A 72,089-nucleotide genomic window follows, 5' to 3' on the forward strand; every position below is an offset into this window, starting at 1 on the left:
TTAATGATTGCTTGAGACCAAGAATGATCATCAATGATTGTGTGTTGTAATTTCACGATCTAGTTCCATAAGATATGGCATATCTAAGTTGGAATGATCGAAGTCAATTGGTACTTGATTCGATCAATGATGAATCATAAAGACTTTTCCTATAATTTCTAAAACAAAATGCTCAACTACCACCAAACTAAACCAAATTCGTCAAAGCTTTTGAAAAGTAATTTCAGAATATCTTTTCATAATATATCTAAAGAGTTCCTAAACTCAGTGGGAGCTTAGTGTTTGTTATTCAACAAACTAAGGCCCAAGTATAGATATATGTTTCATTGTGATTTATTCAAATGAGACACAAGGGTATTGTTTCTACCACGAATTTTTGAGAACGTAATGTTTGTTTGCTCGAAATAATGTCCTTTTGGAGATTCGTTTCCAAAATGACAAGTGGGAGAAAATAGACTTCGAAAGTCTTCGAGGCGAACAACAAACATAAACGGACATTCCGGAGGCTTTTCGAAGTGCTTCAGAAAATCCGAACTTATTCTTTAAGGACTTTAGAAGTGGCTTTAAAGAATAGACATCTCTTAGAAGACTTTACAAGTGCTTCAAGGAGAACAGAATATTCAAAGGACTTTCAAGTGGCTATTGATATTCTATTGTTTGATGTTCTATACCCAAGTAGGCATAGAGTTCAAGTCACTAAAACTATGAGATTCTTCTATTAGATAGTGAAGAAACCTACAACTTGTAGTCAAACTATTATCATATAGATTAATGAGTTTGTGACCTGTAAGAAAGCTATGACGAAACCCAAATTCCCTAAAATGGTTAGAGGCCATATATAGACTCAAATGTTTTAATGGTTAGAGGCCATAAAACATACTCAATGTTTTGATGACAAAATTAAAATTTTGTTGATTTGCAAGAATAGTTTCACACCTATTGGTTGCAAGTTTGTTTTAAGGATAAAAACCATCAAACATGAAATTATGTTCACACACAAAGCTAGATTAGTTGCTAAAGGTTACAAGCAAATTCACCGTGTGGATTGTGTTGAAACCTCATGCATAATCGTAATGCTTAAGTCTATAATTCAAGTAATGATTGCATATTGGTACATATGGCAATTTGATGACAAAACGTATTCCTCAATCAAATGTTGGAAGAAAACTATGTACATGGATCCAAATAATGCTTGAAATGAATGCTAGCTTAAGAAATCTAAGTATAGATTTAAGCAAGAAATTGGGAATTAGAAATGTATTTTAGTGAAGCTAATAAGTATTTTAGTTTCATAAAATGTACATGATTCTTATAGATATATATAAGAAGTTTAGTGGGAGTACATAAAACTTAATTGGTCCTATGTGTATCACACACATATCTCTCTATTGTGAAATAACATTCAAATGCTAATGACTTAGATTTGAAATTATTCATCAATGACGGACCAAGGCGAAACTTAGTACATACTGGGTATTAAGATCTATTTAGAAAGATCTTATATTAATAGATTAAGTAATGGCATTTACTAAATCAAACACGAAAGACTCCATTGGAGATATTCGACCCATGTGAATAAATCTAAGTAAAGAATGTTTGAACTATGTATAAGCATTTACTAAGTTAAACATCAAAGGATCTAAGTAAGATTCTTAACCTATATTATATGTCAAAGAATTTAGCTGGATTTAGTATCTACTGAAACTAGATGAGCTAAAGTTACATGAATAGAATTCAATTGGGAATTATTCTGCAAAAGAATTTATCATGTATGATATAATATGAGGATCGCCAAAAACGTATCGTATGACTTTAGGCATGACGAACATATATCAATCTCTATTGATCTAAGTGAAGATCAACTAGATTGAGATCAAGAATACTTATGGTACTTGAAAAGGTACATAGGAATAGTTCTTGATTCAAGGAAATAAAGATATGCTAAATATTGATGCTACATGCATAAACACTGGCAAAGGATCAAGCAAGACCCTTTGGAGTTAACCATTGATAAGGACGAGCTATAGAGCATCGTGTTTTGAAATGGCAACATGGATTGGAGACCATGAGTTGTTGCGTGGGAAATTAAATATTAATTTCTATGTTCTAAGATACAGCTGGAAAGTCTTCCACATATCCGTGAACTGCTTGGATAAGTAAATCCAAACCAAAGCATCACTAGCAACCTATACAGTTGAAGTAAAAGTAATTATTGCCTAAGAAGCAATGAAACAGGGTTGTTTAAGTTAAAGAGTTCTTCACTGAACTTGGGTAGATCACATGTCTGTTGACTTAATAGTTCTTCATTGCAAAATGCGTAGAACCACTATTGTAGCAAGAAAGACTAGATCACAAAATAAACATACTCAAAAGATCTTATCATCTATCTCGAAGAACATTCGATGAAAAGGATATTAAGATTGGCAAAGCATGATAACTAAACCTATGCAACAAGTGAGAAGCAACACTCACGTTGTAGCACTGGAAATCAAGCATAGCTTTGAATTCCATGAAATGTTTTAAAGATGGGTTAGAGGCCCATGGTTGTAAAACAATGGGGTTGAACATTTATCATATATGAAATGTATTTTCATATTCCATTTAATCTTGGTTTAATATTAAATGATGAGTCCCTTCAATTTGACGATATATTCAAGATAGACTGCCAGGACCAGTCCTGTGACTAAGAAATGTCTATCAAGTGAACTTGAATGTCAAAAGTTGAGAATGGTCCCTGGTCGGAGTTTTCTATAAAATTGGACGCATAGAAGACGTTAGACGACTAGAATGCAAGATGACTAGTAGTTCTGTTTCTTGAACTATGTGGACATGGCAATGTCATAATCATTTGCATAGATACTTACTTTGGGAAGACTAGTATCGGACAAGACCTATGAAACTTTACTGTAAGAGATGAAAATCTGTCATAAGTAAATTTCATTAAAATTATTAGACACTAAATCCTCAATACCTGAGTGATTTAAGATTACTTGTTTGAGAACTGGTTGCTTTGACGTTGACCAACCGTCGCACCGTAAAAGGAGGCTATAAAGGCAACGCTCAGGTAATCACCTATCAAACGAAGTCTAATCTCAAGATCGCAAGATTGGGATTGTCCTCCCATAAATCGGGATGAGATGCTTAAAAGTTGTACAAGGCCACTCGGAGAGCTAGAAACTGTGAAATGCATGGCCGTGCTCGGATGAATCATAGGCTATGATTATCTGTTTATTTGATCAGTTGAACTCTGAAACCGAGGAACACTCTGGACATAATAAGGATGACAACTCTTACCTTATGTTCAAGAGCAAGCATCGAGCGACAAAGGAATTAGGAAATGCACACTTGTCCCTAAGGACAAGTGGGAGACTGAAGGAAATAATGCCCTTGGTCCAAGTATGCATTTTATGTTAAGTCTAATAAGTGCGGTTCAGTATTAATTAACAAGTTAATAATTCAGTGAGATCAAGTGAGCTGAATGCCTAGTTAGAGGCCGCTTCAGTTCAAGTGGAACTAATGATATTAATCCACAGCTTACTCTTGACTGAACCCGTAGGGTCACACAAATAGTACGTAAACGGATCAAGTATTTAATGGCATTAAATACTCCATCTATGGATATTCGGAATCGACGGATCTTGGTTTCAATGGGAGCTGAGATCGTCACAGGCAAGAAATGAATACTCCGGAAACGATGATATTGCCGGAAACGGAAATATGGATCGTATCGGAAATATAAATATTATCCAAGTCGTAGATGTTGCCAGAAACGGAAACATGGTACGTATCGGAAAATATTATCGGAAATGGAAATATTGCCGGAAACGGAAATATTGTCAGAATCGGAAATATTATCGGAATCGGAAAATAATTCCGGAAACGGAAAATAATTCCGGAAACGGAAATATTAAATATTTGTTCGAAACGGAAATTAATTCCGGAATATCGGAAATGAATTCCGGAATCGGAAAATTAATCGGAAGCGCGTCGTACGAATTAGCATCGGACGAGCTTGCTAGACGAAGGCCCAGCACGAAGCCAGGCCCACGTCCAGCAAGGGAAACGCGCGCCACAACACGCCAGCCCAAGGCTGCGCCAGGCCCACCGCAAGGCAGGCCCAGCGCGCGCCCAAGGCTGCGGCAGTCGTGGGCTGCGATGCTCGGGCTGTGCGCGCGCGCGCATGGCGCCCCTCGTGGGATGTTGTGCGTGCGTGGGTGTTTGTGTTCACATACGAAACCTAAAACGTATAGGATTCGTTTAATGATTAAATTCCTAATTCTATTTGATAAATTAATTAAATAAGAGTTTCATTAGGATTCTAATTTAATTAATTCGTATCCTAATAGGATTCCAATTCTCTTTCCATACCCCTATAAATATGTGGCCTGGGTTCACAATTTATAACAAGTTTTCAAGTATTCAAAGTGAGTTTTTGAGAGAAAAATTCAGTCACATTCCTTGCTCAAAAGTGCCGAAATTTTTAGTACCTTAAGGGCGATTCTAGTTGGTCAATCTTAAGGCGGATCCGGACGTGCTGTGGACTATCTACGGAGGGACGACACTTGGAGTCCTAAAGACTTGTTCTTGTTCGGTTCGGGCGCAGCTAGGGAAGGCACGCAACAAAGAGTATGCATCTAAACTATGCTATATGATTATGTGTAAATAATATGTATACCTGGCTAAATGGTTTTTCCGCATGATTTATGAATTGTCATATGTATCATAACCCAACAAGACCCACACCACTTAGTCAAGCGGTGTACTCCAATCGAAACCACTGTACTCAGATTGTTGTGACATATCTTGCGAGGTGTTGAGCCGAGAGCTTCGTCGTAAGAATAAATCATACCCATTAGGCGGATTATCCTGCGACGGGTTCACCCGAGACCTTTCCCTCGTTAATAAATCAAACCCATTAAATGGGTTCTCTTGAGACATGTCCACCTGAGAGCTACCTGCAACGTCAACCCTATATCCGGAACTACTAGGATTGTTCGCCATACTTTGCCGGTACCAAGCAGTCGAGCCGAACGTTGTACGAATTAGGGCCTGCACATTTTGTATTATAAATAAAGGTGTACAATAACAATATATTGATAATCTAATGTTATACTATTACATACCTCCTTTGTAGCTATTTCCTCGGCTACAGTCGCATCTGGCACCTTCCTACGCTTATCACATAAGACCGTTGTTCGTCTAGTCTTCCCCCTGCCTGTTCGTCGCTTATCCATAGGGGTTTTTATGCATCCTTCATCTTCTTCAGCAGGTTGTGCATTTCGTACAAGTTCTCGTTCATTGTTCTCCCTTGGCCGTAATCTACAACGCCCAAATACACTACGTGATGTGGGATCCCACCACGGTTTTGATTCATCCCCAAGCTCCCAGTCTTCCGTATTCCAACTAAATCCTCCAGAGTCAGCCGAATTTTATTCGTTGCCTCATTGTACAATGCAAGCGTAACGTCATTGTGCATAGCTAGCGTACTCAAATAGCTGTGTCTTTGAGCTAGTTCTTTTGCCTTCATCGCCACTGGGATTCTTCTAGATCATAGTAGGACACCTTTATGTTCTCATACGACCTCGCGTCTTTCTTCCAGCGCTGTAGGATGTACTTTTCTGGGATAAATTCAACGTCTTCAATGGACATGGCACGGATTATGTGTCTGCATAAATACCTCTAAACTCAAACAATTTGCACGAGCAAGAAAATTCACCCTTAACCTTATCACATGTCACGTCGGAGGTCTTGAATTTTTTCCGCCAAATTACAGTGGGGAACCTTTCAACAGCTACGTAGAATACTGCTGACCCCAGTGCATAGTCCTTCTTCGTAACATTTGTGTGAAGCAAACCTTCACACTCTTTCTTCACCTCCGCAAACATTGCATTAGTGTACGACTTCTGGAAAACGTACTTCGCTAGTATTGTCTTGTTAAACTTCAGAGGTTTTCCCTTGTTTTTAAATTATTATCTGCTTCCTCCGCGGCTTTAATCTTCAAAGCTTGCTCGTACCGTTTCACAAATGTAAGCAACCCACATTGTAAATTAACTTGAGTTTTAAAAAACCTATTCATACCTTCACTCCTCTACGTGGAAGACATCCCAGCCCAAAAAGTGCCTCTACAATACGCGGGCGCCCATTGACTCCTTGTTTCATATTTCTCCTTCATCCAACCTGCTTCCCTTAGACCATATTTGTCCATTATTATACACCAAGCTTCATCAAATTCTTCCTGATCCATCATATCATGGACAGTTGTACGTATTAAACTGTCAATATCTTTCCAATTGGCATTGGTTCCCAGGTTCTTCGACGCATTCTGGAGGAGATGCCATAAACAAAATCTGTGCGGGACACCGGGGAACACAACCTCCACTTCTCTACCAATCGCCCTACACTGATCTGTACAAATCCCTTTTGGTTTCGTACCCATGCACTTCAGAAATTGCTCAAACACCCATACAAAAGTTTATGTGTCTTCGTGCGTGATTAATGCAGCCCCAAATATTATAGATGATCCGTGATGGTTGATACTGATAAAGGGTGCAGAGGGCATACGAAACCTGCATGGGGAAACAACATATTAGCACCCGACATTTCATTCATTCACGTTACTTGGTTAGCAGAAGTGAATTTAGAATAACACCTATTCACAGAGAAGGTTGTGTCGAATGTTATTACATCTCCAAAGTATTTATAGGAATCTCTGCTCCGGGCATCATACCAGAAAGCATTCAACAACGTCCCATCTTCACCAACTTTAAGACAACTATAAAATTCATTATTCAGTTCATGTTGCTTCTTGAAGTAATCTTTTAGTGCCCTTGCATCTCCCATACACCTTGACATACGTCGATCTAAATTAATTGCATTCCTCAGATCTCGATTGTTGAAAGTCATATTATCAAACCCACCACGCTCAAGAACCTGTGCACTGAAGTTCCTATTTATGCTAATTCCCGCGTTATCATTGATGATCGCTCTCTCAAACGTTCCTTGATCAATACTTCTATAGTTAACCATTAAATTACTACACGAAGGATTGAGTTCATGGTTATGCGCCAGCTGACACCTCGTTATCTCATAATTTCCTCCCCTCAAAACCCCATAAACAAACATTTTGCAACTAGTGGCATTACAACCTTCCGTTTTTGCCAGATCCCCCCTCTTACATTGGAACTTGATACGTTTCGTCATATCTGCCTTCGGCTCTTTTTCTCCTACACCACTTCTACAAACCCCCTTAGCCTTAAACTCTTTCAGCAAGTCACTATTTTTTATAAAAAGCTCGAAACCTTCCCTGTAAGAATATTCATGACAAAATCTACTAAAGTCGACTCCTGATACAAAGCTCATCCCTACCCTAGGTTTATCTAATTCTTCTGTTTCACCACTTTCATTCAGGTCTATGGGTAACCTAGGATGCTCTTCTATGTTATCCATCACGCTGCCATTACACAAACATAATTTCAAAATCACGCTGCCATTACACAAACATAATTCAAAGGCATACTAAATTTTTCAATTTATACATTAATATTCAATTTATCATTGCATGCATGCAGGTACGTCATACTAAATGTTTTTTCGAGTAATTAATTGATCATACTAAATTTGAGCACCTTATCCCCTCTACTCTGCTATCAATGGCTTCGCCAACTCCGCCACCCAAATTTCACAGACAAATTAGATGCAACATTAACCTAATAATTAATACCCACCCTAGCTTGTTTATTATTACAAATATCACCAATTAACTCATACTTTCATTTGATAATGAATAAATATAACCTAAAAGTATCAGGTCAATTGCCGAATTTAACAAAATAATTATTGCAATATTGAATAGAACTTACCAGCTCTCAGTTGTGTTCGCCGAACTTTTGTTGACTACGGAAATTGATTATTAAACCCTCTCAGTTGTGGTCGCCGGTACTCTTGTTGTGATCGGAATTGGATTCTTAAACCCTCTCACTTGTGGCCGGAACTTATGGTAACGCCGGATTTTGATACTAACCACCTCTCGGCTGAGGTCGCCGGAAGTTTTGTTGTTGACGAAATTTGTATAACTATGGTGCCGCGGAAGTTCACTTCAAATTGATTCCCGTCAATGAAGCTTTCGATTTTAATTTCTAGGGTAATAATTAGTGCTAAGTTCTAATTAATTAATTAGTGCTAATTTCTAAGGGAACTAATTTTGGGGAGATAATTGTGTCTGAAAATATTAATTACCAATTTTTTTAGGACCAAAATTGGCGGGAAAGGGAAGGAGTGTGAAAATGGCGCAATTCCACAAAAATTTTCCCCCCTAATTGCCCCACCTTTGCCGCTCATCACCAAAATTTTGGACCAATTAGATGCAAGTGTATGGAACTATTCCATACCCCTTGTGTATATGTAGACCCTGTTTGGTTAGGAGCTGTTAGCTGTTAGCTGATAGCTGGTTTGACTAGCTATTAGCGGTTAGCTGTTTGCATTAGCTGATTTGACTAGTTGGTTGCATTAGCTGTTTGTGTAAAAGTGTTTGGTAAATTAGCTGATAGCTGTTAGCTGTTTAATATGGAAAATGACTATTAAGGACATTGACATACTTTGTTTCTTATTAATATTAGACAAATAGTTTATTGTGTTAATTTTTTCTCTTTATATTTTTCTAATAAACATTGACTAAATAAAATAATTTTATTTTTAAAAAAAATATTCTTAATTTAAATTTTGTAATTATATATATTTTAAATTAAAGAGATATTACTAGTAATATTTTAAGCATGATTGCAATATACTTCAATTGCTTAAAAGTACTAATATAAAATTTATTACAATAAAAAACGAATCTAGTAAATAGGGTGAAATGAAAAAGAAAGTGTGAGTAATGTTTTTAGGAGAAAAATATGTAGGGTACCAAGGTTAATAGTGGTTGTAATTATAGGCAATAGTAGGACAAAATAGTCATTTTCATCATTTTTCTCAAACCTCTAATTGCAAAAAGCTTCTATATTGAGCTTTTTCAAAATTAGCTGTTTCACCCCAAAACTCTCTTCCAATCCTCTTAACCAAACACTCCCCATTAACTTTTTCTAAAGGTCAAACCTCTAATTCACCCCCAAAAGCTCTTTTTCCCTCAAACCTCTCATAACCAAACACCCCGTAGCCTTTTCGGTTTAGAAAACCCCGTTTCCCGTTTCCACCTGCGTTTCCCGAAACACATCGCCTGTTTTTGAAAACGTTTCTGGAAAATCACTATAAAAACGAGGAGAGAGAAAGTTCACTTGTACTTGTACACCGTCGAATTTTGGGGTTGAGTTGGTGTCATCATTGTGTCAACATGACAATGTGGAGGTCTTCTTCCACTCTACGAGCTTACGTCACGCGAACACTTTCATCGCCGGCAATACGCCGCCGCAATTCGCCGGTGTATATTACTAGTGGCGGCGGTGTCTTTTTTGTAAACTCTCCTTTGATATCGCCGGCGGCTTTCGTCACTCCGACCGCTGTGCTTTCGTCGTCCGGTGGCATTTTCAGGCCCAATACTGGACTCTATTCCGACAAGGTTCACCTTCTCTCTATCTCTCTCCTTTGACTGTGTTTTCTATATGTTTGACTTTTATGAGAAATTGGGGTTTTGGATTTTGTTTGGAACTAATCAAAGTTGGTATTTTAGTGTTATAGGGTGTGATTCGGGTAGTTTAATTGGAATTCGATTGTGAATTACGGTTCTTCTGAATTTGTTTGTGCAACTATGCTTAGTTGTCATTGATTAGTTGTTGCTTTTGATTATTCATCTGCAAAATGAAGCAAATAGAATGCAATTGGGATCGATCGAGGTTTGTTGGTGATGATTCGATTCGTTGATTGAACTGCTGGTTTGCTGAATTATTAGGATTGTATAGTACAATGGTTTTAATCATGTGACAAAGATACATGCTTTTACATGTTAACTGGTTAGGAGTATAATATAACACGGAAAGTAAGCTAATGGCTACTGGTTTTTCGTGCATTAAGTTAAAGGTGAAATCATTTCGTTGATTGAACGGCTGGTTTATGATATGGGGTATCTACAAATGAATTAAACTGAGTGCATTTTGAATCGATGTTGGTTATGGGTCGATTCGTTGATTCGATTCGTTGATTGAACTGCTGGTTTGCTGAATTATCAGGATTGTATAGTATTAAATGGTTTTAAACATGTGATAAAGATACATGCTTTTACATGTTAACTGGTTAAGAGTATAACATACCACGGAAAGTAAGCTAATGGCTACTGGTTTTTCGTGCATTAAGTTAAAGGTGATTCGATTCGTTGATTGAACTGCTGGTTTTTGATTGGGGGTATCTACAAATGAAGCAAACTGAGTGCAATTCAAATCGATGTTGGTTATGAGTCGATTCGTTGATCGAACAGCTGGTTTGCTGAATTATCAGGATTGTATAGTATTAAATGGTTTTCACTTTTAAATTTTTAATCATGTGATAAAGATACATGCTTTTACATGTTATCTGGTTAAGAGTATAACATAACGCGGAAAGTAAGCTAATGGCTACTGTTTGTTTGTGCATTAAGTTAAAGACGTAAAGGTGATTATGGGAGATGGTGCTACTGCCGAATAACATTTTCCGCTAGTATTTTGGGCATAACAAAAGAAAAATCTCTTTTACAATTGGAAGGAGAAAAAAGGAAGTTGGAGAAATTAGATACAGTAAGGAACTAAGGGAGGGGGGAGGGGAATGTCAGAAAAAGAGCTCAGCAAAATCAGTAGATAATTAGAAATAATATGGTTGACAATGTGGGCCAAATAGTTTAATGTATTTGTGAAGTTGTGACGTGTTATGAACACTGTCTTAGAAGCAAAATTCGCCCCTACTATGGTGCAATCGCAATGGCGTTGCCCCCCAAGATTTCACACAGCTATCTCCCTTAATGTGCACTCAAATAAGGGAGATTAGGAACTCATAATTATGCTCAGAACTAAAGAGAAATATTAGTAAAAGAGAAGGGAAGAAGATAGTTTTCTATGTGTATTTCTGGACAGCAAGAGTCTTCTTTTTAAAGCCATAAGAAAATGTAACTGAAGATTTCTTTTATGACAGAAATCTATCAGATTAAAACCAATGGAATAAACCATAAAATCTTTCTGATATTAAGGAGGAAAATCAGCTTTGGGGGCGTGAAATAAGGGACTGTTACAGCACATTAAAAACAAAGTGGAATAGACTTGTAACTGATGAGTTTCATAGTTCTGAACTCTCAGTTACAACATGGCCCTTTTAGCCTATACCACTGTCCATTTGCATTATATCCAACAATCCCCCACAAATGCAAAGGGAAATGAATAAAACAAAAACAAAACACAGTTCTGAGCATCTAAGTAGGCTTGATACTTAAGTATTGGTATCTTACGATTGAACCAACACATAGTGAAAATTGGACAACTCCTTTATCAAGAGAGTGAACAAATCTGGAACTCTCTTAACTAAGAAATAACTCCCAATAACACGTATCTCACCTTTAAAGATTATGAGTTCCGCGATAACCAACCAACAACGGCCATTAAACTTGGGATGCTTATGAGTGCTCTAGAAAAACTTGCCAAAGTCTTTCATAGAAGGTGGCCAAACCTTCACACTCAAGTAGGTGATTTCATCAAGTCTATCACATAGACCACCCATACCCTGGGATATGAAATCATTAAGAGCATTTGCTCATCCTCTCAATATATAGGCGGTGAATTCATCAACTCCGTCTCAATAGGACCACCCAAACCCTGGGATATGAATTCATTAAAAGCAAAGAGCTTAACCTCACAAAATGTACAAGTCATAGGAATGAGAAGTGTACAATATATGAGTCTTTCCATGGCTTCGTTAGTCCACAAGAAACCTTGTGTGAACAAGGTCGGGTGTCCACCATGAATTTCTCAACCAACGGGCTTGAGCCCCATTCCCCTCGACGTATCTAGGACAAGTCTTCTGTTTAGTCCCTTAGTTAATGGATCTGCTATGTTCCTCTCAGACCTCACATACTCCATAGTGATTACACCACTCTCTATCAAAGGTCTCACAGATGCGTGTCTAACATGTATATGTCTCTTTTTGCCATTATAAGCATTGTTCTTGGCAACACAAATAGCAGCCTGTGAGTCACAATATAGAGATACCGGTGGAGCAGGTTGCCCCCACAATGGAATATCAGCCAATAAGTTTCTCAACCACTCCGCCTCTTGCCCGGCCAAGTCCAAAGCAATAAACTCGGACTCCATAGTGGATCGGGCAATACAAGTCTGTTTAGAAGACTTCCAAGAGATCGCTGCTCCACATAAAGTGAATACATATCCACTTGTGGAACTCACCTCATCATTGTCAGATACCCAATTTGCATCACAATAACCTTCTAACACTGCTGGAAATCCAACATAATGCAAACCCCAATCCATGGTACCTCTAAGGTATTTTAACAAACGCCTAAGAGCATTCCAGTGGTCTCTACTCGGGTTATGAGTATACCTACTAAGCCTACTAACTGCATAGGCTATATCAGGCCGAGTGTAGTTCATTAGAAACATTAGACTCCCAATTATCTTAGCATACTCAGATTGAGACACACTATTCCCTTTATTCTTTTTTAAGTGAATGCTAGGATCATACGGAGTTTTAACTGGCACCACATCAAAACTGTTAAATTTCTTTAACACTTTCTCTACATAATGAGCTTGAGACAAAGAGAAACCAGTACTAGTTTTGGTAACTTTGACACCCAAAATCACATCAGTTTCACCTAAATCTTTCATTTCAAACTGAGAGGATAGAAACGATTTTGTTTCATTAATAACATCAATATGTGTACCAAAAATCAACATATCATCTACATATAAACAGACAATAACACAATCAGATCCAAACATCATTGAATACACACAAGCATCACCACGGTTCACAATAATCCAAAACTCAGAATGGTTTTATGAAACTTTTCGTACCACTGTTTTGGAGCTTGTTTCAACCCATACAAAGATTTTTTTAACTTACACACTTTATGTTCCTGTCCGGGAACTACAAAACCAGGGGGTTGTACCATATAAATTTTCTCCTCTAAGTCGCCATTCAAGAAGGCAGTCTTTACATCCATCTGATGTACAATTAACTTATAACTTGAAGCTAAAGTAAGTAAAGCACGAATAGTGGCAATCTTAGTCACAGGTGAGTAAGTAAAAGAAATCAATGCCAAATTTTTGAGTGAAACCTTTGATTACAAGCCTTGCCTTGTACCTATCAACTGCACCATCAGTTTTCTTTTTCCTTTTAAAGATCCATTTACAGCCAATAGCTTTGCTACCTTTAGGTAACTCAACAAGTTCCCATGTATGATTAGACATAATAGACTCTATTTCACTATTAACGGCTTCCTTCCAAAAACTAGCATCAACAGAACTCATAGCCTCTTCAAAATTTTTAGGCTCATCATCAAACAAATGTAAGCATACAACAAGTTCGTCTAATTCTTCCATGTCATTAAGTTCAGTCAAAAAGGTAGTCAAAGAATCAGAACCCAAGCTAGTTTCAATCCTACGTCTTTTACGTCTTTCATAGACAATTAAAGGCATAGAAGAGGAAGTGCGAGCAGACATAGGCACATCATGAGGAATAACATTTTTCTTTAAAGGGAAAACATGCTCAAAAAAATCAGCATCTCTTGATTCACACATTGATCTATCATTTAAGCGCATGAACCTATACGCTGCACTGTTTTCAGCGTAACCAACAAATACAGCATCAAAAGTCTTAGGTCCAACATTTTCCCGTTTAAAGGAAGGTAAACCTACCTTAGCTAAACACCTCCATACCTTTAAGTATTTTAGGTTAGGTCCGTGGCCTTTTCATAACTCATAAGGGGGTACTTTGTTTAACACATAATTAGCAGAAAGTACGGCCTCCCCCCACATGTTATCCGGCAAACCAGAACTTATTAACATAGCATTCATCATCTCTTTAAGAGTTCTATTTTTCCTTTCAGCAATACCATTTTGTTGGGGAGTGTAGGGAGCAGACAACTCATGGATAATCCCATTTTTCTCACAAAGTTCCTTTAAAAAGGTGGTTCCGTATTCACCGCCTCTATCTGACCTAAGTCTCTTTATCTTACGGTCCAATTGGTTTTCTACTTCTGCCTTATAAATTAAGAACTTTTGTTCTGCCTCATCTTTGGTTTTCAAAAGGTACACTTTGGTATATCTAGAATGGTCATCAACAAATGTAATGTAATACCTTTTTCCGCCTCTGCTTACGGTATTCCTAAAGTCAGCTAGGTCCGAATGTACCAATTCAAGTAATTCTGTTTGTCTATTTGTGACATTCTTGAAAGGTTTTCTGGAATGTTTAGCCTCAACACATATTTCACATTTGTTTTGGCCATTTCCAACTAGATTAGGAATTAAAGACATGTTTTGCAAACGTTTCAAAGAACCATAGTTTACATGTCCTAATCTACCATGCCAAAGATCAACAGACTCAAGCAAGTAAGCAGAAGTAGAAGTTTTATTAATAGACTCAACAACACAAATAGTCTCTAAGACAAATAATCCTCCTGACATGTACCCTTTCCCCACATATTCCCCATTACGAGTCGATACAAGTTTGTCATCCTCAAATACTAACTTAATCCCAGCTTTGTTAAGAAGTCCACCAGAAATCAGATTTCTACGTAGGGAAGGCACATAAAGCACATTATGCAATGCTAAAGTTTTTCCAGAATTTAACTTGAGAGATATCTTTCCTTTACCGATTACTTCAGCACTGCTAGAGTTTCCCATGAAGACTTGCTCGCCATTTGCAGCTTCCTCGAAGTTCTCGAACAGCTCCTTGTTTGCACAAAAGTGTTTGGTAGCTCCTGTGTCAATGATCCAATCTGCTTTGTTACAAACTAAATTTAGTTCAGCTACTGCAGCAATAATATCGTTCTGATCCTCAGTTAGGTGAGCTTGAGACTTGTTCTGGTTTTGCTTCTGTCCAATCTTTGCAGCATCTTGACGGTTGTAGCATTGGTATGCTTTGTGACCATGTTTTCCACACACATAACAACCACTGCCAGTAGCTCCTTTGCCATTGTTGTTGTTCTTCTTAAAGTTTGCACTTTTGTTATTCTGGACTCGAAGTTTCTGGTTGTTTTCTTGAAGTTTCCTGTAGCTTTCTTGTACCTGTCATTCTTAGGAACAGTAGATTCCACAAGGTTAGCTTTAACAGAAAGTTCATAGGGAGTAGAGTCCTTATCCTTTAGTCTGTTGGCTTCTTCAATCTTCATGTGGCTGACTAGCTCCTCCAGAGACATGTCTTTCTTCTTATGTTTGAGATGGTTGCGGTAGTTGGACCACGAATCAGGTAGTTTCTCGATTAGGACATTGGCTTGCAGCACCTCACACATCTTCATGCCCTCGGCTAGGATGTCAGCGACCAGATTCTCATACTCGTGGACTTGATCCATGATTGGTTTATCATCAACAATCTTGAACTGCAACCACTTTCCAGTGGCATACTTCTTTTTGCCGGCATCATCAGTCCCATATTTCTTCTCCAAGGTCTCCCAAACTGACTTTGCTGACTTGTTATTAATAAAGAGATCAAATAGGGCAGTGGTCATATGAGTGAGAAGATGACCTTTGACAAATTTGTTATGTTTTTCATACTTTGCAATCTGACCATCTAGATCAGAAGGTGTAGGATCAGCAGTAGCAGTGGCATCGGGACGTTGAGGGCAGTCTGTTGTGAGGACATAATCAACCTCGAGTTGTTCGAAAAAAATCAGGAGTTTTTGAGCCCACCGCTTGTAATTTGTGCCATCTAATGCTTCTAGTTTAGAGAGATCAGGAAGAGTTTTGAACAAGGATGAATCCATAATCTGAAATTGCAGATATAATTTTGCTTCTAAACTGTCAAAAAAAGAGCTCTGCAAAATCAGTAGATAGTTAGAAATAATATGGTTGACAATGTGGGCCAAATAGTTTAATGTATTTGTGAAGCTGTGACGTGTTATGAACACTGTCTTAGAAGCAAAATTCGCCCCTACTATGGTGCAATCGCAATGGCGTTGCCCCCCAAGATTTCACACAACTATCTCCCTTAATGTGCACTCAAATAAGGGAGATTAGGAACTCATAATTATGCTCAGAACTAGAGAGAAATATTAGTAAAAGAGAAGGGAAGAAGATAGTTTTCTGTGTGTATTTCTGGACAGCAAGAGTCTTCTTTTTAAAGCCATAAGAAAATGTAACTGAAGATTTCTTTTATGACAGAAATCTATCAGATTAAAACCAATGGAATAAACCATAAAATCTTTCTGATATTAAGGAGGAAAATCAGCTTTGGGGGCGTGAAATAAGGGACTGTTACAGCACATTAAAAACAAAGTGGAATAGACTTGTAACTGATGAGTTTCATAGTTCTGAACTCTCAGTTACAACATGGCCCTTTTAGCCTATACCACTGTCCATTTGCGTTATATCCAACAGGGAATACTTGTAGTTATTTCACTTATTTGGATGCCTTCATAGGCAAAAGATGACTCTCTTTTTTGTCTGGTTTGAGTATTGTTGCCTAGACGAGGTATGTTCTATAACATGGAACATATACTAGCATATAATTCACCACCTAATTTTGTTGCCATTCACTAGTGCACCACCATATAGTTCATGGACTATGACTTTGCGTGCTTCAGACGCATGGTTTGCAGGTGGAGGGGGATTTAGCAAATTAGGTAAGGCTTTGCAGCTTTAGACTTCGTCACCCCTTGCTAATGGGGGATCAATACTGTTGTCATACAGATTACACTTGTAGATGCATTTTGCTCACAAACATGGTGAGGCTTTCAATGAAAGGGCATTTGAAGTGGCTCAAGTGAAAAATATGTCATTTCAAAGCTTATTGAATAGGTGCCTTGTACAAATATGTAACTAGGCAAACCAAACAAACCAAACACAAGACTAGAGTAGATGCCAAGTTTATTTGATCACAAGCCAAACGGATTTACAAGTAAATTTGTGCCATATCTTCTGACTGGACAATATTCATTTTTCTTATACCTTGGTAAGTTAGAAAACCTCCCATGTTTTGTGCTTTTTTCCGCACAGAGTTTTTGATTCTGTGGGTTCCGTGAAGACCAATTATATGATGAACCATGTCTCTGTAGTACCTGTCTGTCTTCTTACTCTTCTGGTCTAGCCACCTTTTGCTACGTCACAAGTATGCCCTCTAAGTTATGTAGATAAACATAACTATTACCTTTTTTTTAGGAAACAGTGAACTCCCTCATTAGTATCCGTAATATAATCACTATTTGTGAAATGGAGCCAGGGTTGACTTTTTCGATTGTTACTTATTTCTGTTCCCACAGTATTGCTTGCATGTCTTTATTCATTATCAAGTGGTTCAATTTAAGGAACTTGTTTGCTTTGCGTGGGGGTGGGGGGGCGGTGTCCTGGGATTACCTTTTTACTATGGTGGAGATGTGTCTGACACATTTATTGGCATTTGAGGAGAACCAAAAGAGTTGTGGACCTTGTGGTGCATTTCTTTGTTGGCAGTTTTTTGGTATGTTTGGTGGTAGGGGATCCCCGTATCTTTTTCAGGAGCCATTTATCACTAGCCTTCTTTTTGGGTACAGTAACTTATTTATAGCTTCCTTGTGCTGGGGAGTGGGGGCCCAAAAGTAGTTGTCGCCAGACTGAACTTCGAAGATAAAATGGACTGTACACCTAAAACTCTAAAAGGGGGGAATGCATAAGAAAAGGTAGGCCTCTTACTCAGGGTTTCATTGTACAAATTACTCCAGAATAAAGACAACTAGTCCGCTGTTTTGCACTTTCTTCTGGTATTCCTTACTCAGGGTGCCTTTCTGATGTTTTTTTTCTGCGTCTTTGCAGTTTTCTGTAAGATACTTGTCTCATTGCAGACTATAGGAAACATCGAGCATTTTGCTATGAATAATATCTGCTAATATTAGGAATTCCTCCTCCCCACCCCCTTTCTCAATTGATCCTCTTGGAAAACTTATGCTGAATTAGAGAAGAAGATAAATTTATGCATCAGTGTTTTTGATGATTTTTTCTCTCCTATACAGTTTTCAGTTTCTAATTCAGTGTTGCTTTGCAGAGGATAAACCTGAAGGGGTACGCATTGTTGTCAACTTCATCTGGTGACGTAAATGGAGCAAAGCAGGTCGTCAAGCAAAATATTAGCCGGGATGCTAAAGTTGATCAAATTCCAGATATGAAAATGTTAACTACCCTGGTTAAGTACTTATGGTCAAAGGATAATCTTGAATTTCGTTTCAGGGTCATAGCAGCCTTAGGATTCCTAGTTGGTGCTAAGGTATGCTCTTATTTATCTGTCTTTTACTCCGTCATCCCTTATTATTTTCTACATTAGGGTTTGACATATCAAAGCTAGAAGCCTAGAACATAGGTGGGGCAAGTGATGGTAGATATATTTATAAATGGAAATGGAAATGAGTAAGGAGTAAGGACAAGGGGGAGGGAGGACTTAGGATTAAATGAAAAAGACAGGTTTATGTATTTTGTGCTGCGTGCATTGTTTGTATGCTATAGGTTCATCGTTTTAGGATTGTAGACTCATTGCTCATTTTTGAGTTGTGAATACATTATTACTTAGGTACTTAAGACTTCGACCTTACGACTTCTAAAATGATTTAAATCAAGTTTACAAATAACATATTTGAAGTTTTAAAAATTTGGTGAACATAAAGCTCAAAATAAAGTACTCTTGCTTCTCATCATTCTCATTTTAAGAGGCTTCTCATTGGATCTCTTACCTAACAGAGGTTTTGGTGGTTTTGTTTCTCTCTCAGGTTTTGAACGTTCAGGTGCCTTTCTTGTTTAAACTTGCAGTTGATTGGCTTACAACTGCAACTGGAAATGCCAACACTCTTGCTTCGTTCTCAGCTGCCAATTCATACATGCTTGCTTTTTTTGTTAGTCCAGCTGCTGTTTTAATTGGTTATGGGATTGCACGAACTGGTGCTTCAGCTTTCAATGGTACTTTTTATGCATACACTTTTGAGGCCTGTCAATTTAAGCTGTTTTCCAATGTGATAGAGGTTTTAACGGGTTTTCTATTTCATACTACGTATACTATCTATTTTGGGATTTTATTGCTATATGTTCTGAATACCGTAATACTTTTTACTTGCACCCGTAGAACTACGAACTGCTGTATTTTCCAAGGTAGCTCTGCGGACAATTCGTTCCTTATCACGGAAGGTAGCTTCTTTTTCCCTTCATTTGTTAGCGTGGCAATATCTTTAACCTTTGTTACGCACTTACGCTACTCGAACTAGGTGTCGATACGAATCGATGCCGGGCCCGGATTATGGGTTGGTTATGTCTACTTATTGATAATCGTTACATTTGTTGTTTCTGCAGGTTTTCTCACATTTGCATGACCTTGACCTCCGATATCATTTAAGGTATTATTTTCATTTGTTAGAATATCCGAGCTTGTTTATATACTTTATTCATGGTTATGCTTATGCCTAGTTTGGTAAACTCAATTAGATTTGTCATCCTAATTTCTTCGTTAAATTGTTCTGAGGATTGAGGATGGTGTTCACAAACACTAATTTTTTTATGCATATCGTGTTCAACTTTCTCCTGGTCAAGCGTTCCTCTAACATTTCTTGATTGCTTTACTATAGTCGAGAAACTGGTGGTCTGAATCGAATAATTGATCGTGGTAGCCGTGCTATAAACTTCATTCTCTCATCTATGGTGTTCAATATTGTACCTACAATTTTAGAGGTATGTCTCTGTAGATTGTATTATCTATCCTTCAGATTCTTTACATTTGACAACTTACGTTCCCGTTATCCTCTTGAGGTTCATTTTAGTCATCTACCAAAGAGACTTTGATATATTTAACCTATACTTTTTTAGATATCTATGGTATCAGGTATATTGGCTTATAAATTTGGAGCTCCTTTCGCATGGATTACTTCCTTGTCAGTTGCTGCATATATTGCTTTCACGCTGACCGTGACGCAGGTAAAGTAACTATGCGACTGTTATCTTCTGATAGATTTTGAAGATTGTTTCTCCTTGGATTCAATTGCTTGAGTAATAGTATAAGGAATCTGTGACACTGACATTATAGTGGCATATCTTTGAATGAGTTACAGCTATGAAACAGCTCAAATGTGTTAAGAAACTTTCATAAATTATCTCTATTCCCATGTTAAAAATTCCTGATGTATGAATACATGATATACCGGTGGATGTTCATTGTTACTGTAAAACTAAAAAGATGGTCCTTTGTAGGTATGTATGTGATGCAATTAAGATAAGAATAAGATAGGTATGCATTTTGATCAATCCTGTGGGTGAAGAGTTGTTGCCCGGTACCAAAGTCTATTATGAAAGCACTTTGTATCGTGAATTTATAGTCGAAGACGGTGTGAACGGGATTCTGGCTTAGCAAAATGCTATAAGTTATTGATTGACTTTTTGGATTCCTTGACTTATCTTGGTGCCCTTAGGACTGTGGTTATGCACTTCTCTTTTAGTAACAGTTCTACTCAGCTAAGAATGAAAGCTTAAAACAGAACCAAACTAATCAAGGTATGGGCTGGACTGATTAAGGATTTATAGATTTGGAATACGCATACGTAAAACCAAGGAAATTCATCTGCATAATCACCAAGGTAGAAAGGCTGGCACTCGGGCTATTTTCCCCGCAAGATATAGCCTGCTGACTTAAAAGTTAAACCCTTAGATTTCCAAGCATCTGTGAACAATAAGGTAGGCTCTAGTGTGAACACTTGTTTTTGAATATTAGATGGCTGCTGCTGCTGATACCTTGAGCTCCGTGCCTGCTTTTCTGTATGCTGTTGCTTTGCCGGCTTGAAAATCATGTCTTCAGACCCAAATCGGCTTTCGTTCTGCAAATGACAAAAAATAGGAGTTACATAGTAGGTTGGGAGACCTTCTTCCTTGACTTCTGTTGATAGATTACTGTTAACAAGCTAGCAGCTCCCATTACTTGAGTTTCCTGCTTGATCGACAGAATAGATTCACACTTCTATGACCTTAATTGATCTTCTTTTCGCTTTGTCCATCCAGCATTATGTCAACTAGTCTTCTTACTTGTCTCCCTTAGTAAATCTCTCAATATCTATAAAAGGATGTATGATCATTATGCTTCTAGGGGATATCTTGAGTATTCCTACAACACTACCATTATCCTTTGTGGATCCTACCATTGTGAGATTTAGAAAGCACAAGATGTTTGCAACCTCATCTATACTCAAGGCTGTTTCTTAGACCAAAGAAAAAATGTTTCAAATTAGCGAGGAGAAATTCTGAGAGTTATTTAATGTAAATTGAATAATGATGGGACTGAAGACATATTTTATTGATTTGTTTTGCTTTAATTACTTTTTCTATCCATGTCGCCTAGACCATCGGAAGCCTATTTATGCCTCGTTTTCCCCCCAACTCCTACATGGAAGTAATATTTTCTGCCAGCACTCTCTTTTACCATGCCATTAACTTAGGGGGCGTTTGGTTTGCAAGGGGTAAACGCAGGGGCGGATCTTTGTTATGGCTGGGGTGGGCCTGACCCCCGGCTGAAAAATTTTGTAGTGTACTTTTAGTTACGCCCCCCCCTAAAATTTGTGTATAATTGTACAATTACGTAGTATATTGCTTAATTATTTTCTACCGGCCCCCCTCATAAAACCGTTCAAGGTCCGCCACTGGGTAAACGGAATGACAGTAACAAAGGGAATGCCAAAGAATGGAAAGCAAAACCCTTCCTTTTCCTAACTTGTTTGGTTTACAAAAGAGAAAAGGAAACCCCATGATCCATAGCCATCCCTCTTCCCTTCAATCTAAAACCACCACTCCTCCTTCAATCTAAAACCACCACTATTCCTCCTCCCTTCGTCCGCCGGAACGCTGTCCCCCCTCCTCACTTCTCCGTCGTTGTTGCTCCCCTTCCCCGCCGTTGTGCCTGCACGTTCTCTCTTTCCTTTGTTTTTCTCTTTCTTCTCCTTTATCTCCATCTCTTAGATCTAGTAACTTTGTAGGTTTTTGTTTGCAATTGATGTTGTTTTTAGGGGGAGGAGGTATGATTTTCAAGTGGTTGAAGTTATTTTTGGAGAGAGTGGGGTTGTTTTGGGGGGAGGTTAGGGTTTGATACGGGTGGTTGAAGTGGTTTTTGGTGGTGGGTGGTGGCTTTCGTTGGTGGGTTGGTAGTTTCGTGGTGATAGGCTAGATTTTCGGTGATAGGAGGGGTGGATTCGTGGTGGTAGGTGGGTGTTTGGTGGAGGTTGGGTGGTTTTGAGGGAATTAGAGTAGGTTTTGGGTGGTGGTTGTGTAGTTATGGAGGTGGTTGGGTGGTTGTCGGAGTGGTGCTAGCCGAGAATGTTGTCGGAGTGGTGTTAGCGGGCCGGTGGTTGATGGATGTTGTGGTGCCATCAATAGTCAAGGGTGGTCAAAGTGGTAGTTAAGGTAGTTGGGTGAAGAGGACTTTGGGGGTAAAGATGATTCCTTGAGGGGTGTGGGGAATCATGGTAGAGGGAAGTTGGGGAATCATGGGGGTAAAGGGAATGATTGATTTGGCCTAACAAACAACTTAAAAGGGAATCAAGGTAGTTGGTTCCTTTTCCCTTTGATAAAGACCCCGAAGCAAATGCGCCCTTAGGCCTCTACCGATGGAATCTACCTAGGTGGGGTTCAAATTTGCATAAACTTAACCTTTCAGTTGCGAGAGGCTGTTTTACTGGAACCTTGTGTTAGATTCAACTAGGATCAGGTAGTTATTAGCACCTTCAGGGGGAAACGAGTTATTTAGCAAATATAGGAAGAATTAGAACCAGAAATAGGATAAAATCTGATTAATCAGTGTAATCAGTCAAATTACAACCACCCAGATTTTCTCCCAAGGAAATTTGGTGAGACATTTGTTTTAGTTCTTTGTGATTTAAAATCGAGAATATGTCCTATTGTGGCGCTATAGTTGCCAGTTTTTTCTTTTCTCCCGCATAATCCAAGTTATTATTTCATTTAAGGTTTTCAAGTTACTGTTTGGTGTCTGCCTCTTGTTTTTGAGGTGGATAATGTGTTTTTATTGGTTTGACCTCTACAATGATTTCTGGAGACTGCATCGTGTTTAATATTTTATTTATTTATGGTGCCTTTTGCAGTGGAGGACAAAGTTTAGAAAAGCCATGAATAAAGCTGATAATGACGCAAGTACGAGGGCCATTGATTCACTTATTAACTACGAGGTGTGTTTTCATGTAGTCTTCCTTTAGGCTCCGTTTACTTTGACGAAAAACATTTTCTCGGAAAATGAATTTCCCATTTTCCTTTGTAAGTTTTGGTAAGGGTGGAAAACAACTTTTCTTTTCAAAAGAAGGAATGCCGCATTTTCCTCTCTAATCTCTTACATTTCTTTTTCTCTCCTTCTATCCATTTCTCTTTTCCACTTCTATGTTCTTTTTCTTTACAATTTTTCTGGTAAGGAAACAAACAAGGAAAACTATTTTCCTATGATTTTTTCCCTTGAAAATTTCCTTTGAAACAAACGGAGCCTTAGATAATAATATTAATGATTTTCACTTCATTCTCAAAATCTAATTTTTAATGTTGTCCATTTTTAGACTGTCAAATACTTCAACAACGAAAATTTTGAAGCTGAAAAATATGACGAGTTTTTGAAGAGTAAGTCTCCCAGTTGACCTGTCACATTCTTCTATTTCCTCGGTTCTTATTTAGTTGACACAATTTTTTTTAGTCACGTTTGCCAATGCACATTTTTTATCGTTATTATCTTTAATTATGTAAAAGAAAAATTATAAAAGTTGATTTTTTGAAACTGTTTATCAAGATGAATTTAACAAGATCGCACATGACTATATTTTACCTTACGCATAAATAACAAAATCCAATCAAAGGAGGGTGTATGGATTGTGCCAAAGTCAAATTGTGTCAACTAAATAAGAAAGGAAGAAGTATATTCCATTCCGATTCCTTGTAGTTATTAGTTACTCCCTTCCTGTACGTCGTTGAAGTTGTTAGTTCACAAGTTATACTAAGGGAGAGGGGAGGGGGGTTGATCCGTTGATCACTTGATTATACTATTGTAGGCCATTTTGTTTTTTGCAATTTCGAAAATTAAAACAAAGGTTGCTGTGGTACAATATTATGTACAGTGTTCTAAGTTCTAACTCAATTGGTGGATTGATTTGATCAAGTTAGACACCATATAACTAAGCAAGACAATGTAAGGTGGGATAAGTATAAAAGGATAATTTGATAACAAAGTCTTTAGTGGGGCAGTTATTCTTACAGCTACCCCTAATTGAAAACAAATCTCACAAACACCTTAATGTGCCATTTCAAATAGCCTTTAGCAATTTTTGTTGACTAACATCCATTTTAATGTAATAAATTTGAATTAAAATGGGTGTTCATTTGTAATTACATTAGAGATGAAAATACCCTTAACACTTAGGGTGTTTACTGGGTAAGGTTTAGGTTGGAAACTGTTAATCACAGAAATTTTGTGGTGATAATTAACATTTTTTAGGGTTTTATTTTGGAGTAAGCTATGTTAGAATGCTAATCATTGTTCCTAGTATTTTAGTAGTGGATTAACATTTTAGGGAGTTACTGGAAAATGTGAAGGAGTATCTCTAAGGAAACGGAATTGCCCTTCAGGGTGTTTTGAGTTTTATTTTCTTTACAGGTAGCTGCGTGGATAGGTTTCCTACTTAAGGGTGTTTTCCAGCAAATTATTCTTGAAAGGTTACAATTGTTTTAATGTAGTTCAATCTCCTAGAGTTCTACCCACTTACGATTCAAAAACCACTATACTAACTGTAGTAGTGCATACAACGCTTAACTCTTAAGTGTTGCCAATAATATAGATTCAAAACTTGTGCCCACCCCAATCACTCTCTGAAAAGACAAATTACACAATTAGTTACCTTACAAGCTGCTTCTAAACTAAGCAAGCAGAAGAAAGCGACAATAATTTTCCAAAGTGTCTTGCTCAGATGTTGTGCCCAGTGCTATGATCTATGTTACTCAGATTATTTATTTTACCTCAAGTACCCATGTTGCCAAATCATTTTGGGACTAAGGCTTTGTTGTTGTTGTTTGTACCCATGTTGGATCCTCGACTCCCGGACATCGGTAATCAGTATGGACACTTCGACACTTCATTTTGGGCTAAAATCATGGAAATTTTCACAGTTTAGGCGAGTAGGACATTTGGACTCTTATCCGTATCCAATGCTAGCAAGTCCAAGTGACATAGGCTATGATTAATGTGACAGTTCTTTTTATATTCACCGAGCCACGAAAATGGTAGATTTAGCCTTAAGTTCCCTTGCATAATTCCACTTAGGTCAGTATGTTCTTCTAAAATTTGGCAGAAATATTACCTGTGATCTTTTAGGTTTTTTTTTTCTCTTTATCAAAAAGGATAAAATCAAGACTATATTAGAAATATATGTTCCATTTGTTTACTTAAAGCTGCTTTCACTGAATCTATCATTGTGCTTCAACGCCTCTTGGTTCCCTACAACGTGAAACACACACAATCTAAATCATACTAAAAGCAGTTCATTGTATATAAAGACAAATGATTGTAGATCATTCTTCTCTATTCTTCATCCAATACTTCATCATATGGATCTTACTTCACATCCAAGTTCCTCTTACTCGACATATTAACATCATTGAATATGTATGTTGAATTGTGGTCCAAACCCTTATTGTACCCAACTAAAGTAATTTCGTTGATCATCGTCATCTGAATCATTTATTATTCATATTATCATGATTCATGACACTAATTCTTGTTGAATTTCTAAAATACTAGGGTATGAAGGTGCTGCGCTGAAGACTCAACGAAGTCTTGCTTTTCTCAATTTTGGCCAAAATGTGATATTCAGCACAGCTTTATCAACTGCTATGGTCTTGTGCTCAAACGGTATACTGTCTGGGCAGATGACAGTTGGTGATTTGGTATTTCTATCCGAGTTCTGATGCTTGAATTATGTTATCATAGACCAAGTTTTCTGTGGAGTGTCTACTTAAACAATTAAAATGCAGGTTATGGTTAATGGCCTCCTCTTTCAGCTGTCACTTCCGTTGAATTTTCTTGGTAGTGTATATCGGGAGACAATCCAGAGTCTTGTTGACATGAAATCGATGTTTCAGTTACTAGAGGTATATTTCAAGATCTGTTGTTTGAAACTCTGTTAAAGAATATGGTCCAACGACTCGAACATGAATTGTTGACATCAGCAAAAACTCTGTTAACACTGCAGGAAAAGGCTGATATCAGTGACAAAGAAACTGCGAAGCCTTTGGAGTTGAAGGGGGGTAGCATTCAGTTTGATAATGTACATTTCGGGTAGGAAGAGAATTTTCATGCAGTAGCAGATGTGGTGCACTTTTACGTAGTTTTATGATATCTGTATATGTGTAACAGTCTTTTTATATGATTCTTTATTCTTTGTTTCTGTTACTTAGAACTACTATTGTTCATGGTTTCATAGAGAACACAAGTAACATACAAAAATTCTTTTTTCTAAAACAAAATGTAGAGTGAATAGGATAAATAGTGACGTTTTCTTAGCTATTATGCTTTGTGATGATGTAACAGAAATTTCAAAATCACAGTGCTTTTACACTCCCCATTATGTACAATCTCTGGCAAATTATTAGTTTCAGAAATGGTTAAAACCCTCTTTTTGGAACTTCCAACTTCTTTTTGAATTTTCAACCTGAAGTTTTCCGAATGGATACCATGACTATTTTGGCCCTGACGTCATGTGAGTAAGGTGCCTTTTCTGCATTTTTACCACCCGTGTTGAAAATGCTACTGTTTTTAGTTGTCGACTATCCAGTTTTATGCCCAGAAGAGGTACAGGTCGGGTTAGCAGTTGGGAGTAGGAGCAAGGTTTTGTGACTCTTTCCTTCCCTTCTGAATTGCTAACACCTTCTGGAATGCGTTTGAAGTCAGAACTATGGATTACGGTAGTTTTTGATGCTCAAGGTCTCAAGTTTAGATATGCGGAAAATACTATTCTGAAATTAGGTGGATCTGTTGGATGTTATGGAGTAAAGTTGCTGGGGTGTCTTTTTTCATAGGCTCATTTCATGGCAGTGGCTCTGCTAATCATGATTCTAATGATCTTTGTGTTATTTCAAATTTTACTTTCTACTTATATCTTCTTGTGCAACTCACTGTCAGCAAAATGTTTTCATATTAGATATTACCATATACTCCCCATTAAGCAAGTTATAATCCCCGTAGTTCCTTCTATGCAAATTGTGCTTATTCTGTCCACACTCTGCCGTGGTCAAGAATCTCTCTATAGAACCTTTTCTAAGATTTCGATGCTTTTTTTTGTTGTTAAGATTTGTTTGGTTGATATTTCTCTTATAAATGGTTATGGACAATGACAGTTACCTTACCGAAAGAAAGATACTTGATGGGATATCATTTGTCGTACCAGCTGGACGAAGTGTGGCTATTGTTGGCACTAGTGGAAGCGGTATGCTACTATATTCAATTATGTGTTCTCTGTTTTAATCCTGTGTTTTTTCTCTTGAATGTGGTTCCCTTCTCTTAATCTATATAGAGGAAAACTTGCTCCGGAAATCATCTTCAATGAGATGTAAATCAAGGTTGTATTTTCCTTGTTAGTAAGAATGTTTTGGGGTTGGAAATTCACTTACTAGGAAAAACTGACCTAGGATGGTAGTACAGCTTTGCGAACCACTAGATTAGGAAAGTTTTGTGAATATCCCATGTTATCTTATGGCTAAATTAGGAAGATTAGTCAGAGTTGATGTACTCCCGTTTCTTGAATCTGATTTGTATCTTCGTGATTGAGATATAACAATTAAATTAAGTACTGTTTTATCGCTACTTATTATTTTAGTTTCATATTTATGTTTCTGATGTTTTTGTAAACATTGCAGGCAAGTCAACCATTCTCAGATTGCTCTTCAGATTCTTTGATCCTCATTCTGGACATGTAAGAAGTGATGTTCATTTCTCTTTGATCACTTCCCAATGACATTTTATTGCTCTTCTGTGAATGGACTATTTTCCCCTGTTTACTTTCTGTTTGAAAAGTAACTACTATTGTGTCTTGGCGAAGTGCATCATCCCCTGTTTGTCCATTCATTATTAACAAGTCAACACAGGTTTTTATAAGGAGTGAAATCCCTAGGAAGTCTTTCCCATTATGAACCAGTGTCCTGTGGGTTTGTTTTGAATAGCTCACAGCAGCTTTGTGGGTAAAAGGAATGTCTAACCGCTTTAGTGTTGAACCTATCTGATTGGCTGAGTGGTTGATGGAAACGTGCAGCTGACAAGGAAACTCCGAACATGCCAAGATCTTTTATAACCTTGTGGATCCAACTTTAGAGTTTAACTGGAAAGCATGCTGCTATGAATGGGCTCAAAGGAATGGTTGAGTTTAGACTGTTATAGTAACAAGTAAAGCCTTTGTTTTTAATGGAAAGCACATTATAATTCAGTTTTGAGAAGCTTTAGTCATGCACATATCAGAAAGTTCATTTAAGCTTTCGCACATGATTGAACACAGTCGTGCTAGTGAATACCAAAGCATGGTAATCCAACTTTATCAGTTGTTGGTGTATGTGTTGGCTTAATGTTGCCTTGCTGGAACAAACTTCTCATTTATTTGTTTTGTAATCTTCACTATGAATGAGGAATCATGGTTTCTGCTTTATTGCTGCCTCGAATGTTTACCACTCACTAGTATTTCAACTAATGTATTATCTTTAATATGGCAGATAAGAATTGATGGTCAAGATACAAGTGAAGTAACTCTTGAAAGTCTCCGGAAAACTATTGGTGTTGTGCCACAGGATACGGTAAAATTAGGAAATAACTTTATGTTCCTTTTGGAATTCTGAGTTCTGACCAAGGCATGTTCAGTTGAGCAATTTATGTTTGCTCTCAGGTACTTTTCAATGACACAATATTTCACAACATCCGTTATGGTTGTCTGACAGCAACATCAGAGGAGGTCCGTAATGTCACAACCTTCACAGCTTGTAATGTGTAAACTTTCTGTCTAATCTTCTATTTGTATCAGGTGTATGAGGCTGCACGACAAGCAGCAATTCATGATACTATTATGAATTTCCCTGAGAAGTATTCAACTGTTGTAGGGGAAAGAGGCCTAAAGGTCAGATTTTTTTAATAATATTGTTTCAAAAATAATGCCCGGTGGCAAGTATTATAGATGAGATAATATCTGATTCTGGATGAGGCTCTAAGCTCTGGTTAGCTGTTTTCTTTAGTCGTAATATGCTCATTATGGATTTCCATGCGAAGTAGTTGTTTTACAGTACATATATCTTTTGTTAAGGGGTCTGGGGAGGTATGTCCTTACTCCCTAGTAGATAAACTAGTAAGAATGTTGTTTTCTAAACACATGCTGTGACAGCATTATTAAGAAAGGAAAGGACTTTAGTGGAAAAGTAAAAACAAGAAAACAGTAGTAAAAACAAATTCAAGCAGCAATATCTGTAAAAGGGGTATCTTAACATTTAATAGCTGGGATAAAAGTCTCGCAGTTAGGGTTGCAGTGCTACAAATACCTTTCTTGATTTTATGGATAAATTGTTACTTAGAGGCCTAGGACTAGAGTGCATAATATTCTCCCGATTTAACTAGTTTGAACTTATTAGTTGTAGTTGAACTGGTTTTTTTGGCCAAACCCTGATTTCGTTTTGCTTTTTCTGGTCGTCAAGCCTGATTGACCCGACTCTTTTCCCGGCCCTTCGGCCTCTCACTTCGTTTCGTTCTTCTTTTCTACCCTCACTTGAATAGAGACACTCGATTGGCCGGAATAGGATTTCGAACCATAACGAACTAGGCTGAATAAGAATACCGGGTTGTGGTTGCTCCTTGTTCCTTTTGTTATTGTTCAATAAGGTACTCGCTAAAGCTCGAAGTTGAGCTTAAGAGAAACTTTCGGAACGAAGTCGCTTAAGCGAAGCTCTTAATAGGAAAGCTTTCCTTCCAAGTGAGGGAGCCTCGATAGGCGCTCTCATCAGATTTGAACCTTTTTGTTTTTTTTCAGGATCATATTTGAACCTACTTGAACTTAACTGAACTTGTTTTTCTTGAAGTAAGTAAAATAAGGTGAATATAACAGAGCCTTAGTCTGAGGGTATGGGTGATTCCTCTAGCCCTCATGTAGGTGAAACCCTCAACTCTCAAGTTGCGGTCTTCTTATTATCACTGTCCATGATTGCAGTTGAGTGGTGGTGAAAAGCAGCGTGTTGCGTTAGCTCGTGCGTTTCTCAAGTCTCCTCCCATTCTGTAAGAACTCTTTCTTGCTTTGCACATTTTATACACTTCAAGACACCATTTCTGCTTGCGTATTTACTCTATGATGCATGTAGGCTATAGGGATCTATTTTACACCTTTGCCAATTTTGCAGTACCTTAACTTTTTGTTTATATTTTGAATGAGTTGCTTGTCCGGTGTACTTTATTGGTCTCCTCTGACCCCTATTTTGAATGAGTTGCTTGTCCCGAGTACTTTATTGGTCTCCTCTGACCCCCCCCCCCCCTTTTGGTTCACTATATGAAATTCCTTAAGGCTCCGTTTGTTTCAACGAAAAACATTTTTGTAGGAAAATGATTTTCCATGGAAAACAATTTTCAAGGGGAAACATCAAGGGAAAATAGTTTTCCTTTGTTTGTTTCCTTACAAGAAAAATTATAAAGAAAAAGAACGTAGAATTGGAAATTAGAGGATAGAAAGGGAAATGTAAGAGATTAGAGTGGAAAATGTGGCATTCCTTCTTTTCAAAAGGAAAGTGTTTCCCCTATAGAAAGTTGATTTCCACCTTTGGGAAAATTGTTTTTCACCCTTAACAAAACAAACTAAGGAAAATGGGGAAATCATTTTCCGAAAAGGTGCTTTCCGTCAAAACAAGAGGACCTAAGTGTTCGAGTCTTTGATCTGTATGTTCGCCCGATTGACGTGTAATTTTCCCTCTTACTATGTACCACTCTGAAAGTTGAACTAGATGACTTTTAGACTGACAATATTAATTGGTTCATCCATTCAGGCTTTGCGATGAAGCTACAAGTGCACTAGACAGCACCACAGAGGCGGAAATTTTAAGTGCATTGAAATCACTTGCGAGCAATCGGACCTCCATTTTCATTGCTCATCGGCTTACAACTGCAATGCAATGTGATGAGGTAAGATTTCTTTTAGCTGGTCAATAAATCTTGCTTGAATTAGTGTCCTGATGGAAAGTTATATCATGCTCCCGGAAGTACAAGCATGGTGCTTTACTTACATTCGTCAATGAAACCTACCAATTAATGTTCACCAAAGTGAACTTCAAATTTAATTCTAATGATAAGTGATGTATCATGTATCTGCAACCTCAAATGAAGCGTCGTTTGAGGTTCATTAATGAGCTCTCAGTTGTTAAAGATACGTTTTATGTTGTAGTAGTTGTGAAATTAAATTTGATGAGTAACTAATGAACCTTATACTCAAATTGAAAAGTGAAAGAACCTATTGTAAAAGTAAAAATGAAAATTTGACATCAATATCAGTTACAAGTTTTATCAATAAAATCTCAGTTTTCAAATTGTTACTGACTTCTCAAACTCGTTGCTATTATTGCTTCATATACTTCTCTGTTCTCTCCCATTTCAAAAGAAAGGGTACTGTAAAAGTATCAATTTTTTTTTCCAATCTCAGTTACAAGTTTATCAATGAAATCTGAGCTTTTCAAATTGTTGGTAGTGAACTAGTGACATTCTCATACTTGTTGCCAATATCTCTTCATATGTCTCTCCTATTTCAAAAGAAATGGTAATGTGGTTGCTCAAAAGCTTGCCAAGCTTAGCTCTTTGTCTAAGTAAAAGTTAAAAAGAGTATAGATAGAAGATGCTCCTATTGGCATGATTGATGTTGCAAACAAGTACATTATTCTGTTGATTGAGGTTTAATTGAGTTTTACCTGTATAAAAGAAAAGTTCATTAATTAACCTATGAGGAAGCACAATGCATCATTATCTAGGGTACAGTAAGCAATAAGCATTATGTGTTCTTACTATTACTCTTTGAACTGTAATTTTCACCATTCACATGCTCGTATATGCTTACTGGAGCCTGGGAGTGGGAGGGCAGAGTGGTAAACCTAAAAGAATCTTTTGAGTTGCCTTCTTTCTTGAAGTTCGACCTGTATTCTCCACATGCAGTTTCGAGTATGAAACTCACAATTTTTCAAGTGACTACAAGTCTTCTAGAGTGCTAGGCAGTTAGTATTTGGTGGCTTGTAACGCACGATGATTAACATCGGCTTTACTGAAAAACCGAGTTGTTATTAAAGGAGCATACATATTTTTGTAATTAACTGACTAAACCACAAGTAATATGACAGATAATTTAGAGGAAGGTTGATTGCTATATATTGATAATTCGGACAAACACAAGAACTCAAACACAACTAAGCAACTTGAGGCTGCTAATCTCCAGTCTCAAGAGTTCTACACAAAACACAATAATGATTCTACTGCCTTCCCTCTCTTTTAAACTACACAGCTTGGGTGCTACGCCCCCTACTGTTGTGTCTCCTCTGCGTTTTTGTCTGCTGCTGCCGCCTTAATGAGGTTTGGCCACATTCTCTGCTGCTCCCTTTTGTCCTCTTCTGGTGTAGGTTACCGTTATTGGTGGCCTACGCCAAGTCATCACAATTTTCCTGTAGTATTTGTCTATTTGATGCATTATCTGAGTAATATCAGGTAGGAAAAAACTAGTGTAGAAGGAGAAATCTAATTGGTAGAAGGTACACCCCGGTTGCATGTATAGCAACACGCAATCGAGTCGTTTTGTAATTTTAATCCTTCAAAAGTGCATTTTTAATGTTTAAAAGCACATATTTACCAATTAAAAGTATATTTTTACAGACAAAAATACATCCGCAGAATATATTGTAAAGTACAACACAATACCCAAAAAATAAAGTGTGTGCTTTTAAACTGTAAAAATGTGCTTTTAAATTGTAAAAATGTATTTTTAACCGCAAAAATGTGTTGTTAAATAGAAAAATGTATGCTTTTAACCCCGGTTGCGTGTAGAGCTACATACAACCGGGTGCACCTTCTATTTTGTGGGAGACGATCAATTCGCATGTTATCAATAAGTTGCTTCTAACTTTAATTACTTGTTGAAAATTGCTGCCTTTTCAGATTGTAGTTCTGGAAAATGGAACAGTAGTCGAGCAAGGGCCACATGAGGTTCTTCTGTCGAAGGGTGGTAGATACTCTCAGCTCTGGGCTCAGCAAAACAGCACTGGTGATTTTGTTGATTCAGCTATCAAGTTGTAAGCCAAGGTAAAAATGAAGTACTAGCATTTAAGCGGTGATCATTTGCGGGCTTGGACGGGTAGCGGGTCGGGTCTAGGCTTACTTTTTTGTCCAACGTGCCTCGAAAGACTGGCAGATCATATTAACGCGGTAAGGACTATGGAAGAAAAATGAATTTTCTTTTGCAGCTTTCGCAACCTTTAGTTTGTTGTACTATGTATAAAAAAATTAGTCTGTTGCACGAGGTTAATTTAATACTCAGTACATAAGATTATAGGAATTGTTTTTCAGTTAAAAATAATTTTCTGGGGGATGCGTTGATTATTTTGGTTGATTGGAAATTTAGAAGTTTTGCTTTGACTACCTACTCTTGCAATTTGCAATGATGAATCATGTTACCAATTTTGATGTACCATAACAATTTTTAACTTAAAGCTTTGTCTCTTCCAATTTGTTCCCCATGTCTATCTCAAACTCAATTGAAAGCTTTATATGGCCTAATGGGATAAGAAATACTAATTTCGGATTAGTTTTTCTTCTTTAGAATTTGAACGAATTTTCTCAATAAAGCGAACGATTTACGGAAGTATAGTTGTCCTAAAACTCATTTCTCATTTTGCATCGGAATGAAACTTTATTACGAATTCACCGTTCATATAGGATAGGAAACGAGGTACGTTTTTCTTTTGCTTTGACTACCTACTCTTGCAATTTGCAATGATGATTCATGTTACCAATTTTGATGTACCATAAAAAAATTTAATTTAAAGCTTTGTCTCTTCCAATTTGTTCCCCATGTCTATCTCAAACTCAATTTAAAGCTTTATATGCCTAATTGGAAGAGAAATACTAATTTCGGATTAGTTTTTCTTCTTTAGAATTTGAACGAATTCTCTCAATAAAGCGAACGATTTACAGAAGTATAGTTGTCCTAAAACTCATTTCTCATTTTGCATCGGAATGAAACTTAATTACGAATTCACCGTCTATATAGGATACAATCGAGGTTCGTTTTTCTTTTGCTTTTCTAGAGCATAACTGCTATCTCAAATAGCGGTTTTAACTAGTGAAACGGCTATTAACTGTCTATCAGCCACCAGTTCCTGAAAGTTTCTCATCATCTTATGGTATTAGCCTCTTGTCCCTAGTATTTATTGATACGTTCTACACTTCACCTGATCCAATCTCACTTAAGAGATGAGAATCAACATTGATCAAGTTAGAAATCATCTTATGGTATTAGCCTCTTGTCCCTAGTATTTATTGATACGTTCTACACTTCACCTGATATAATCTCACTTAAGAGATGAGAATCAACATTGATCAACCTAGAGATCCACAAGGAAGAATAAATCCTCAAGAGCTAAACCAATGAAACAATATGCTTAAAAGAGAATATAATCCAGCCTATACATTTTAGAGTATAAAGGAGGGCTAAAATAGCCTACAAGAAGGCAAAATTGAAATAACATTATTACTCAAAATTATGATAACAAACTGATAATAGCATTGAATACATTGAATGTAATCTTCTATGCCACGTCTCATGAGCCGAATTCTCCCTCTTTGTCTATTCCTCTTGAGTCATGTCATCATTCTCCTTTCTTGTCCATATCTGTCAGCTTTTCTTTGCACTCTTCTCGCTGTTTGGGCCATTCTTCTCATTGTTTTGTCAATCATAAGGCTGACCAGGTTCATGTTTGCATCATTCATTAGTGAGCTACTATTATTTTGATTTTGGAAATTGTAAGTGGCTTTTTTTTGTGCTATAAAGTTATACCATATTTAATTTTTTGACCATTATTTTATTATTCCTGGATTCGCCCTAGTTCCAAATAGGAAAATTAACGTTGATGCTTTAGTGGCTGTCGACGGGTGGGTGGGTATGGGAACAGTTGACCTAGTGGAACTATCAAAATTAACGTTGATGCTTCTCTGGCCGTCGAAGGCTGGGTGGGTATGGAACGGTTGCAAGGGACTCAACTGGCAAGGTACTCTTTCCGGCGTCGAGAAGGGTCAGAGCTCGTTCGCCGGTGGAGATAGCAGAGCTAAGGCTGTGGTGAATGCAGTTAAGCTCGGTCGAAGATATGGGTATTCAGAGGTGATACTGGAAACCTTTTGGTGATGGACAAATATGGGAAAGTTACTGTCCCCCACAAATATCTCGTATGTACTGATGGACACTTTATCCCTTAATTAATGAACTACTCCCTCTGTCCCTTAATACTCGCACCGCTTTTCTTTTCGGGTCGTCCCTTAATACTTGCACCGCTTCTACAAAAGGAAATCTTTACCAATATTATATTATTTCTCACACTTACCTATTAACCCATCTACACCCCTACTCCTTACAAAAAATCATTTAAAAATTCACACCCCACACTCACCACTCTCCACCCCTTACACATCTCCCACTAACTATATTAAAAAAATATCTCACTATCAACCAACACCCATTAGATTAATAAGTCAATTCAAATATCTTAAACTCCATACCGATTTGTTAAAGGACGGAGAGAGTAGCTCGTATTTTTTCTAAAAAAAAATAGGGCAAATAATAAGGAGGAAGTCTAAATACATGCCTGACATGTATTTGCAAAAACATGCCAACCCCAAATAAAAAGGTAAATGTAAATGTTAAATATTTTTGGGGGGAAATGTATAACGGAATTGTAAATTTGTAAAAAGGGTTGTTATTTGACATTGCTGAGTTGGTATTGGTATTACAAAAATGGTATTGGTATTACAAAAAAATGGTACTAAATTTTTTTTAAATGAAATTCATTTTCCTTAAATGGTACTTGTTTTGTACTAAATTTTATAAAATGGTATTAATATCACAAAAATGGTGCTAAATATTTTAAAATGGTATTCATATTACAAAATTGGTACTCAATTTTTCTATATGGGATCCAAGTTGGCAAACCGGGTTGACTATTCAACAATTTCAAAATAGCTGAGAAATTACAAACAAGCCCATGACATGTATTTCATAATACATGCCTGGCTGCGATTTTGACGCCCTCAATAATAAGTTCATATACTCCATACATATTTATGTTTTGTGGTCAATCGACAAAGTACCTAACCTAAAACATGGCTCTCACTAATTTACTCAGAATCACTCCAAATAACTTCCCATTCCAACATTCGACTAGAACCAAAATAACCAATATTACCCTCCAAAAATTTACCGGAACAGTAATAAAATCAAGTTACTATAATTGGCAGAATTTCACTACAAGTAGTAAATTAATCAGATCTTCATTTTCCGAACATCACAAAGTGCAAACCTCAACATCATCGCCGGAAATGGACGGAGAAATAACGCGCCGCCGTAGCATTGCAGTCATGATGTTGCTCTCGGTCTTCCTTGCGGCGTCGCCGGCATCTGCTTCATCTGAAGCTGATTTTATCAAGAAAACCATCTCTTCTCATACTATCGTCATCTTCTCAAAATCTTATTGCCCGTAATTCTCTCTCTCTTTTATTTTTAATTTTGATCCAATTTTTTTTGGTCTTGGATGATTGAGCTCTATTTTAGCATGGTTGTAAAAGATTGTATATTTGAAATGATTAATTAGGGGTTTAATTGGATAAAAAATAAAGTACATTGCTTTATTGTGTAGTAGTTATTTTTGTAGAGTGAAGCTAAATTGTGAAATTAGGGTTTATGTTGTGTTTGTTTAAGTTGAGAATATGGGGGAAATTGAAAATCAATGACTGTGATTTATGAGTAGTGCAAAAACCATGGTATTTTCATAATTAAATCGGTAATAAAGTAAATTAAAAAAAAGGTGGGAATAAAAAAGAAACGGAAAAATTGAATTGAATGAATAAAAGTTGAGTTTAAATGAACAATTTTTTTGCTTAAATGAAGAAAATTTGAGCTTACATGAATAAAAGTTGAATTTAAATGAATATCTTGAATGTCTACCCATTTATGATCATGCAATGTGATTTGTACTATTCATCAATAACGGTTATTGATTTGGAATCACTCAAAATATGGTGCACGTCGTGTGCATCATGTATTTATTGCAATTTTTGTTCTTTAACAAATTATACTCCAGAGTCCAGATGTTTAGTCACATACTAGTAGAACATAGAACAATAACTGTGTTAGCTTCCAACATTGTAAATTTGAGGCAAAAACTAGTTCGTATACAAAATGCAGCGTACTGCCAACTCCATTTCCGCTCTCTTTGTACTTGATTAGATGAGCTAGTATATCAATTGCAGTGGGATAATATGATAGTCTTGCATAGCAGCCCGTTTAACAGTGTAGCTAGAGAAATCTTGAACTAGAATAGATATGTACTTCATTGGAGCATTGAAATTCCTTGGCTCTCAATGAGCTTGTTTCAAAACAAAAGGCTGAGTACCAAAAGAATAAGAGAGAAATCAAAGCCCAACATCACAGAGCTTAAGATCAGGTCGTATTTTTTTTTATGAAATTTGTTTTCTTTCAGGAAGTGTTGTGTAGGATGTGTACTGTTTAGCTTTCTCGGGTAGGCATATCATAGAGAAATGCAAAAGACTCTGGAAATTTTTCAGCATGTAAACATAGCCTGATAGCTTCTGCTTAGTTGCTTACTATGTTTAGTGTTAGAAGATGGTTCAGGTTTTAGCTCTATTTCAAGAGCATGTTGTCTCAACGCGCCGTAGTAAATTTATCAGTACTGTGATGATTGCTGATTCTCTGGTGTTATCCACAGGGAGTATTTTTCTTCAATAGCTCTCAAAAGGGTGAAAAACGTTTTCCATTTGAGAGGACGGGAAACCACTTTTCCACTTTCCCTCCTTACCCCCCCCCCCCCCATCTTCCCATCAATATTCATCCATCTACTCTCATTTTATTTTTGTCTATGAATTTTTGTAAGGAACCAAACAAAGGAAAACTTGTTTGAAATTGTGTTTTCCCTTGGAAAAAGTTTTACATGTAAAATCATTTTTCACCGAAAACGTTTTCCGTTAAATCAAACGGAGCCTAAGGGTATTAACTCATTGAAAACCTAGTGCAATTTGATACTTTGGGACTGTAGAGAGAAAGGTGTTAAGGTGGCAGTTGGGACAAAAGGAAGTAAATATAATGGTAGACATCTTTTCCCAGCTGATAGCAGGGACAAAAGGAAGGTGATTGGTAGGCATCTTCACCCAACCGAACAGTGTGGTGCAGGCTTTGTGATGATATATCTAGGTAAACCATGTTGGATTTGGAAGTATGAGTAATCCAAGGCCCTTGTGTTGATGTATATTTATGATGATCTTGTAGGTCTTTTGCCTTAGATTATATGATTCTAAAGAACAAAGCAGTATGTTTTTTTTTTATAATTCTTTAGGTTTTGGTTGCTTTCTTCTCTCTGGTTGGATTGTCTACCTTTTAAGTCTACAGAATAAGATTTTTATTAGTCTTTTACTAAGCTCCTTTCTCCTTTTGGTTTCATTTAGAGTCTAAACCTTTGGTTGCGAGGCTTTTATCGGGTTTGTTTGATAAATTAGACCATTATCTGATAATATTATTATGCTCAAGGGTTTTGTTTAGAGTGCTACTATATCTTTTTCTGCTAATGATGAAATAATTTATCATCTTTGAGGAATTAAAGGACTTGAGACAATCACAGAGTTAAATGGAGTGTAAAACCTGTAATTCTGATTTTTATAATAGGGATAGATGTGCAAGTAGGAGTATACATTTTCCTTTACACTTGGCAGAGTGTTGAGGGAGAGTTGAATGGGGGTAGTATCTTTCTTTTTCTTCACTTATGTCGTTTGAAACTGTATGTGCTTGTATATAATCTCATATTCCTTTTGCTGACTTCCCTGACTACCTGACTGTATGTTGTCTAGTCTGCTAATACTCTCGAGACCATCAGACGATTATGGCTGAAAAGCACCATTTATAGTACGTATTTTAGGTTGAAAAGGGATGGACAATGAATTGGGGTAGTATCTTTCTTTTTCTTCACTTAGTTGTAAATGAATTCATATTATGCCTCAAATGAAGTTCTACTGGTGTGCACATGGCTGAGAATCTGATAAGGTAATAGTCGTAATACATGGGGCTGCTTTTTAATCTTTTGGGACGATCTTAAGCTTCTCTTTCAGATTTTCAAAAATAAAATAAGAGGTCTATGTATTTATGTTGCCTTGCCTTTCCTGTATAACTGTATTACATTATTACCAAGTAATAACACGAAATAAAACATTATGAGTCACGAAATTGGATTTGGAAGCATTATGAGTCATGACATTAACAGGAAGAGATGAATCTAGTTTAGGAAGCACAGTATCTTGCTTCCTTGCATGTTTATCTGGTGTAGAATATTCTATTTCTTTGAACATCTCATATCTCTAATCGATAATTTTGTTCAATCTTCTTCTAACAGGTACTGTAGAAGGGCAAAAGAGGTTTTTAAAGAGTTGAACCAAGAACCTCATATAATTGAGCTGGACGAGAGAGGTATATTTGTCAGGCCTATTGGGACACTAATATTGATAGATAAATATTTGAAGTTACTTTTAGACTTATATTTTACACAAAGGATTCACAAATTTTGGTTCCCATTTACGTTCACTGTGGTGAAATATCATCAAGTAGAGCCGTAGAGGTTGCTCCCTTTCCCCCTTGGAAGTAATTCATCAGTTGTAAAAGATCTACATGCGTATGTTGTTTTGCATGATAATTAACTACTTGAGTAGGATAGGAGTAGTTTTGTAGGAACAGGAAGGAAATATGGAAGATAAGATAAAAGAGAGGAAATATGCAAGGGAGGAGAAATATGAAATTGACTAAGTTTGAGGGATCTCATGTCTATTTCTCCTCCTAACTGGAAGATTGAGCAGTGGAATACAGGAATTACATCCTAGTTCTGTATACGTGTAGGTGAACTATATGAGCAGCGGAATACTGAAAAATCTCAAACATAATCTTATCCTTAAAAAGTTTTATCATGGAAATCTCTTTTCAAGTTTGGAGTATAGAGTTTTATGAGCTATGCGCGGTGGAAATAATCACGAAATTGTTTTAAAAAGAAAGAAAATCTTAATTGTAGAAGTTTCTGAATCCCAATACTTGTTTGTACTTGTTATACCAATATGAAGATGCTTTTTTATTGTCTACACTATGAATTTCTTCATGAAGCCTTGCTCTACATAAAGCAATAAATTGGTGGCAAGGTTACATATTACAATTACTAAATCTAACTATTGCAAGATGAGCAGCCATTGTTCCTAGCATAGAATTTGGTGTACTTATCAGTACTAACATTTGACATCACTACGTTTTGCATTCCGCAATGACTGGTACACATAATTCTCCATGACACAGTTTACCATTTGATTTTAGCTTTCACTGGATGAGGGGGTTCCAATGGCATATGAGATTCGGGTTGTAGCTTTAGACCCTCAATAAGTACCTGTGACAAAAAATGGAACTCCTGCCATCTTTGATTTTCTGTAAGACCAGTATTAGGCACAAGCTTAATTCATAAAAGGCACTGTGGTTTTACTATTGGTCAGTGTTCATGCTTTTCTGTATGTCTTCAAGGATTCAAGAAGTCACTAGATTGAGATATTTTGTTCTAAATACCTAGCTAAAATGGACTTTGCTGAATTACGAGTTAAGGACGTAAACATACTTGTTTGAACGATAGCTAAAATGGACTTTGCTGAATCACATGGTAGATGACTGTTTTTCCTTCTCATTTGTATTTCTTTGTTGTGCTCCCTTTTCATTGGGTCTCTATGTTTCAGTAGATGATGTCTTGCTTCTCTTATTTATTTGCTATAGTGTATTTATGAATTGATAGATGAAATCATGTGAATTTCTTATATTGGTTTCTTATATTGGTTTGTATTTATGAATTGATAGATGAAATCATGTGAATTTCTTATTTTGGGACCATCTAGTTGGCCTTTCAGATTGCTCATCCAATGCGACTCTTGGCCAGTATGGACACTAACCAGTCATTAGGCTTATGAAGAACACCTATTTACCTTGCAATGCATTGACTCTTGGTTTTTTTTCTTTAATCAATCTGGTCGAGGAAGGGTACTCAATGAAATACAGAATACGCCTTTCTTTCAGTCACTTGATCTTCTACTGCATACAATATCTGTTATGTCGTGTTTAGTTTACTTTTTTCTTCACAACAAATGTCTTTTCATTTGTAATCGTATTTCACAAGATCTTAATTCACATGGTAGATGACTGTTTTGCCTTCTCAGTTGTATTTCTTTGTTGTGCTCCCTTTTCATTTGATCTCTGTGTTTCTGCAGATGATTTCTTGCTTCTCTTAGTTATTTGCTATAGTGTATTTCTGAATTAATAGATGAAATCATGCGAATTTCTTATGTTGGTTTGTGATGCAGGGACTCCTAGAACAATAGTATAAGACTATAGGATTAGCAAATAGTCCTTAACTGACTTGTGTGGAGATGTATAATCTGTGTTCCTCTTGGGGTTGACTGGCCTCTTTTTAACCCCCTCTAATTTGATTATACATTTTGTGTTTTTGCAGATGATGGTTTTAGCATTCAAGATGCACTTGGTGGTATTGTAGGGAGACGCACAGTACCTCAGGTATTCATCAATGGAAAACACATTGGTGGATCAGATGGTGAGTTGCTTAGTTTTTAACAATCATTAGAGTGTTCGTATCTCGGAAATTGTGAAATTGACTTGGAGGATGACATGTTCATCTTTCAGATACTGTTGAAGCCTATCAAGATGGAGAGTTGGCCAAACTTCTGGGTATTGAATCAGCCGATCATGATGATCTTTGATACAATGTCTGCGAAGGCAGACTGTCGTCATAATTTTAAAATATGAAGGTAGGTATTTTAATTCTTTTCCATTTTAATTTATTTTTAAGCAAGATCTTTGACTTTTTCTTGCATCATTTGGATCAAGATGTGAATGCTCCTCTGAGCTGAGAATGAATTTCTTGATCTGTATGTGTGTCTTTGCTAAATATTCATGTTGGCAGAACATAAACCTGAATTGTTGCCTAGTTGGTTAATAGAGAATTCACATATTATCTGTCCGGCATGAAAAAACCTATAAATGAGCATATACTCCCTCCGTCCCTTATTGTTTTCCCTATGCACCAATACTGCTTTATTAAGAATTGAGAAGAGACAAAAGTGGTGGGCCAATTGTATTTTATGTGAGTAAAATTGTAGTCCCATGGCCTTTTATGGTAATGGGGAAATCTTTTAGGGACGGCCTAAAACGGCAAATGGGGCAAACAAAAAGGGACAGAGGGAGTACATAATGTACTTAAAAGTTTCGGCAGTCTGAGTTATGAGTGAGCATCTACAATGGTATTTACCTCTTGGAGGTACTCTACAGTCTACACCCATGCCATATCATCACCCCATATATGATTCTATCCATCTTGTGTGAACCTCTCACCCTATCATATAATCAAGAATGCTCGTAATACAACTACACTCATTGCTTCTAAGATGGAGAGGAGAGAGAAAATGAGAAAAAAACAACATTTGTTGTACAATTAAAAATTGCCTAATGAATCTCTTAATGGATACCAGTTCCCTAGTGGATGTCACAGCTTGTTTGAGGATACTAACTACTAAGTGATTAAGCTAAGAGATACTTCAATGCTCAGTGCTAGTATTATGGATCCTTGTAAAGAGAAGTTAAGTGCTGTCCTCCATGCAGAAAAAAGATATGCAAGGCTGAAAGTTTGAGTGAGGATCTTGCCTTATTAGTGGCACTTTCATAAATAGAAAACAGAGAAAACAATGACAATAAATCTCAGTGTGTTTGAAAATAGGCGTCAAAAGCATACTAATATATTCTTATTGTTTATAAAGTTCTCTTCTTCGAACTTACTCTCTCTTGAATATGAAATTGTATTTTTCCTCCTAGTAATATACTCTTATTGTTTGTAAAATTCTCTTCTTCGAACTTACTCTCTCTTGAATCTGAAATTGTATACTTCCTCCATTCCAAAATTATTGCACCGCGGGGGTTTGGTTTGACAATAGATTTTGGGGAGGGAAAAAGTAAGAGAGAGAAATGCAAAATACAAAGTTGCCCATGTGATTGACCCGTTAACTACATCTACAAGAGTTAACATGCAAGGGTATATTGGGTATTTGTTGTGTGAAAGAAAATATTTTATTTCCTAGAATGGATTTGGTGCAATATTTGTGAAACTTAGGCAAACGGAACAATAATATTGAAACGGAGGAAGTAGATAACATTTTTGACAACTTGTTTGTGAATGTTTCAGGCACTACTCAAGCATGCTTTCAGTATCAGGTTGCTAGAAGTTTGAACTTTGATTGGTTGATCCCCTCATGATCTATGCCATATGATATCTACAATGTCTTTTCCATGGCATTAGACGACAAAGGAAACGCAGTCTTTTCTTAGTGTACTCCCACAAAATTATTAGAGAATGATTTCAGTAACCTTCTTTTTCTTTCTTTTCTCCTGGTAAAATTTTGGACTTGATTCTAGACTCATTTATTTCTCTGAATGGTCTCTTTTTGGCTATGTTGTTTCTTTTTCAAGTATCTATGGACAGTTTTTTAAAAGTATCGCCTCATCAGAAAAGTGCAGGTAGTGGCAATCAGGCTCCGCACTTTAACGTAGGGTTCGTTTGTTACATGAATTGCATCCAAGTGCATACAAACCAGGGTATCTATCTACAGTGTGTGTGTCCTTGGACAGATATCTGAAATGTAAGTGGCCAGGCCCTCCTCGTACGATCTTGATGCTTTCTTGTTGGATGGAAGTGTGAATGTCTTTGATGCCGCTATGGCCTTGATCTGGTGTGATTTTTCTAGTTTATGGTCTGGTCTGATCTGTTCTGATCTGATCGTAAATGTTTTTTGCGTTTATGGTCTGGTATGACATGTTCTGGTTTTCTGTGAATGTTTTTTGTTTTTTCTGGTCTGATTTTTGTGGTGTGATCTAATAAGCAATAAGAATAAGGCGAAGAGAACAAAGTCTATGTTCCAACACCCCTTTTCCACTTGGTTATTTTTTTCCTACATGTACCTCCTTTACATTGTTTTCGCTGGTTAGTACTTCGTAAATATAGATTCTCTTTCTCTGAGCTGTGATCTGGAGACTGTCCTTCAGGGACCATATGTACTCAACATCATAGGACAGCAAAATCCTGCTAGATTTGATTGGTTAACAGCAAGGCTTTAGCTGCTTCCTCTATTACCACCATAATTGTTGCTGATGAATAGAACAAGTTTTGGTGGAGGGAAACGCTTTAATAAGTCATGACCAACACTGGTTATAAAAGAAAAAAAATTATATAAGGTCATTTTTCGCAAAATTTGAGTTATAAAAGATCATTTTTAGCAAATTTTTCTTAATTTTTCTAATCCATTTCCTTTCCTTGATTTATACTGTATTTCATACCAAACGTACACTTACTGTAAATCCAACTATTCAAGTGTACGGCCCCCAAAATGTATATCAAATACACCTTGAATTGTATGTTTGGTCATGTCCTTCATGTGTGCAATAAATTTAAGGGAAATTGGAAATTTGAACACCCTATTTCGCACAACTTTAGTACGGAGTATAATTTAGCAAATAATTAGGTTTAGTTGACGTAAGATGAGCTTACAATTTCGACAACTTTTGTATAAGACCGCCTTACCGGAAAGACCACTTTGATTGGTTAACTAATTGGTTTTACTGCTTAACTAATTTGTTCTACTGCTTAACTAACTAATTTTAGTGCTTAACTAATTAGTTTCATTGTTTAACTATTTGGTTTCAATATTTAACTAATTAGTTCCAATGATTAACTTTTTTTTTTTTGAAGGAAAGATCGAGCGTTTCATTAAATAGGATCAAGCTCCACCAAAGTTTGAAGGCTTTGGGGGAAGGAGTTCATACAAGCACGTTCCGTATTAAAGTCGGTTTCCCATCTAGCTATAGCATGAGCAACCGTATTTCCCGCTCGTCTAACATGGATACACATAAAGAAATTAAAAGACTCACTCATTGACCTAATATCATCATAAATCAAGAATATTGGGGCTGCTCCTTCCTGCTTCTGTTCGATTACCTTGACCACGTTCATTGCGTCACTTTCGAGTACTACATTTTCATACCCCAGTCTTCGGGCTAACTCAACACCATACCTTGCTGCACCCGCTTCTGCCATTTCGACATGCCATGTTGCCTCCCATCTCTTCACAGCCGCAACTAGCACTTTCCCATGATCATCTCTAATGACCACCCCAAAAGAGACACCACGACCCTCGATAATATGCGCATCAACATTTACCTTCACACAATGCTGCGGGGGCGGGTTCCATGCTGCTGTTGACACAATACGGGGATATTTTGTTGGCATTTGAACCTTCTCATTGTACCTGCTGTAATCCTCGTTCAGCTTGACGAAACCAGTAGCAACAGCAATGGCATCCAGTGTGATATCAGGCTCGAAGCACGCTTTGTTGCGACAAAACCATGCTGCCCAGGTCAGCGTAGCAAACACCCTCAATCTATCCTTGTCAATCTTTCCTGCTATCCAACTCAATCGGTCTGCAAAAGAAGTAGTGGGTGCATCCGCAATCAAGCTCCCGAATTCACTGTGTGCCCAAATTAGAGTGGCATACTTGCATTCAAAGAGGGAGTGCAGGATTGTCTCCACCTCGTGATTGCAAACAGTACATTGCTTTGATGTCCTGATGTGCCTGTGGTAGAGCACTCCCATAACCCCCAAGCTTCCCTTACAAGCTCTCCATATGAAATGGCTGAGCTTAGGTGGACCACCTAGCCCCCATACCATGCGCCATATCTCTGACTCAGCAGCACCATTGAGTAATTCCCAAGTATGCAAGTGACCCAACCTGCCCAGCCAATAACCCGACTTCACTGTGTACTCACCATCCTTCGCAGGCCACCAGTATTTGCTATCGCAGGGGAGTGCACGAGAGAGCGGGACTTGTAGCACTTTCTTACGATCATCCTCCTCAAACGTAGCTGCCAACACATTATGATTCCAGCACCCATTTCCTTGATCAATAAGGTCCATTACCCGTAACTCCATATCACTGTCCACACGAGGAGTAGGTACGACGTGTGCTCCTTCACCTGGCAGCCAAGCATCGTCCCACACCCGTATCTCCGAGCCATTCCCCACTCGCCATTTCAGCCCATCCAGTAGCAAAGCTTTGGCCCCCCAAATGCTCCTCCAACTGTAGCTCGGATCGAAGCCTCGGTTAGCCTCAATGAAGCTTGTATGCTTGTAGTATCTTGCTTTTAACATATCATGTAGTAGTGAAGGACGAGTGGTGCATAGTTGCCAACCTTGTTTGGCTAACAATGCCTGGTTGAAGCATTTTAGATCCCTAAACCCCATACCTCCCATCGACTTTGGTAGACAAAGCAACTCCCACCTATGCCAATGAATCTTCCTCTCCGTGCCCTTCGAGCCCCACCAAAATCTGGCCAGAGTCGAGTGTATGTCATCTATTAAACCTTCCGGGATTTTGAAGATACTCATCATATATGTCGGGATGGCCTGGGCCACCGCTTTAATTAACATTTCCTTGCCCGACCGGGATAACAGTTTCTCCTTCCACCCTAGCAATTTTTTCCAAACCCTATCCTTCAAACATGTAAAGACCGCTTTCTTCGACCGCCCGATGATGGTTGGTAGTGTTAGGTTATGATACATATGAATAAACATATATCATGCGGAAAAATCATAAAGCCAGGAAACATATTATTTACACATAATCATTTAGCATAATTCAGATGCATACACTTTGTAGCGTGCCCTCCCTAGCTGCGCCCGAACCGAACAAGAACAAGTCTTTAGGACTCCAAGTGTCGTCCCTCCGTAGATAATCCACAACACGTCCGGATCCGCCTTAAGATTGATCAACTAGAATCGCCCTTAAGGTACTATGTATTTTCGGCTAATAGGGCAAGAATATGGCTGAGTTTTCTACTTAAAAATCTTAGCTTTTTATTGTTTGAATACTTGAAATTATCTGTGTAAATTATGAGCTCTTAACTCATATTTATAGGCCATGGAATAAGTAATCGAATCCTACTAGGATACGGATTAATTAAATTAGAATCCTAGTAGAACTCTTATTTAATTTATTTATCTTTTAGGATTAGGAATTTAATCATTAAACAAATCCTATACACTGTAGGTTTCGTATGTGAACACAAACTCTACACGAGCATGACCCGCAAACATGCAGGCCATGCCCGCGCACAGCCCACACGGCCGCTCGGCCCACGCGAGCTACAAGCCCACGCGAGCAGCAGCATTGCTCGCAGCCCACTGCTCGCAGCTGCGCGCGCAGCCACGGCCTGCTGGGCCTGGCCTTGCGCTGGGCCTGGCGTGGCCTTGGCGGTTCGTGTGGCGCGCTGGCTTGCTGGACGTGGGCCTGGCTTCGTGTTGGACCTTCGTCTAGCAAGCTCGTCCGATGCTAATTCGTGCGATGCGCTTCCGATTAATTTCCCGATTCCGGAATTCATTTCCGATACGAACAATATTTAATATTTTCGATTCCGGAATTAATTTCCGTTTCGAAAAAATATTTAATATTTCCGTTTCCGGAATTATTTTTCGATTCCGATAATATTTCCGATTCTGACAATATTTCCGTTTCCGGCAATATTTCCGATTCCGGCAATATTTCCATTTCCGATAATATTTTCCGATACGTACCATGTTTCCGTTTCCGGCAACATCTACGACTTGGATAATATTTATATTTCCGATACGATCCATATTTCCGTTTCCGGCAATATCATCGTTTCCGGAGTATTCATTTCTTACCTTTTGACGATCTCAGCTCCCACTTGAACCAAGATCCGTCGATTCCGAATATCCATAGATGGAGTATTTAATGCCATTAAATACTTGATCCGTTTACGTACTATTTGTGTGACCCTACGGGTTCTGTCAAGTGTAAGCTGTGGATTAATATAATTAATTCCACTTGAACTGAAGCGGCCTCTAGCTAGGCATTCAGCTCACTTGATCTCACTGAATTATTAACTTGTTAATTAATACTGAACCGCATTTATTAGACTTAATATTATATGCATACTTGGACCAAGGGCATTATTTCCTTCAGTCTCCCACTTGTCCTTAGGGACAAGTGTGCATTTCCTAATTTCTTTGTCACTCGATGCTTGCTCTTGAACATAAGGTAAGAGTTGTCATCCTTATTATGTCTAGAGGTGTTTCTCGGTTTCAGAGTTCAACTGATCAAATAAACAGATAATCATAACCTATGATTCATCCGAGCACGGCCATGCATTTTACAGTTTCTAGCTCTCCGAGTGGCCTTGTACAACTTTTAAGCATCTCATCCCGATTTATGGGAGGACAATCCCAATCTTGCGATCTTGAGATTAGACTTCGTTTGATAGGTGATTACCTGAGCGTTGCCTTTATAGCCTCCTTTTACGGTGCGACAGTTGGTCAAGGTCAAAGTAAGCAGTTCTCAAACAAGTAATCTCAAATCACTCAGGTATTGAGGATTTAGTGTCTAATAATTTTAATGAAATTTACTTATGACAGATTTTCATCTCTTACAGTAAAGTTTCATAGGTCTGTCCGATACTAGTCTTCTCAAAGTAAGTATCTATGCAAATGATTACGACATTGCCATGTCCACATAGTTCAAGAAACAGAACTACTAGTCATTTTGCATTCTAGTCGTCTAACGTTTTCTATGCGTCCATCTTTATAGAAAACTCCGACCAGGGACCATTTTCAACTTTTGACATTCAAGTTCACTTGATAGACATTTCTTAGTCACATGACTGGTCCTGACAGTCTATCTTGAATATATAGTCAAATTGAAGGGACTCACCATTTAATACTAAATCAAGATTAAATGGAATATGAAAATACATTTCATATATGATAAATGTTCAACCCTTATGTTTTACAACCATGGGCCTCAAACCCATCTTTAAAACAGTTCATGGAATTCAAAGCTATGCTTGATTTCCAGTGCCACAATGTGAGTGTTGTTTCTCACTTGTTGCATAGGTTTAGTTATCATGCTTTGCCAATCTTAATATCCTTTTCATCGAATGTTCTTCGAGATAGATGATAAGATCTTTTGAGTATGTTTATTTTGTGATCAAGTCTTTCTTGCTACAATAGTGGTTCTACGCATTTCTCAATGAAGAACCATCAAGTTAGCATACGTTTTTCTTGCTTCAAGAGTGGGTATATGCATTTTTCAATGAAGAACCATCAAGCCAGCAGATAGGTGATCTACCCAAGTTCAGTGAAGAACTTTAAACAACCCTGTTTTATTGCTTCTTAGGCAATAATTACTTTTACTTCAACTGTTTAGGTTGCTAGTGATGCTTTGTTTGGATTTCCTTATCCAAGCAGTTCACAGATATGTGGAAGACTTTCCAACTATATCTTAAGAAATTATTATTTTAATTTCCCATGCAACAACTCATGGTCTCCAATCCATGTTGCCATTTCAAAACACGATGCTCTTTAGCTCGTCCTTGTCAATGGTTAACTCCAAAGGAATCTTGCTTGATCCTTTGTCAGTGTTTATGCGTGTAGCATCAATATTTAGCATATCTTTATTTCCTTGAATCAAGAACTACTCTTATATACCTTTTCAAGTACCATAAGTTTTTCTTGATCTCAATCTAGTTGATCTTTACTTAGATCAATAGAGATTGGTATATGTTCGTCATGCCTAAAGTCATACAATACGTTTTTGGCGATCCTCATATTATATCATACATGATAAATTCTTTTGCAGAATAATTCCCAATTGAATTCTATTCATGTAGTTTTAGCTCATCTAGTTTCAGTAGATACTAAATCCAGCTAAATTCTTTGACATATAATATAGGTTAAGAATCTTACTTAGATCATTTGATGTTTAACTTAGTAAATGCTTATACATAGTTCAAAATATCTTTTACTTAGATTTATTGATATGGGTCGAATGTCTCCAATGGAGTCTTTCGTGTTTGATTTAGTAAATGCCATTACTTAATCCAAAACAATATTATAAGATCTCTGTAAATAGATCTTAATACCCAGTATGCACTAAGTTTCGCCTTGGTCCATCATTGATGAATAATTTCAAATCTAAGTCATTAGCATTTGAATGTTATTTCACAATAGAGAGATATGTGTGTGATACACATAGGATCAATTAAGTTTTACGTACTCCCACTAAACTTCTTATATATCTATAAGAATCATGTACATTTTATGAAACTAAAATACTTATTAGCTTCACTAAAATATAATTCCAATTCCCAATTGTTTGCTTAAATCTGTACTTAGATTTCATAAGCTAGCTTTCCTTTTCAAGCATTTATTTGGATCCACAAATCCTATGACATACCATGTACATAGTTTATTCCAACATTTGATTGAGGAATTGTTTTGTCACCCAGTTGCCATATGTACCAATATGCAATCATTGCTTGATTTATAGACTTGAGCATTACGATTATGCATGAGGTTTCAACACAATCCACGCCGTGAATTTGCTTGTAACTTTTAGCAACTAATCTATCTTTGTGTTGTGAACACAATTCCATGTTTGATGGTTTTTATCCTTAAAACAAACTTGCAACCAATAGGTGTGAAACTATTCTTGCAAATCAACAAATTTCAATTTTGTCATCAAAACATTGGTTATGGTTTATGGCTTTTAACCATCTAAAACATTTGAGTCTATATATGGCCTCTAACCATTTTAGGGAATCTATATTTCGTCATATCTTTCTTACAAGTCACAAACTCATTAATCTACATGATAATAGTTTGACTGCAAGTTGTAGGTTTCTTCACTATCTAATAGAAGAATTTCATAGTTTCAGTGATTTGATCTCTATGACTACTTGGGTATAAAACATCAAACAATAGAATATCAACAGTCACTTGAAAGTCCTTTGAATATTCTGTTCTCCTTGAAGCACTTGTAAAGTCTTCTAAGAGATGTCTATTCTTTAAAGCCACTTCTAAAGTCCTTAAAGAATAAGTTCGGATTTTCTGAAGCACTTCGAAAAGCCTCCGGAATGTCCGTTTATGTTTGTTGTTCGCCTCAAAGACTTTCGAGTTCTATTTTCTCCCACTTGTCATTTTGGAAACGAATCTCCGAAAGGACATTATTTCGAGCAAACAAACATTATTTTCTCAAAAATTCGTGGTAGAAACAATGCCCTTGTGTCTCATTTGAATAAATCACAATGAAACGTATATCTATACTTGGGCCTTAGTTCGTTGAATAACAAACACTAAGCTCCCACTGAGTTTAGGAACTCTTTAGATATATGATGAAAAGATATTCTGAAATTACTTTTCAATAGCTTTGACGAATTTTGGTTTAGTTTGGTGGTAGTTGAGCATTTTGTTTTGAATTATAGGAAAATTCTTTATGATTCATCATTGATCGAATCAAGTACTAATTTGACTTCGATCATTCCAATTTAGATATGTCATACCTTATGGAGCTAGATCGTGAAATTACAACACACAATCATTGATGATCATTTTTCGTCTCAAGTAATCATCAACATGATCTAACCTAGATCTTTATGATTTCTTGCCAAGTGGATTTTATACTTCTGAATCTTTGAACTAGCCAAACAGATTCAAATTTATATCACTCAAATCCAGGTGAAATAATAAAGTCATAAAATCTTTCTTTAGCTTTGAACTCTATTGTCTAGGCGTTCTAACAATAGTTCATATTTTATTACTTTCAACAAGTAAGACTAGCTTGTCTTGAATTGATCTAGAAATCAACAAACTTTCAAAAGTCCATAAAAATAGAGCTCTTTGAATGTTAACTTGTCGATATGGTCTAAGTAACAATGCCAAAGATTTGTGGAACTCAAATCAAGAGATTGATTTGAACCTAGTAAAGTTCTTATTGTTAAAGAGTTGTTTGTTTTAATCAAGCATATTGACTCAACCCGTAATTGACCATTTCATTCAAATAAACAAACAAACATTGTTTTTGTTTTTCTTGAATGTGAGTCTTTCTGTGTTTGAAAACAGAAATTTAGGTATGCTGATTATGGAACAAAATAGCCATTAAGTTCCAGCCTTTGAAAGGACTTAAAACAAACTAGATGACCCTACAACTAATGTAGCATTGCCATGCTTCATTTCCCACTCGTAGGCCATTAGTGTAGCCTAGCTTCCATTGTTTGAGTTATTACCGAAGTAAGAACCTCAAGCGGTATATGATACCAAGGAAGTTTGATTGCTAGGTCACTTCTCTTTAAACATAAACTTATAGGTAGAAACGGAATCGTAAATTCCTTTCATTTGTTCCTTGTTTTCCTATTTCTTGTACCCTTTCTTATAGTCTTAAGAATTGAATTCTTTAGTGTTGACTTTTATACTTTGTTAGACATGTCCAATGTCACTCCAACAAAGTTCTTACCATTTTATGTTGAATATTAAGTTTCAACTAGATGATCTTACCAGAAGCTTCTAAAGTTCTCTAAGCATCGATCTATTCGAATGTCTAGGGACTAGACTCATTCGAGAATTAAATGGACAAAGATATTAGGTTGTTAACCATTGGTAAAGCTGAGCGTTTAAACTCAATGCTTTATGATCTCAAAACTACAGTGTATTTTGAATTCACAAGCACCAATCGGTTCGCCATTCGACTTTGATACTCGAAAACAACCATAAAAGTCGCTAAAAGAAACGTACATTTTAAATTGCTCATTTTCTCTCATTTCCGTGAATCGTTCTTGGATTCACTACCAATCGAGGAAATTTACTGTTATCTTTCTAAAAGGATTTACTGCAGTGCAAGATATTTAATTATAAACAATAATTAAAACATACATTGAAGCATGCAAAGTCTAAACATTTATCATGAGTAATAACTTGAAAATTAAAGCAATCATGCAATTCAAACAAGTTATTAGCATTTTATTCGAATTTATTGTTCCGGCAGGTGTGAATAACATGATTCCAAGACCCTAAAAACCATTGAAGAATTAAGCACATTATGTATTTAGACTCAATTCTAAAATCTTTTAGGTAAGCAAAAGCCTTTTGCTAATAGTCTAGAAACTACTCTTGGTTGATAGGTACGTCTAAGAACTTATTAGGTAAACCTATCGATTTTGCCACGACATAAAAGGACTCCTTACTTATATCGTTGAGTTTCACCAAAGCTAACATGTACTCACAATTATTTGTGTACCTTACCCCTTTAGGACCAATAAGTAACACCTCGCTGAGCGAAAACTATTACTAAGATCGATGAAAAAAGGATATCCAAGCACGTGTTTATTTTGGCATGGCACCTTTTAACTCAATTTTTAAGTTTGGAACTTAAGGCTCTTACTATGTTGGTTAGATTTTAAGTGAACTAAAATCCTTAATCATGCAACATAATCAAGCCACAATCTCATGCATATTTAAGACATATTTAAAAGCAATAAATAACTTAAAACATGCATAAGATAAATGTGATCTAGTATGGCCCGACTTCATCTTGAAGCTTCAACTTCAAAGTCCGTCTTGAAAATGGATTGGAAACTCCGTCTTGAATTTCACCGTGGGAGGCGCCATTTTCTTCAAATAGGATAAGCTATAATTAAACTAATTACAACTATTTGATGGTACGCAGACCATATTTGAATTGAAAAACAAATTTGGTGCTTTAGACCAATTACATTCAAATTAATGGTACGCAGACCATATTTTCTATCCTATTTGGGCCATACTAGTCACTTCATAACCTGTAAAACAGGACATACACAATATATATATATATATATATATATATATATACCATTCATCCATTCATTATCATGAATGGCCCACATAATTGGTTAGTTAAAACACATTGTATGCATCAGCAATTAATTAAGGGCACCAATAATCTACCAATTATTTAGTCCTTATTAATTCTAATCAAGTTGTTTAACCTTAAAGGATTTGAAGACCTAATCAAGAGTTTATGACTAAAATTGCTCCCACTTACACCAATAACTTTACATGCTTTACTAATTTTAAACATAAAAATGTATTTCTAGTCTAACCGGAAACATACAAGTTTAATTAAAATTTAAAGCTCATATAAAATTAAAATTGAATCCATTAATTTAATTTATTTCAGTTGAATTAAACGAATTTAAATTAATTCAAGGTTTAATTTTAGTAAAATAATTAGTATAAATTAAAATTTATAATAATTATAATAATCAAAATTAAATCCCGAGAAAACAATTTAAATTATTAATTTTAACGTTAATTAAAATTCTTTCCGAACTGAAAAATTCAAATTAAAATTTAAAACAAATCAATCGGGTTAAGACAAGGCCATGGGCTTGCGCCCATACCTCGTCAAGTCCAACAAGCAACAAACCCCATGTCACTCGATTGATCGTACCGCAAAGCCCAAGCAACAACACACCAATGCGTCAGGCCCAGCGAGGCCCACTCGCCCAACGCCTTGGCGCGCTGCTGGGCAACGCTCGCTGGACAGGCCAGCCAACGCTGCCCGGGTGCACGTTGTGCTGCGCTTGTCGCTGCCTTGGCTACTGCCTTGGCGTGCTGCTGAGCGAGGCAGCGCATGTGTGGCGCAGCATCCATCGCTGCCCACGCGTGCTTGCCTTGCTCGCTGCACTTGCTCGCTCGTTGCCCCATCTCCCACACGCTTAGCACACACCCCTTAGGCGCATAGCCTTGCGCATGCCACACTCGTTGCTCGCTGCATTCGTACCGCACGGGCGACGAGCTCCCTTGCTCGTCATCTCGTGCCCGCACTATACAACACCCCTTAAGGGTAACACGTAGCTTCCGTTGCTTTGTGCGTGCAACATTTATGGGCGTTTTCATTAAAATTTAAAATTTTTAATTTAAAATTAATGAAAAATTAATAAAACATATTAATTTCATAATTTAGGGCGAAAAATCGAAAATTTATTAATCAATTAATTTGCGATTAACGTGGATTCAAATCTAGGTCATAAAAATTAAAAATTTAACATAAATTAACAACTTTTATGGTGGATTTTAATCATGGATACCTAATTAAATTATTAATTAATTATGAAAAACAAATCAATTCTAAATTATTCGAATTTCAACAAATTAATCATAATTACAAATTAGGTTGTATAATTAACAAGTCTAGGCATTCATAATTGTTAAACATATACAGTAGGTCAATCAAAAACTCAAGATTTATCAACAAGAATCGCAAATACTTAATTTAACATCTTAAATTTACAAACTTTTGCGTTCGAAAAACTAAAACCTCCGAAAAGTCATAGTTAGGCTTCGAATTTGGGAATTCTGGGTTCGGCCGAAAACTATTCTTTTTGTCAAAATTTTAGAATGTCTTTTACATGCGGAATTGACACAAAAATCACTCGATTTGGATGAGTAACGAAGAAACTGCCGAAAAACTGCGTACATATAATTAAATAAACGCAATTTGCAATTAATTACGAAAATTAATCACCCCTTTAATTCTTTGCAAATTAACCATGTTCGTGCAATTTGGATTATGAAAATAATAAGAGGCTCGTGATACCACTGTTAGGTTATGATACACATGAATAAACATAAATCATGCGGAAAAAACATAAAGCCAGGAAACATATTATTTACACATAATCATTTAGCATAATTCAGATGCATACACTTTGTAGCGTGCCCTCCCTAGCTGCGCCCGAACCGAACAAGAACAAGTCTTTAGGACTCCAATTGTCGTCCCTCCGTAGATAGTCCACAGCACGTCTGGCTCCGCCTTAAGATTGACCAACTAGAATCGCCCTGAAGGTACTATGTATTTTCGGCTAATAGGGCAAGAATATGGCTGATTTTTCTACTTAAAAATCTTAGCTTTTTATTGTTTGAATACTTGAAATTATGTGTGTAAATTATGAGCTCTTAACTCATATTTATAGGCCATGGAATAAGTAATCGAATCCTACTAGGATACGAATTAATTACATTAGAATCCTAGTAGAACTCTTATTTAATTAATTTATCTTTTAGGATTAGGAATTTAATCATTAAACAAATCCTATACACTTTAGGTTTCGTATGTGAACACAAACTCTACACGAGCATGACCCGCAAGCGTGCAAGACATGCCCGCGCACAGCCCACACGACCGCTCGGCCCACGCGAGCTACAAGCCCACGCGAGCAGCAGCATTGCTCGCAGCCCACTGCTCGCAGCTGTGCGCGCAGCCACGGCTTGCTGGGCCTGGCGTGGCCTTGGCTGTTCGTGTGGCGCGCTGGCTTGCTGGACGTGGGCCTGGCTTCGTGCTGGGCCTTCGTCTAGCAAGCTCGTCCGATGCTAATTCGTACGATGCGCTTCCGATTAATTTCCCGATTCCGGAATTCATTTCCGATACGAACAATGTTTAATATTTTCGATTCCGGAATTAATTTCCTTTTCGAACAAATATTTAATATTTTCGTTTCCGGAATTATTTTCCGATTCCGATAATATTTCCGATTCTGACAATATTTCCGTTTCCGGCAATATTTCCGATTCCGGCAATATTTCCATTTCGGGATAATATTTTCCGATACGTACCATGTTTCCGTTTCCGGCAACATCTACGACTTGGATAATATTTATATTTCCGATACGATCCATATTTCCGTTTTCGGCAATATCATCGTTTCCGGAGTATTCATTTCTTGCTTGTGACGATCTCAGCTCCCACTGAAACCAAGATCCATCGATTCCGAATATCCATAGATGGAGTATTTAATGCCATTAAATACTTGATCCGTTTACGTACTATTTGTGTGACCCTACGGGTTCAGTCAAGAGTAAGCTGTGGTTTAATATAATTAATTCCACTTGAACTGAAGCGGCCTCTAGCTAGGCATTCAGCTCACTTGATCTCACTGAATTATTAACTTGTTAATTAATACTGAACCGCATTTATTAGACTTAATATTATATGCATACTTGGACCAAGGGCATTATTTCCTTCAGGTAGCCCCAAGTACTTCTCATGTCTATCCACTTCACGAGCCCCCAAAGTCTCAATTATCTCCGCTCTTCTTTCCGATGTCACGCATTTGCTAAAGGCGACTTCTGTCTTGCTTAGATTGACTTTCTGACCGGACGCTCTCTCATACTTACTGATAATATCAGCAACCTTAGAGCATTCTTGCAAATTTCCCTAGCAAACAATATACTGTCATCGGCGAAGAACAAATGAGAAATTCTTGGCGATTCACGGCACACACGGACCCCGTGAATATTATTCTCCCTAGCAGCTTTCGAAATCAGGGTAGATAAAGCATCTGCACAAAAGAGAAATAGATACAGAGACATTGGATCACCTTGCCTAAGTCCACGGGATGGGGTTACCGAACCTGACAAATGGCCATTGTACTTGAAAGAAAAACAAACACTGGATAAGCAGTTCATAATCCTTCCGATCCAACTTTGCCGAAACCCGAGCTTACACATCACCCTCTCCAGAAAACTCCATTCCACCATGTCATACGCCTTACTCATATCGAGCTTGAGCGCGATCGTGCCATCCTTCCCCTCCCCCTTCCGCTTCATAGCATGAAAAATCTCAAAAGCCACCAACGCGTTATCAGTAATTAACCGTTCCGGGACAAAAGCACTTTGGTTCACCGAGATGATCGAACCCAACATTGGTTTCATTTTATTGGCTAGGGTTTTGGATATGATTTTGTACAACACGTTGCACAAGCTGATAGGCCTAAACTCCGCCAACTTCTTCGGCTCCTTACACTTGGGAATTAGGACGATGCATGTCCGATTAGCTTCCTCCAAGCTTGCCTCCCCGCGCCACCATTTCTTAACAAAACCAACCACCTCACTCCCAATTACCCCCCAGAATTTTTGAAAGAATAGGGCATGCATACCATCAGGGCCAGGCGCCTTATTAGGGTGCATCTGGAATAGTGCCTCCCTTATTTCCTCTCCTGTAGGTTCCTCATCAAGCACATCACACAAATCCTCCGTAACCACCCTTTCTAGTCCCTCCATTGCCTCCTCGAAGTGACTTGGGTTCTCAGTCGCGAACAAGCCATCAAAATAGTCAACAATGATACGGTCCATTTCTTCCTTTGCGGTTTTCCACTCGCCCAGATCATCAAAGAGCCCTTTGATAGCGTTCCTTTTTTTACGTTGACTCGCTTTATAATGGAAATAGCTAGTATTTTTATCTCCATCTCTCAATTCATTTGCCCGAGCCCGCGCGTGCCAATAAGACTCCTCTAGTCGCCGTAAATCATCTAGCTCGTCGGAGATACTATGACATTGTTGGAGTAGGGTTGCGTCTAAACTCCGCCCCTGCAATTCTTTTAGACGCTTTTCAGCTTCTTTAATGCTCTTTTTTACACTCCCAAGCGTGTCCTCCGCCCATGAGACCAAAGACCCTGCAACTGTTGCAATTTTCGAGTGTATAGGAGCACCAGCATTCGAATTCCAGGCATCCGAAACTACCTTCCCGCAATTATTATTAGATAACCACATCGCCTCGAATCTGAAAATGCGCTCACTCTTTTTGCACGTATCTTTCTCTCCAAATTTTAACAATATAGGAGCATGGTCGGAGTGGCATATAGGGAGGTTAAGAACCTCTGAATGTTCAAACAACTGACACCATTGGAAATCTGCAATGTACCTGTCCAATCGTTCTCGTACCAAAGTCTCCATAGACGTACCACGATGCCAAGTATACACGTTCCCCTTGAACCCCAAGTCACGACAATCACAGTCAATAATAGCATCACGGAATGCATCAATTTTCCTATCCCCCCTAGCTGCACCTCCATCCTTCTCATGCATCCCCAATATTTCATTAAAATCCCCGAACATCAGTAGAGGGAGGGAGCATTCGGCCCTTATCTTCCGCATTAAGTCCCATGTTGAAGGAAATAATGCCCTTGGTCCAAGTATGCATTCTATGTTAATTCTAATAAATGCAGTTCAGTATTAATTAACAAGTTAATAATTCAGTGAGATCAAGTGAGCTGAATGCCTAGCTAGAGGCCGCTTCAGTTCAAGTGGAATTAATGATATTAATCCACAGCTTACTCTTGACTGAACCCGTAGGGTCACACAAATAGTACGTAAACGGATCAAGTATTTAATGGCATTAAATACTCCATCTATGAATATTCGGAACCGACGGATCTTGGTTTCAGTGGGAGCTAAGATCGTCACAGGCAAGAAATGAATACTCCGGAAACGATGATATTGCCGGAAACGGAAATATGGATCGTATCGGAAAAATAAATATTATCCAAGTCGTAAATGTTGCCGGAAACGGAAACATGGTACGTATCGGAAAATATTATCGGAAATGGAAATATTGCCAGAATCGGAAATATTGCCGGAAACGGAAATATTGTCAGAATCGGAAATATTACCGGAATCGGAAAATAATTCCGGAAACGGAAATATTAAATATTTGTTCGAAACGGAAATTAATTCCGGAATCGGAAATATTAAATATTGTTCGTATCGGAAATGAATTCCGGAATCGGAAAATTTAATCGGAAGCGCATCGTACGAATAAGCATCGGACGAGGCCTGCCGGACGAGGCCCAGCACGAAGCCAGGCCATCGCCCAGCAAGCCAAGCGCGCCGCACAAACAGCCACGCCAGGCCCAGCGCAAGTCCAGGCCCAGCAGGCTGCGCAGCGCGCACAGCGCGCACAGCACGCGCAGCGCGCAGCGCGCGCGGGCGCTGCGTGGGCTGCTGCTCGCGCGCACGCATGGGGGCCCATCGTGGCTGCCGTGCGTGTGTGTGCAAGTGTTTGTGTTCGCGCACGTTTCCTAAAACATGCAGAGTTCGGTTAATGATTAAATTCCTAATTCTATTTGATAAATTAATTAAATTAGAGTTCTTGTAGGATTCTAGGTTTAATTAATTTGTATCTGAATAGGATTTCGATTCCCTTTTCCATACCCCTATAAATATGAGGCTAGGGCTCACAATTTATAAGAAGTTTCAAAGTATTCAAAAGTGAGTTTTTGAGAGAAAATTAAAACACACATCTTGCTCATAAAGTGCCGAAATTTTCTAGTACCTTAAGGGCGATTCTAGTTGGTCAATCTTAAGGCGGATCCGGACGTGCTGTGGACTATCTACGGAGGGACGACACTTGGAGTCCTAAAGACTTGTTCTTGTTCGGTTCGGGCGCAGCTAGGGAGGGCACGCAACAAAGAGTATGCATCTAAATTATGCTATATGATTATGTGTAAATAATATGTTGTCCTGGGTTAATGGTTGTTTCCGCATGATCTATGTAATGTCATATGTATCATAACCTAACACATGTATGATGCTTTTGAGCTGCCTCTGGCCATCCATATACTCCTACTGCCTTCCAAAGGGGAGCATTTGCATTGTCACATACCCCAGCGTCAATATGGTGGATGGAATAAGAACACACATTGACATTGAGGTCTCGCCACCACAAACCCAATCCTCCTGATCTTCCGTTGCTATCAATACATAAGCCATTCACGAATCTACATCTATTCCGAACCAACTCTAACCTCCTCGCATCTATTTTTGTTTCCATGACGAAAATAATCTCCGGCCTATCTCTCCAGCACCAGTCCTGGAGAGCTTTTACTGTCAATGGGTTGCCAAGCCCATTGCAGTTCCAGCTTAATATTTTCATTGTTCTTCACGGGGTTGGGGGACACCAACCTCCGTTACTTGAGAAGATGCTGGAAACTCAGTCCCAACAAAGCCAAATTTCAACCTACGACTTGCTTCCTCACTTTCCTCCATCACGACATCCTCCCCATTCTCCCCTGACTTTCTTTTCCCTACCACATTCTCCTTCCCACCTTTTTCCTCCCCCGTGCTCACCTCTCTCCCTTGTCTTTTCGTCACACGGCATATCTTCCTAAGACCCTTTTTTGTCCCTGATGATACCCCAACTTCAAAAGTGATTGCATGTTCAGTGCCAATTTGGGTAGTAGGTTGGACAACAGCATCTCGAAAGAAAACTGCCGTCTTCGGAGGCACACCAACACCTCCAACGGGCGGTGAGAGACTCCCCCCGACCATTGCATCCCCTACCCTGACTTCAGCCCCCACCATCTCCCTCAAGGACTCACTATCAGCCACCCACAACTCGTGAACTTCCTTATCCCCCCCACTCCCACCTTCTCGTGGGAGAAGTACAACACCCTGAGACGTGTGCACTTCCTTACCCTATATAACACCAATGTGGTCTTTTGTGTAAGACCATCTTTTTTTTTTTTTTTTTGAGAAGATTGTGTAAGACCATCTTATATAAAAGTTTGTTTTACAATTTTACTTGTATTATTTTATATGCCAATATAACAAGTCCCAACTTGTTAAAATCCTAATTTTTAATTAAGACTACCTTCATTTCTTCTTAAATATATCACTTGTTTTTTTATTTTATTTTTTATGAGTGTTTCTTTTTAAATGTTGTACTTCTATATTTGGAAACTTTCTACCATAATTTATTTTTGCTCTCTCTTTAATTAATCACTACTCAAAAATATTTAATTGTTTCTCTCTCTCGTAGTCTACACTAAAATAAATTAAAAACTCACCATCTCTCAAATGTTATCCCTATTATGATCACAATATTGTTTCACTAGAATAAGGGGTTTGCTAAACACCATTTCGTATTCCTTAAAACCGGCTCAGTGTTACTCATATATGTATCATTCATATATAGTGAACAATACGAGATTTACTACTTGGAATTAATGTCGGATGATGGTTGGGTGTTGGCGGGATTTTGGAATTGGCCGGAGTTATATGTAGCGGGAAGGTTGGAGGTGTGGAAGGGGAAGTAATATAGGAGGGGCAATTGGGTAAAATAGTGAACAATACGAGAGCGTGTGTAAATTATTAATTATTAAATGGTGTATTAATAAAGAGTTAATTTGTTATGCATTTGTTAGATGAATACTACAAAGTGTTCTTTTATAGAAGTCATATGACTTTTTATTACATATTTTTTGTCCACTTGTATGATTAAATAGTAATTTTGCGTGAGCCTCTTAAAATTTTGTCCACGCGGATACGGGTGATGTATTTAGAAAGAAACTAGGTTAGTACCCGTGCGATGCACGATTAATGTAACAACAAAACTGTAAAAATTATATTGCAATTTATTAAAATTACAAAAATTTGTAAAAACTATATTGAAATTTATTAAAATTACAAACAAATTAGTAATCTCAATCTTAAATATCATTATTATCTAGTACTATATAAAAAAATTCCACTAAGTAGTTTAAATTAAATTTAGTGAAGCTATAGGAAGGAAAACTCTCTCATATACTTCGTGGTAGATAAAGTACGTACTCCTGATTCCTCGTATACTCTGTGTAGAAAGGAAAAGCTTTCATGGCTGAGTTAACCTACAATGTTGCTCCAAGACTTACAACTTATTCTTTCTCGATATATGTAGAACGTAGTTGATCTGCAAGAAAACAACAGTACGAAAGTCAGATAAGAAAGGAAAAGAGATTGTTTTTTTTGAAATGGAGACAAAAGGATAGATAATATTTAGTCTTACCTTCTCGATGTTAGTATCCTGCAATGGGTGACAATTTTGTTTTGCAAATATACATTATTAGAAAAGTATATTCAGATAAGAAAAATAAATAGTAGTTAGACAAAAAAAAGTATACATATCTCTCTTTAAGATCATTTATCTCCGCAATAGTCTAGTCACAAATAGCGAACTCGGTATTCCAACAACACCTTACATGCGTAAGAAAGATAAACGTATAAGAAAGCAAAACCAAATCAATACATAAAATGACAATCGAGGCTTTCATTCAAAACAAATAATATATACCATGAAAAGCCTTGAGTTTTGCTTACTGGATGGCAATAAAAAGTTGACAATTTGGATGATCAGATAAGTATTCTGTCAATTGATTAGCATATTGATTCCACAAAGTGCAACTCAATAGAAATTTTCTAAAATTGACAACATAACAAAGTTAGTATAATAGTAATCATTGTATTTTCCTTAAGAAAAATTGGAAAAACACTTACTGCAAATCCTCTAGTCTATCCAACCACTTCTACGACTGGAGTAAACATTCTAAAATAAATTTCGTATGGATGCATCGTGGGTTTATAGTCTCCAGCATTCTTTCCAACACTAAAATTTAAAATATTGTATGCTTCTCCTTGGGTGAAAACATCCTTAAATTTCGCAATAAAAGCTTTTTTTATAAAAGCTTGAATCTTGCCTCCCTGTTAAATGAAAAAGTAGTTAGCAACATACTATTTCACTACTAATATTAATTAACATTATATTGAATATAGCACAATATGAATGATGGAATTACCTCTGCATCTAGTAAAACCATTTCAATAGTATACATTTTACTCGGATTATTGAAGGCAGGAACTGTCCATAGTCGGATAACCCTTGCTTGCATCGTTATGTTTTCTATGGACGAATTAATGTTGTGAATGAGACTAAAATTGGGAAATGATAAATCTAAGGAAGAATTTCACTTCTTCCAAGGAAATCAACGTTAAAAAAAATGTGGATTTCCTTGGAAAAAGTAAAATTTTCCTTGGATTTGTCACTTCCCACTAAAATTTCCTGCCATTTTTTGATATTATAATTGGATGAGCATGGAGTATATACAGCTGATTATGGCCGTTTGAATAAGGTGTAACCCTAATTCTTTATGATTACTGGATTATTGATTGGCTACTATATTCTAGATATTCAGTATTCACGCATATTCAGGGCCTTTTAATAATTAATTTTTTAAATCAGTAATCTCTCCCATATAATTGGTGCTACATGGAACATTTTTTACCTACTTTTTAGGTTCTTTTACACATGGGTGCTAAATTTCGGTTTTTCCAAATCTTTTATTTTTGTTAACTTTTTTTTTATTTTTTTTTATTTTTTCTGATTTGGGATTGTTATTCCGTTTATTATTTTTTTACTTATCAGTTACCTATTTGTTTCCTATTTTTTAGGGAATTTTGTAAACTATTATATTGCTCATGTTGTCACCATTTTATAGGGATTTCACGCACAACATTTTCCAAAGATTTTGTACAATCTTTTCGTATTTATTCCCTACTTTTTAGGGAATAGATTTCTGAATTATTTATTTGTACAATAGTTTATTCGTTTAATTAATTCATTATTTTTGCATTTGTTACCTATTTGTTATCTAGTTAGTTGTTGTAACTACTCCCTCCGTATTTATTTAAGAGATACACTTGATCGGGCACGGGTATTAAGAAAAAGAATTAAATGAATTAAAGTAATAAAACAAGTGGGGTTGAGTAGATATTTTAATAGTAAAATAAGTGGGGACCATGTCAGTTTAAGGGGTGAGGGGGTGGGGTGGGGTGTAGATAGATTATTTAATTAGATGGTGGGGTTGATAAGTTACTAAAAATGGCAAGTGTATCTCTTAAATAAATACGGTCAGAAAAGGCAAGTGTATCTCTTAAATAAATACAGAGGGAGTATTATTTAGGGAAGTCAATTGTTTGGATTATTATTTTATTCGGGGAATGTAGTCTTGTAATCTGATGTTAGTCATGTATGATAATAATTTAGTCTATGTACGTTTTTTAATTTTTTTAATTTATTATACGTTTTTTTTATAATTATTATTATTATCATGAATTTGAAAATTTAGTCTATTGATCTGATGTTATCTTTTCCACGGGATTTTCCAAAGATTAATGTAATCTTTTCAACTTACTTCTTTTTCAATTTATTCCATGTACGTTTGTTTTATTATTACTAGTCTTATATGCACGCGATGCGTGCGGGAGTATACATGTAAAAATTAAAATCGTATTATTACAACTAAACATTACAAACAATAGGCAAGAAAAAACTATTCACAAAATTCATCTAAAAAAATTAGACATCATCGAAAGAATTCAAAGAAATTTATTTCTTATTCACACGCTATGGGTCAAGTACCATTGGAAAATATCCAAATATGGTATATACATTCAAGTACCGTTGGGAATGTTTCCAAACTTGACAATTTTCCAGAGAACTTGGTCAAGGAGCGTATGTCAAGCAATAGGTTGGTTTAGCCTTATTGGATACTCTGACACTAATCTGAAACAAATGAACTAAACCTAACAAATGAACAACTGAACTTAACTGACCAGATTAACTGAACTAATTAGAACAACTGAACTAATGAACAGCAGATCCACATTCAACAACAGCAGCAGCAAATACAGCCGCAAAAACAGGAGGAAGCCTATCTTCAGCAGCAACAACAACAACCATATCAGTACCAGCAAGCTTAGCAGACAAATATAAATCATACCTTCAAAAATAAAATAAAGAATAAATATAAATCATAAGTAACGCAAATTCTGCAACATCAAAGCAGACAAACGATACAGAGTAAGATAGAGAGATAGAAACTACCAATCACTCGCTAAGAATCAGTGAAAGGAACATAAGACAACGTCATGTATATATGAACAACAGGAAATCAGGGACACTTGGAGATGAAATGAAATGACCTAAGATTTTCATCAACTTAATTGTTTCTCTAATAATTGCAGCAACTTCCTGAATGCCATTACTTACAGGTTTCAAAATCCTATCAAAAGACAGGAATACACATTAAACCATGATATTTATTCAGTTTACATCACGATCATATTTGACAGGAAATAAAACATCTCATATTCATAATATATCAGTTGCCTTAAAAAAGGGTGGATTTTCACTTTAGTCTATTCAGTGAATGTTGTGAATCATAGGGAGGTTGATAACATGGTTAACATCGTGAAAGAGTTACCTATGCCAAATCCAATAACTCTCGTAGGTTTCAAGTTTCCAGCTTACAGCAGCCATTGTCAGTGCAACAAAACCGGCCAGCAAAAAACGCAATGAAAACGCTTCGACAGCAGCTTCATACATTTCTGAAGTGATGTTTTTATGCTCTGCCAGCTGTTAAAAAAATAAGGCATAGGATCATACTTGTCAAATTGAGCAAATACATATATTGCACGACACAGCAAGAATGCAGTTCAACAATTACCTGCCATCCAGGAGAAAGATCTGAAAAGTTCACTCAAGTCAGGTTGCTTGGACCCATCATCTGCGTTGTCTGAGGTTGTCCCCCCACAGCTTCTTTCTTAGCTCTCCTACGCTTCACACGTTCACGCCTGTGTAGTATCACAGAATAAGAACCGCTTAATAACATTCGAAGAAATTAGACAGAATTTGGAAGAAAAAGGGAAAACATTTTGAGATGTGTACCAATCCCGAGATCACGCCAAGTATGGGCAGCAACGGATCTCCTTGACATCGATGAAATGATCCTCTGGTTCATCAGAAGCTCAGACCAATCAAATTAGCACTTCCAAAATGATGAATAAAAAATACTGAACCATTTAATTCAATAAAATCACCTCAAAAATATACAACATCCCAAACTAATTAAGTTTTCTTAACCTCAAATCAGCACAAATAAAGGATCAAACTATCCTTTGTTCACATAATTCACAATTTAACAAACTTATATGAGCAATTTGCTCAATTTTGAACATGTGTTTTAATATTAGGATAACATGTTATCAAATTGCTCAATTTTGAATTATTTCTCAAATTGCCCAATTATAACTACAGTGAAAATTCAGCAATTTATTTCACCATGTTATATAATTTATTTCATAATATAACTTAGATCATAATCAACCGACATTCTTAATCACATTCAACCCCAATTACTCTTCAAACACAACTCATATTCGATTCTACAAATATCAAAAACAAATGAAATCCATTTCAGAAATACGTCAAGAATCAGAATTTTGACGATAAACAAAAACACCATTTCCCACAAATTCAACAAAACCCAAAACCCATTTCAGAAATACGTCAAGAATCAGAATTTAGCAAATTCAAAATCAAAAGGGAGGGCAAAAAAACCCTAATTCAACAAATTCGAAATCAAAGGGGAGGGCAAAAAAACCCTAATTCAACAATTTCGAAATCAAAAGGAAGCGCAAAAAAACCCTGATTCAACAAATTCGAAATCAAAAGGGAGGGCAAAAAAAACCCTAATTTAACAAATTCGAAATCAAAAGGGAGGGCAAAAACCCTAATTCAACAAATACGAAATCTAAAGAGAGGGCAAAAAAAAAACCTAATTCAAAACCCAATAAATTGTACTGCAATAGTGAAGAATTAGAAGAATTACGCCTAAACAAATTGGAGAATACATATTACAACAAATACTATCATTACATGAAAATAATAAAGGAAATGAGGGAAGGTTTTACCTTCAGATCTGAACTTCTGATGGAAATAGAAAAGCGAATACGGTGACTGCCCTAAGGAAGCGGCGGAGAATACGGTGGTGGCGACGTCGTTGTCATCCTCGCCGCTCTCCTCTGCACATTAATCTGCGTTCTCGGCCTCGTCGTCGTCGTAAGATGCGCCTAGCTCCACCGCTTTGCTAGTGGCGGTGCTTCATCTCCGGCGAACAAAAGTTTAATATGTGAGAGATATGATGAGCAGAAATTTCAAAAAATTAAAATGCGAGGGGAGAGAGGAGAGAGGAGAGAGAAAGGGAGAGATGAAAAATGGCGATGGAGTCATAGAGGGAGAGAGAGCCCGTTGAAGGAGGGCTGGGGTTTAATTCAAAGGTGGGGGTATTTCTGTAAATTTAATGGGGGACACGAAAAGTTAATTTACAAAAACGACCTCAGGAGCTGGCTTATATAATAGAGATACCAAGTACGAAGTATTTTTCATGCTTCTGTTTTCCTGTGTATTCTCTTGTAATTTTGTGCAAACTAAAGAAAAAGGAAAACAATTCTGTCAACCAAATACATTTATCAATCGCAAGTTCAAATGCCCATAAAACTAAAAAAAGAACAATACGACCAAATTCTCTACTGATCTCAAGTCCAAACAGAACAAAAAAGAGACTTTATATCTTGAAGACCTGCAAGAACCAGAACATTGTCACCATGCACCAGGGGCGGATCTAGGTGTATTCAGAAAGCATGTCTCTTAGGTATTACTAAATAAATCCCCCGCGCACAAAACTGACCGCATGTAACTGTCCAAATTTGTGCTAAACCTAAGAGACCATCAATTTAAACCACATGGTCTCTTAAATTCCTGGGTAAGAAGAGACCATACCAATCCACAACATACCAATCCACAACATTTAATGGAACTTTTAGAACTGATTACATCAGAAAAGAGACGCACTGTATTAGAAAAGAGAAAACATAGTGTTAGGTTATGATTCATATGACAAAACATAAATCATGCGGAAAACCATAAAGCCAGGAAAGCATATTATTTACACATAGTCATTTAGCATAGTTTAGATGCATACACTTTGTTGCGTGCCCTCCCAAGCTGCGCCCGAACCGAACAAGAACAAGTCTTTAGGACTCCAAGTGTCGTCCCTCCGTAGATAGTCCACAGCACGTCCGGATCCGCCTTAAGCTTGACCAACTAGAATCGCCCTTAAGGTAGCTTAGGAATTTCGGCTATAATGGTGCAAGTGTATGGATGATTTTTCTTCAAAATCTTACCTTTAGAATACTTCAATTGTCGTCTGTTAAATATTTGACCCTAGGCCTATATTTATAGAGTTTATGGAAAGGAATTATAATCCTACTAGGATATGGATTTTTTAATTAGAATCCTATTAGAACTCTAAATAATAAATTTAATCTCTTAGGATTAGGATTAGGATTTAATCAATGCATGAATTCCAATAGGATTAGGATTCGTTACGAACACGAGTGTTGCACGAGGAACGCACGCACCCGCACAGGCCTTGCGGCCCACACGAGCAGGCGCTGCCTCGCAGCCCACGAGCATAAGCCCGCGCGCGCCTTGCTGGGCCTGGCCTTTCGCTGGGCCTGGCGAGGCTGTGGCAGCTCCGTGTTTGGGCGCTTGGCTTGCTGGGCGCTGGCCTGGCTTCGTGCTGGGCCTTCGTCTAGCAAGCCTCGTCCGATGCTAATTCGTACGATGCGCTTCCGATTAAATTCCCGGTTCCGAATTCATTTCCGATACGAACAATATTTAATATTTCCGATTCCGGAATTAATTTCCGTTTCGAACAAATATTTAATATTTCCGCTTCCGGAATTATTTTCCGATTCCGATAATATTTCCGATTCAGACAATATTTCCGTTTCCGGCAATATTTCCGATTCCGGCAATATTTTCATTAATATTTTCCGATACGTACCATGTTTTCGTTTCCGGCAACATCTACGACTTGGATAATATTTATATTTCCGATACGATCCATATTTCCGTTTTCGGCAATATCATCGTTTCCGGAGTATTCATTTCTTGCTTGTGACGATCTCAGCTCCCACTGAAACCAAGATCCATCGATTCCGAATATCCATAGATGGAGTATTTAATGCCATTAAATACTTGATCCGTTTACGTACTATTTGTGTGACCCTACGAGTTCAGTCAAGAGTAAGCTGTGGATTAATATCATTAATTCCACTTGAACTGAAGCGGCCTCTAGATAGGCATTCAGCTCACTTGATCTCACTGAATTATTAACTTGTTAATTAATACTGAATCGCATTTATTAGACTTAATATTATATGCATACTTGGACCAAGGGCATTATTTCCTTCAGTCTCCCACTTGTCCTTAGGGACAAGTGTGCATTTCCTAATTCCTTTGTCGCTCGATGCTTGCTCTTGAACATAAGGTAAGAGTTGTCATCCTTATTATGTCCAGAGGTGTTTCTCGGTTTTAGAGTTCAACTGATCAAATAAAACAGATAATCATAGCCTATGAGTCACCTGAGCACGGCCATGCATTTTACAGTTTCTAGCTCTCCGAGTGGCCTTGTACAACTTTTAAGCATCTCATCCCGATTTATGGGAGGACAATCCCAATCTTGCGATCTTGAGATTAGACTTCGTTTGATAGGTGATTACCTGAGCGTTGCCTTTATAGCCTCCTTTTACGGTGCGACGGTTGGTCAAGGTCAAAGTAAGCAGTTCTCAAACAAGTAATCTCAAATCACTCAGGTATTGAGGATTTAGAGTCTAATAATTTTAATGAAATTTACTTATGACAGATTTTCATCTCTTACAGTAAAGTTTCATAGGTCTGTCCGATACTAGTCTTCCCAAAGTAAGTATCTATGCAAATGATTACGACATTGCCATGTCCACATAGTTCAAGAAACAGAACTACTAGTCATCTTGCATTCTAGTCGTCTAACGTTTTCTATGCGTCCATCTTTATAGAAAACTCCGACCAGGGACCATTTTCAACTTTTGACATTCAAGTTCACTTGATAGACATTTCTTAGTCACAGGACTGGTCCTGACAGTCTATCTTGAATATATCGTCAAATTTGAAGGGACTCATCATTTAATACTAAACCAAGATTAAATGGAATATGAAAATACATTTCATATATGATAAATGTTCAACCCCAATGTTTTACAACCATGGGCCTCAAACCCATCTTTAAAACAGTTCATGGAATTCAAAGCTATGCTTGATTTCCAATGCTACAATGTGAGTGTCGCTTCTCACTTGTTGCATAGGTTTAGTTATCATGCTTTGCCAATCTTAATATCCTTTTCATCGAATGTTCTTCGAGATATGATGATAAGATCTTTTTGAGTTTGTTTATTATGTGATCTAGTCTTTCTTACTTTGATAGTGGTTTTACGCATTTTGCAATGAAGAACCATCAAGTTAGCAGACGTTTTTCTTGCTTCAAGAGTGGTTCTACGCATTTTTCAATGAAGAACCATTCCGTTCTCCTTGAAGCACTTGTAAAGTCTTCTAAGAGATGTCTATTCTTTAAAGCCACTTCTAAAGTCCTTAAAGAATACATGTTCGGATTTTCTAAAGAACTTCGAAAAGCCTCCTGAATGTCCGTTTATGTTTGTTGTTCGCCTCGAAGACTTTCGAGGTCTATTTTCTCCCACTTTTCATTTTGGAAACGAATCTCCAAAAGGACATTATTTCGAGCAAACAAACATTATTTTCTCAAAAATTCGTGGTAGAAACAATGCCCTTGTGTCTCATTTGAATAAATCACAATGAAACGTATATCTATACTTGGGCCTTAGTTCGTTGAATAACAAACACTAAGCTCCCACTGAGTTTAGGAACTCTTTAGATATATGATGAAAAGATATTCTGAAATTACTTTTTAATAGCTTTGACGAATTTGGTTTAGTTTGGTGGTAGTTGAGCATTTTGTTTTAGAAATTATAGGAAAAGTCTTTATGATTCATCATTGATCGAATCAAGTACTAATTGACTTCGATCATTCAACTTAGATATGCCATATATTATGGAGCTAGATTGTGAATTTACTACACACAATCATTGATGATCATTTTTGGTCTTCAAGTAATCATCAACATGATCTACCCTAGATCTTTGTGATTTCTTGCCAAGTGGGATTTATACTTCTGAATCTTTGAACTAGTCAAACAGATTCTAACTTATATCACATTGAGTAAATAAACCTATATTCACTCAAATCTGTGTGAAATAATAAAGTCATAAAACCTTTCTTTATCTTTGAACTCTATTGTCTAGGCGTTCTAACAATAGTTCATATCTTTTGTTACTTTCAACAAGTAAGACTAGTTGTCTTAAATTGATCTAGAAATCAATGAACTTTCAAAAGT

General features: G+C 37.2%; 3 protein-coding genes across 3 annotated transcripts; 2 read left to right on the forward strand and 1 right to left on the reverse strand.

Annotated features, from left to right (window-relative positions):
• Positions 1 to 6,609: 6,609 nt before the first annotated feature.
• LOC110780209 (protein FAR-RED IMPAIRED RESPONSE 1-like) lies at positions 6,610 to 7,446 on the reverse strand. The gene has a single exon (XM_021984636.1). It carries the CDS (start codon positions 7,444 to 7,446, stop codon positions 6,610 to 6,612), a length of 837 nt encoding a protein of 278 aa, XP_021840328.1.
• A 1,782-nt stretch (positions 7,447 to 9,228) lies between these two features.
• LOC110779239 (ABC transporter B family member 25, mitochondrial) lies at positions 9,229 to 33,771 on the forward strand. The gene is made up of 20 exons (XM_056836391.1): positions 9,229 to 9,553; positions 18,139 to 18,357; positions 18,854 to 19,040; positions 19,204 to 19,265; positions 19,428 to 19,471; positions 19,700 to 19,802; positions 19,938 to 20,045; positions 23,207 to 23,290; positions 23,666 to 23,726; positions 25,894 to 26,039; positions 26,127 to 26,243; positions 26,345 to 26,430; positions 27,489 to 27,577; positions 28,008 to 28,063; positions 28,851 to 28,931; positions 29,021 to 29,086; positions 29,156 to 29,248; positions 30,326 to 30,390; positions 31,149 to 31,284; positions 33,292 to 33,771. The coding sequence occupies exons 1-20, from the start codon at positions 9,329 to 9,331 to the stop codon at positions 33,427 to 33,429; spliced, it is 2,166 nt and encodes a 721-aa protein (XP_056692369.1). The 5' UTR covers positions 9,229 to 9,328; the 3' UTR covers positions 33,430 to 33,771.
• A 2,711-nt stretch (positions 33,772 to 36,482) lies between these two features.
• On the forward strand, positions 36,483 to 43,936 carry LOC110800617 (glutaredoxin-C4). Its single transcript, XM_022005928.2, has 5 exons — positions 36,483 to 36,878; positions 39,798 to 39,871; positions 41,931 to 42,029; positions 42,119 to 42,243; positions 43,671 to 43,936. The coding sequence occupies exons 1-4, from the start codon at positions 36,505 to 36,507 to the stop codon at positions 42,193 to 42,195; spliced, it is 624 nt and encodes a 207-aa protein (XP_021861620.2). The 5' UTR covers positions 36,483 to 36,504; the 3' UTR covers positions 42,196 to 42,243; positions 43,671 to 43,936.
• The last annotated feature ends 28,153 nt before the right edge of the window (positions 43,937 to 72,089 follow it).

This window comes from Spinacia oleracea, chromosome 2, assembly GCF_020520425.1.
Source record: "Spinacia oleracea cultivar Varoflay chromosome 2, BTI_SOV_V1, whole genome shotgun sequence".
Taxonomy (NCBI): domain Eukaryota; kingdom Viridiplantae; phylum Streptophyta; class Magnoliopsida; order Caryophyllales; family Amaranthaceae; genus Spinacia; species Spinacia oleracea.

Bases quoted from the DNA above. Each gene is read 5' to 3' on its own strand.
- LOC110780209 (XM_021984636.1), bottom strand. From the start codon at position 7,446: ATGGATAACATAGAAGAGCATCCTAGGTTACCCATAGACCTGAATGAA.
- LOC110779239 (XM_056836391.1), top strand. From the start codon at position 9,329: ATGACAATGTGGAGGTCTTCTTCCACTCTACGAGCTTACGTCACGCGA. The intron at 23,727-25,893 runs GTAAGTCTCCCA...CTAAAATACTAG, and splicing joins ATATGACGAGTTTTTGAAGA to GGTATGAAGGTGCTGCGCTG. The intron at 29,087-29,155 runs GTCCGTAATGTC...TATTTGTATCAG, and splicing joins TGACAGCAACATCAGAGGAG to GTGTATGAGGCTGCACGACA.
- LOC110800617 (XM_022005928.2), top strand. From the start codon at position 36,505: ATGGCTCTCACTAATTTACTCAGAATCACTCCAAATAACTTCCCATTC. The intron at 36,879-39,797 runs GTAATTCTCTCT...TTCTTCTAACAG, and splicing joins TTCTCAAAATCTTATTGCCC to GTACTGTAGAAGGGCAAAAG. The intron at 42,030-42,118 runs GTGAGTTGCTTA...TTCATCTTTCAG, and splicing joins ACACATTGGTGGATCAGATG to ATACTGTTGAAGCCTATCAA.